Source organism: Grus americana, chromosome 25 (genome assembly GCF_028858705.1).
Source record: "Grus americana isolate bGruAme1 chromosome 25, bGruAme1.mat, whole genome shotgun sequence".
NCBI classification, from domain to species: Eukaryota; Metazoa; Chordata; class Aves; order Gruiformes; family Gruidae; genus Grus; species Grus americana.
In genome coordinates, this window is record NC_072876.1 from 2,028,616 (window position 1) to 2,095,970 (window position 67,355).

At 53.3% G+C, this 67,355-nt stretch overlaps 5 protein-coding genes across 10 annotated transcripts in view; all 5 read left to right on the plus strand.

Moving 5' to 3' along the window:
* Positions 1 to 1,414, plus strand: part of CSRP1 (cysteine and glycine rich protein 1) — a 15,147-nt gene extending 13,733 nt beyond the window's left edge. The window contains exons 5-6 of the mRNA XM_054804023.1: positions 606 to 699; positions 1,004 to 1,414. Of these exons, the coding sequence (XP_054659998.1) occupies positions 606 to 699; positions 1,004 to 1,080 (171 nt within the window). The 3' untranslated portion in view covers positions 1,081 to 1,414. The remainder of the gene's footprint in view (positions 1 to 605; positions 700 to 1,003) is intronic.
* Positions 1,415 to 5,827: 4,413 nt separating this feature from the next.
* Positions 5,828 to 8,103, plus strand: PHLDA3 (pleckstrin homology like domain family A member 3). The gene is made up of 2 exons (XM_054804024.1): positions 5,828 to 6,711; positions 7,124 to 8,103. Exons 1-2 carry the CDS (start codon positions 6,360 to 6,362, stop codon positions 7,243 to 7,245), a joined length of 474 nt encoding a protein of 157 aa, XP_054659999.1. The 5' UTR covers positions 5,828 to 6,359; the 3' UTR covers positions 7,246 to 8,103.
* A 7,479-nt stretch (positions 8,104 to 15,582) lies between these two features.
* TNNI1 (troponin I1, slow skeletal type) lies at positions 15,583 to 22,633 on the plus strand. 3 transcript variants are annotated; one of them, XM_054803836.1, is made up of 8 exons: positions 15,583 to 15,659; positions 17,912 to 17,946; positions 18,781 to 18,822; positions 19,469 to 19,600; positions 19,687 to 19,776; positions 20,257 to 20,433; positions 21,817 to 21,927; positions 22,262 to 22,633. In XM_054803836.1, exons 4-7 carry the CDS (start codon positions 19,475 to 19,477, stop codon positions 21,922 to 21,924), a joined length of 501 nt encoding a protein of 166 aa, XP_054659811.1. In that variant the 5' UTR covers positions 15,583 to 15,659; positions 17,912 to 17,946; positions 18,781 to 18,822; positions 19,469 to 19,474; the 3' UTR covers positions 21,925 to 21,927; positions 22,262 to 22,633. The 3 variants fall into 3 exon arrangements, with proteins under 3 accessions (XP_054659811.1, XP_054659814.1, XP_054659813.1); XM_054803839.1 differs by having other exon boundaries at positions 15,637 to 15,658; positions 17,907 to 17,946; XM_054803838.1 differs by lacking the exon at positions 15,583 to 15,659 and adding an exon at positions 15,891 to 16,016.
* Positions 22,634 to 30,267: 7,634 nt separating this feature from the next.
* On the plus strand, positions 30,268 to 42,007 carry LAD1 (ladinin 1). Its single transcript, XM_054803805.1, has 10 exons — positions 30,268 to 30,661; positions 33,817 to 33,957; positions 35,355 to 35,862; positions 36,282 to 36,425; positions 37,141 to 37,190; positions 38,021 to 38,093; positions 38,483 to 38,614; positions 39,012 to 39,101; positions 40,392 to 40,469; positions 40,839 to 42,007. The coding sequence occupies exons 1-10, from the start codon at positions 30,624 to 30,626 to the stop codon at positions 40,842 to 40,844; spliced, it is 1,260 nt and encodes a 419-aa protein (XP_054659780.1). The 5' UTR covers positions 30,268 to 30,623; the 3' UTR covers positions 40,845 to 42,007.
* A 497-nt stretch (positions 42,008 to 42,504) lies between these two features.
* On the plus strand, positions 42,505 to 54,212 carry TNNT2 (troponin T2, cardiac type). Of its 4 annotated transcripts, none has more exons than XM_054804089.1 (16): positions 42,505 to 42,584; positions 45,010 to 45,068; positions 46,202 to 46,219; positions 46,868 to 46,897; positions 47,652 to 47,708; positions 48,019 to 48,051; positions 48,568 to 48,603; positions 48,898 to 48,919; positions 49,889 to 49,949; positions 50,077 to 50,193; positions 50,571 to 50,648; positions 50,801 to 50,911; positions 51,326 to 51,435; positions 51,891 to 51,981; positions 52,534 to 52,574; positions 53,919 to 54,212. In XM_054804089.1, exons 9-16 carry the CDS (start codon positions 49,896 to 49,898, stop codon positions 53,965 to 53,967), a joined length of 651 nt encoding a protein of 216 aa, XP_054660064.1. In that variant the 5' UTR covers positions 42,505 to 42,584; positions 45,010 to 45,068; positions 46,202 to 46,219; positions 46,868 to 46,897; positions 47,652 to 47,708; positions 48,019 to 48,051; positions 48,568 to 48,603; positions 48,898 to 48,919; positions 49,889 to 49,895; the 3' UTR covers positions 53,968 to 54,212. The 4 variants fall into 4 exon arrangements, with proteins under 4 accessions (XP_054660064.1, XP_054660067.1, XP_054660065.1 ...); XM_054804092.1 differs by lacking the exon at positions 53,919 to 54,212 and adding an exon at positions 53,285 to 53,309; XM_054804091.1 differs by having other exon boundaries at positions 42,510 to 42,584; positions 46,871 to 46,897.
* Positions 54,213 to 67,355: the final 13,143 nt, after the last annotated feature.

Consider the following 67,355-nt stretch of genomic DNA (forward strand, 5'->3'; position numbering starts at 1 on the left):
TCATGTTTTCCAAAGTGTTTACTTAAATTCCTCAGTGAGCAGCTCTGGCTACTCTAGGTCTGCTCAAAGGCTGTGAGCTCATTTATCCCCAGAGGACTGGTGGAGTCGTGGGGGGAGTTTTATTTTTAAACACTGGCTGATTTCTGCATTCTTAGTATCTGTTTTCTGCCTTCCTTGGAGCTGTAGTTGTGTAGGGGCAGGTGTCCCAACCCTGCTGCCACCCCCCAGGCTGAGTACAGCAGTAGCCGATCTCAGCTGGATAACTCGGGGGATTTGCCATGGTGCTTCAGAGAGGATGACCTCCAAAGAGGAGGGTGATTGCTCCTTACAAATTATTGTACAAATGACTGCTGCGAGTGGGGGCAAAAGCTCTCTAAAACCAGATCAACGTGGGAGCAGTGACCACACCTGATGTTTCCTCTCTATCTTCCCCCCCTGGGGCTGGGAGAACTGCTTGCTCTTTCCAGAGAAAAGCTTTCATCCCGTTCAGACCTCTTTGCCAACCGCTTTGGGTCAGAAACAGAGAAGTGACCCCGTTTGGTAGCCAAAGCATTGCTGCCCTGTCCCTGGGTGTTGTCTGAACGGGCTCTGCTCCTGTCCCGCAGTCCTGGCACAAGTCCTGCTTCCGCTGTGCCAAGTGTGGCAAAAGCCTGGAGTCCACCACCCTGGCAGACAAAGACGGGGAGATCTACTGCAAAGGTGAGTGCCACGTTCCCCACTGGCTCGTCCTGGACTCCAAAGGGTGGAGGCAGGTGGTGAAAACCCCTGTGCAGGGAACCAGGATGGGACTGAGATTTGGGGAGGTGGTGGCCCCAGCAGCTGCATATGGGGGCTGGCTGCACTGGCTGGCTGTGGAGCTGGGGGATTTCCCGCCTGGGGCCTCTCTGTTTGCCCAACAAATACAGCAAACCCTGTCCTGTTTAGGCAGTGCCTGCTTCGAGGGGAGGACCTGCTCATGTTCAGCTGCCAGCCTTACCTATCTCTCCCTACTTGTCCTCTGCAGGTTGCTATGCCAAGAACTTCGGTCCCAAGGGCTTTGGCTTTGGGCAAGGCGCTGGGGCGCTCATCCACTCGCAGTGAGGCACCAGGAGCCAGGATCTCCACTCGCTCAGGGCTTGTCCAGACCAGCCTGGGCTGCACCCGCAGCGAACATCCTCATCATCATCAAAAGCACCCGCTGCTTCACAGCACGAGCCCCTTTCTCCCTGCCCTGACCCAGCGCACCCCAAAGCTGTGGGAGTCCCAGCATCATCCCCATCGGGTCCTGCTGGTGTGGGTGCCGGCGGGGAGACAGCTCGCACCCACCTGTGCACCTGAAATGATCTGCTCTGCATTGCCCATCCCACCAGGATGCAAGCTCAGCCGTGCCATGCCATGTCACCGAGCAAGCAATAAACATCAAAGCTGACCCATGCATGGCCTTGCCAGAGAGTTTATTCCCCATCTGGGGCTGAGGAGGTGCACTGGGTGACCAGAGCTGGAGGTCAGGAGGTAGAGGGAGGACGGGAAATGTTTGCAATTGTGGCTTGCAATTACAGCATGAAGGCAGGAACCGCTTAGTGCGATTTGACATGGCCCAGCTGTGGTCAGCTGAGCTCTGCGGGTCGGCTGAGCTGGGCTCTCCCCCGGCTGCCATGGTGGATAACCATTTCAAAAGCAGCAGCTGAGGCTGGGAGGCCCAGGACAGACCTTCTTGAGTGTTTTGGTAGCACAACACGTGTTCACGCCCTATCGAAACCCCTATCAGTGCTTTAATGTGGAGCCTCTCCAAACAGGCATGCCCAGCAGTGCTGAATAATTAACAACTTTTCACCTACTCCCTGGATTTTTAACATCACTGTGGATCATTAAGCTGTCAGTTTGGCAGCTTCCCAGATTTAATTCGTTTTCATCTAAACTCTTTTCTTTCTTTCTGTGATTCTCTTGTTTGACCGGTGTGACATACCCACAAGATCAACTTTGCTACAGCTTAGAGTTATGAACTCCACAGTTGTTTTTTTTTTTAAAGTTATAAACATTGTGGTTGAATAAATGAGATGGGTAGTGTTTTGAGAAGCACAACAGAGGCAGAAATCCTTTTGTGGGGCAGGACTTGGGCTCCTTTATCAACTTAAGCACTTTCTCCCGTTCATCACACCCTCAGTTTTTACACAATGTTTTTGAAGCTGAGATGGAAAGTAAGCTCTTTAAACATCTCAGAAAATCCCCCTCCACTCCAGGTTTCCCAGCCAGGGACCCAAATTATAGCTAGTCCCATTGCTCTGGGGTGTGTGGTTGGGGTTTGGTGAGGTAAGAGCAGATGACACTTGGTGTGTGGAGCAGACAGCCCAGGCTCAGGGATGCAGTAGTGGGTCGGGAGCTGTAGCACGGTGGGCTCACACACCACCCTCGGTGTGGAGACCAAAATCTGGCTCCCTTGTTTGGCAGAGGCCCCGCTCCCTTGCAGAGGCATGGCAGGGTTAGGAAGCTGCCTGCTTTCTCTGTGAGTGTGGGGTGGATGCTGTGCTGCTGCGGCATTTCAACTGGATGTGCCACGGGCAGGGATTGCACCTGAGCAGTGCTGTTCGGTCTGTAAAGCTAGAACAAGTCTTTCTTTAGTCTCTTCTTCCATAGTTGCAGCGGTTGTGTTGGAGAGAGGGGAGTTACTGACATATTGCAAGTGTGATGGACCCCCCAGAGGCCATTTGCTCCTGGAGGCCTGGTCAAAGCCAGGAGAAAATGCTGGATTTGGATTTCATGGGGTCACAGAAGGACACAGGGTGGAAGGGCCCTGCAGAGGTCTTGAGTTCAACCTCCTGCATAAGGCAGGGCCAGCTCCAAAGGTCAGGGTGATCAGAGCCTCCGGTCTCCAGTCAAGTTTGGGAACCCTCCAAGGATGGAGGTCCCACCACTATGGGTCTTGTCACATCAATGCACCATACACCCAGAGAAGGTTATTTTCCTTACATGCATCAGAATTTCCCTTGTGGCAACTGTGCCTATTTTCTCTTGTCCTTTTGCCATTCACTGCTGTGTCTCCCTTCTCCCAACCCTTCTCTAGGTAGTGGAAAACTGAAGTTTGGTCTCCCCAAGCCCTCTCTTTTCCAGGCTGGTGCGTCTCTGCTGAGCTTTCAGCCCCAAAGGTCCCAGGTGACAGCATGGGCAGTGTTCTGGGACAGGGATGTTGCCCTGAGGGTTTGCAGTTGGTGCTACACACTTGCTGAAGTTGCACTGTTCACCTGAGAGTGGCTTAGGGAGTGACAGAGACCAACATCCACAGCGTTAGAGACCAGGACAGGCATCTCTGGGGCTGCACTTCCAGACGGAGGGTGTGAGGTGGGCTGGAGGAGGTGATGGCAAGGCCCAGGAGAAGCAGAGTGGGATTAGAGGTGCTTTTTGGGCATCCCCTGCCCAAACTGCAGCATTATGGCTGCGACCATCTGCTACCCTCTGCTGGTTACTGCTCCCCGTGCACAGGCACAGCCTGTGCCCATCAGCCGGATGCGTCTGGACAGCTGCACCCATGTGTTGTCCAACTCCCTTTAGAGGCAGCAGAGCCACCCAGCAGCACCCATCCCTCCCTGCTGCTGGCACAGGGGGCTGCCAGCCCTTGGAAAAGGGGCTGTGGGACCCAAACCTGCCTCCAAAGAGACAAACCAGAGGGTCGGCTCATGGCCGAGCACCCTGCAGCCTGGAGGCTGGTGGTGATGGTACTACTCGAAGGGGTCGGACTGGAGCCCTCCGAGCCCCGTGGCCAGTGGTGCCAGGGGATCTTGCAGCCACGGATGCCACACTGCCACCACCCCATCCTGACTGTGAGTGCTTTGTGGGAATGACACCCCTGCAGCTGCTGAGTCAGTCCGGGGCAGGACTTCCCCCCCCACCGATGAGCCCTGGCAGCCCCCGTTACCTGCTCATAAGGGCTTTGTGTGCACAGGACATGTGTTGGGACCACGGGCAGCCCGCAGAGCAAAATCTTTTGTTTGCCAGCAGCCTGACGCAGTGAGTCTTGTTGGGTTTGCTGGAAGGAACCTGCAGCATCGGCCTCCCGGGCAGCCCGTCAGGAGAAGCCTCCTGCCCTGCGGGTCTGAGAATGGACAGCCAGGGAGAGAGGAGCAGAGAAAGATTTTGTGAAAGCTTCTTTACATCCACAGCTATGGAAAATGACCTTCCCTTGGTGGCTGGAGCCTGGAAAGACAGTGAGCATTGGAGGTGGGGTCTCAGGGAAGGCAGGGGTTGGCAGCCCTTGGCTCTCCCCAGGGTGGTGAGGAAGGAGATCAGGCTGGCTGGTGAACCAAAAGTGCCCACAGACATCCCAGCTCACCAGAGCAGAGCCGGGAGCAACAGTCCCGAAACTACTCCCTCAAGTTTCCAAGGCTGAGCATCCTTGTAGCTGAGCTTTACCTGTGTGTGGGAAAACAGCCTTGGATGCTCCTTTGGGGGGGAACCCACACATCTGCTCTGCTCCTCCCGAAAGTGCTGGGGGTGACCTCCAGGGCTGCGCTGGTCCCCTGGGCTGTGCCCGGCCCCGTGCTGCCTTTGGCTGCGGGGGTGGCAAGGGCCGCAGGGGAGACGAGGCCGCCTGACGTCATGAAACCGGGTCTCCTGGGACACCCGGGATCTCTGCCAGCATGGCGAGGTTGGCCCCGGGGAGCACGAACCAGTTCCTGGCTCCAGCAGCCACTGCCCTGCCCTCTTAATGAGGGATAATTAGGTGCATCTCATCGGTGCTGCAGACTTGCCCCCCAGCCACGCTGGCTGCAGGCAATGCCGGCAGCAGGGACCGGGGATGATGGAGGGGCTGGGACCAGAGGGGCTGCACCTGGGGGGCGCTGGGGTTTGGGGTCTGCAGAGGCATGAGCACGGTGATTCGGGAGGTGAGTGCTGGAGCAGCAGCTGCGTGCCAGGGAGCCACAGGCTGACCTGCAGGCTGCCAGCCCCAGACAGTGACCCCAGCACGTCCCCAGGGGCATTTTTCACCCTTCTAGACCTTACCTGGGTGAAGAGACCCACACCGTCACATCTCCGGGGGCACATCCAGCCACCCAGCAGGCTGTGACCATCACCCCCTTTGGCAGCCCACAGCCAGCACAAAGGCCCCAGATGTCCCCGCTGGCAGCACAGCACAACACAGCGCAGCACAGTGAACCCCTCTAAGCCAGGCACTGGCACAGGAACAGATGAAGCTGTGGTGGCCGGGAACAAGACAGGCTGGAGAGGAGATGGGTGTTTCACTGCAGAGGAGGGTGGACTCAGGCCGGACTTGGCTGTGCTGTGCTGCCCCAGCACCGCGCTGGGGGTGCATGCCGCCCTGCACAGGTCACAGGAGGCTGGGGGATGCTGGTCCTCACTGTGGGACAGGCTAGGGGCTTCAAATCCCTGTCCCAGGGATTTGGGGGATGGGAGGTCTGTGTGCTGAGGGTTGGGCCAGCACTCTTGTGTGCAGGGCCAGGTGGGTGGTGGGTGTCAAGAGCTCTCCCGGTTGCAGGGCAGCCTGCACAGCCATCTCAGAATGATGACACCAGACATCTCCTGCCTGCATGTGTCGCCTCTCCTGAGCCCTCACCCGGGGGTCCCCACAGCCCCTGCCTGGCTGGCATTGCACCCAGAGCCCCCTGTCCCAGCTGGCACTGCACCCCACAGCCCCTTCTGCAAGTGAGACTGCGCCCCATAACCCTGTGCCTGGCTGGTGCTGCACCCTGCAGCCCCCTGTCCCCACCAGCACTGCACTCTACAGCCCTGTGCCAGCTGGCACCACACCCCCCCAACAGCTGAGACTGCACCTCCCAGGAGCTGGCACTGCACCCCCCCATCAGCTGGCACTGCACCCCATGCCCAGGCTGCCGTGCAGAAGTCTCCAAGCCCTGCCCCGGCACCACTGCCATGCAGACCCATGCCCAGACCCTGACTGTTTGCACGAGGACCCCAGGGGCAGCGCCTGCCTGCGGGCACCCCGAAAGCGCCTCCTGGGTGAAGTGGGGCTGCGCCGAGCCTGGACAGGCTTTGCCTGGGCGTGAAGGGTGCCTGCGCAGCAGGAGGGGCCAGGCGAGGCGGGGAGGAATGCGAGTGGGAGAGCGGCCGGGCATGTAGCGACAGCTCCTGGGGCGCGCGGCGCCGGGGATCCCACATGTTGCAGGGGGCAGGGAGCAGAGCCCCGGCAACAGGGCTGGAGGCTGGCATGGGGCACCCCATTGCTCAACCCCTCTGAGAGCCAGGGAACAGAGGGCAGCAAGTCCCCCCGGGGGGCAGCACAGCTGTTGTGGGAGTCCTAGCCTTGGGGAGCTCGGCTCTGACGTGGAGGTGCTGGAAATCCCCCAGCGGGTGATGCCTGGCTGTGGTGATACGAGGTACTGAAGATCCCGGGGGGCTGAGGAGCCGCTATGACCCCCGAGAAGGTGCTGAGAGAAGGGGTGCTGGAGAAGCGGAGTGGGGGGCTGCTGCAGCTCTGGAAGAAGAAGCGGTGCCTGCTGACGGAGAAGGGACTGCAGCTCTTTGAGCCCAAGGGCTCACGGCGCAAGGAGTTGAGCTTCGCCCGCATGAAGGCGGTGGAGTGCGTGGAGTGGAAGGAGCGGCACATCTACTTCACGGTGGTGATGGACGACAGCCACGAGATCGACTTCCGCTGTGCCCAGGAGGACCCGGGCTGGAATGCCGAGATCACTATGGGCCTCGTCCGCTTCAAGAACCAGCAGGCAATCCAGGTCGTCCGCGCCCGGCACAGCTGCCGAGCAGGTACCAGACCCCCCACCATGCTGCAGGTCAGGGTGCAGAACCCACTGGAGGATGAGGTCCCCAGCCACCAGGTCCCATCTCCAAGTGGTTTGGCTTCCCCGAGGAATCACAGAGGGGGTCCCATGGATGGGGATGGGGATGGATCTGCACGACAGTGGTCCCGTGTGCCCCTCATGGGCTGAGCTCTGCCCTTCGCATCCCCTTCTGGGTTTTACCTCCCCACATCCCTGGAGAGGGACTTTCTAACAGCCCCCTGATCTGTGGTGGCCCTGAGGGATACAGGGCTTTTTGCCATCTTGCACATGGGATGGCAGTGAGGACCATGGCTCCCCTCCCCAGCTCCCCTCAGGGCTGAATCCTGCCCCATGTCCCAGTGCTGGCCAGGTGGGTGACTAGCATCTTCTCTCTGCAGTGGTTCAGTTTGACACAGCCCCAGTAGGACAGCCCATGGACGCACAGCATCCGAAGAGCAGGATGGAGATGGCCCTTGGTTCAACGGGCAGTGGAGAGAACGGGATCCCGGCAGGCAAGTGAGGACATGGCTGTCTGTGGCCCGGGGATGGGGATGGTGGCCCCGGGGAGGCCAGTGCGGGCACTGGCCCTGCCCTGTCCTGGGGCCGGACAGAGGCACCACAGGAGCCAGGCTGGCACAGCTGCAGATGCAGGTCAAGCCTCATCCCCTTGGCATGACGGGGCAAAGGACACAGCCAGGGCCACCACCTGGGGCTCTGGACATGACAGATGACATCCCTGCCTGGGGACCCACCATCCTTCAGCTGACATGGCCAGGACCTTGGTGGACTGGTGGGGACCCCCAGGCCTCTCCTGCGGGACAGGGGATGGGATGGATGAAGTTGAGCCCGAAGGAAGCAGTGTGATGGTGAGCTCTGCCCGAATGCCAGTGACACTGGGACAGATGGATACGACCAGGGACACAGCTCCACCTGAGTCTCCACATTGAGAAGGGGCTGGAGAGCTGCTGCTGCAGCAGGAACCCCTCCGGGCACCGTACCTGGATGGCGCGGTGATGTGGCCATGCTGCTGGACACTGTCCTGCCCTGGGCTGTCCTCGGGCTAAATGGGGGATGCTCAGGGAGGCAATGGGGACCCTGACTCCCTGTACCAAAAGTGTCCCCAAAAAGGACTTTCTGCTGCTTACCCTGGTGTTGCTTTGATTTGTGGGACCCCGCAGGGTATGGGAGAGCACAAATCCTGCACAGAGCTTCTCCAGTTGTTGGCATCCCCCTACCTCTGCCAGCATCCCACAGTCGGGCTCCAGAGCCCCCCGCTGCCACCCTGAGCCTCTCTTGCTGTGCCCGTGTCCCCAGGGATTCCCATGGTGGTTTGTGGGCAGGCGACCCAGGAGCAGTGCTGCCTGGCTTTGCAGGCAGGGATGACAGGCAGGGGAAGGGATGGCTCTGCCTCGACAGGCAGCGCAGACACGAGCGCCTCAAGCCACCCGGCTCTGCAAGCCGGCGCCTGAGCTCCAGCCCCACAGCCGGAGGCGCTGCAGATCCTCCCGGAGATTGCCCAGTTGCGTGGGAATCGAGGAGCACAGCGCTCCGTGTCCCCGGGCTGTGGCAGCCAGCCCCAGCCTGTGTGCCGGCCACCTCCGCCCGACCCCACCTGGGCCCATGGGAGCCCATCCCCGTGCCAGGCCACCTCCAGGGTGGGGTTGGGGAGGGATGGTGGCATGGCTGCAGCCAAGTCACTGTGCAGGGCCAGGTCACACTGGCTCTTTCTAAGCAGCCTAGGAATAAGCATTTTGGTGTTTTTCCACCCAAGGAAGCCTGCTTGGCCATCCCTGGTCCTCAGAGCTTTGTTTGCTGAGAACCTCCTCTGCTTGTGAGTGGAGACAAGCGGAAGGTCCAAGCTGGGGGGTGCAGATGAAGCTGGATCCAAACCCTGCAGAGACTGTGCTCTGCACCATCCCTGTCCCACGGCAGGGACAGAGGGACTGAAACATGGTGGGCTCCAGGGAGAGTGTGACCTGCTCCCCTGCCCACAGGGAGATGCTCTGGGCATGGAGCCCTGCACGGACCAGCCCCTCAGAACAGGTCCCCACACACATTTTGGGAGGGAATGGGGTTCTCAGTGGTTGGAGGAAGGTGCTGGTGCTCACAGTGTTTCCATGGCAAGGATCTCTGTCCTGGGGTTTCTCATAAATCCCCAGCTGCTGGATTCAGGGGATTCAGTGAGGTTCATTCAAAGTCCTGCAAGCATCCCAAGCTTGTGCCATGGCGGGGCAGCACCCAGGGGTGGGGAGTACCCAGTGCAAGGGGTTTTCCAAAGTCGTCTTCTGAATTTCAAGTCAGTTTTGGGCAGTCTGACTCCTCATTTTCAGCTTTTCTGCTCTCTCATTCACTGTAAACAGATATTTTCTGTTTTCTAACTGCCAGCGAGGAACTGGAGAAGAAAATGGTCAAGATGGGTGTGTGTAAGCCCCAGGCCTGGCTGTGGACATGTCCACCATGTACTGATGGACAAGGCAGCAGAGCAGCTGTGGTACCCACGAGCTGAGGAGAATTTTAGGCAGTTAATAGAGGGAGGGGGACAGAAAGAGCAAGGCAAATGTCTGTCATCATTTCAGGTCCAGGCATGGGGAAAGCCAAGGTTTTCTGTCCCCATCCTGAGCTTCTCATCACTCTCCAGAACAACATGAAGCCAGAGCCCCTGCCTGTACTGCGTATCCCCCCAGGTTTGGGAGTTTCTTCTACACAGACACCCAAATCTGCCAGATCTACCCTCAGCAGGTGGATTCACAGCCTGACCCTGGGAGCAGGGGCCAGGGGGTGAGAGCCAAGCCAGCGGCGTGCGGGTGGGAGGCAGGATGGTTTCACTCGCTGCCTGCGAGAGCTGAAATTTTTCATGCAAAGGAAAAGGTCACCCGAAGAATGAAAAGCAAATGAACAGCCAAGAAGCTCAGCCAGATAGTGGAGCAGAGATGGGGCTGGCAGCAGCTGCATCCTCCATCCCCAGTAACATAGTGCCAGGAGCTTTGCAGGAGGCCAAGCACTGTGCAAGTATTTTTAGTTGACTATTTGCACAGAGTTATAGATGCAAGGGAGCTCGTAGGGCGCTTCCAGCCAGCCCAAAAAGCAGGGAGAGGACACACTGGAAGCATTTCTAATGCTTCTGGAGGTGGGGAAACTGAGGCATGGCAGGGGGTTGGTAGGCATGTGGCCTCGCAGCCCACCCCCAGCACGCTGGCTCCTGCTGCAAGGAGGGGCTGGCTCCTGGGGACTCCTGAACCGGGGACACCAAGCAGAGCTGGGGCTGAGTGCTGAGCCCCAAAATGGAGCGAGGTGCCCTGGAGCTACCTGAGTTCAAAGGCAAGAGCCTGAAAATCCGGCTCTGCTGCTCCCAGCCCCAAGGTGCCCCCACTCCATCAACCCTCCCTACACTGCTCAGAGGATGTCCCAGTGCTGGAGCTCCTCTGCACAGGCTGGAGACTGCCCTGTGCCTCCACTCCTGGGGCCAGAGGGTCTGCCAGCACCCATGGGTGCTGGAGCTGGTACCCTTTGTGCAGCACCATGAGGGTGAGGTCAGGTGCAGGGGGATCTTCAGGGCCCTTTCTTCCACCCAACAAAATCCCAACACCCAGCCCTGGCTTTGGGATCAGTTTGGGACTGGCTGGACCCCCCCCAACAGCTGGCGAAGGTGGTAGGGGTCACACTGCTGAGACAGGGGTTTGCAGCGTGATGGTGCCAATGCATCTTGGCAGGTGAGTCCACGTGTACCTCCTCCACCATCACATGCCCTGTGCAGAGGATGGCAGTGCCTTGCTTCTCCTGTGAACATCACTGTAGTTTGTGGGTGGGTTTTCCTCAGATAAAAATGAAAAGGGAAAAGAATCACAGTTGTAGCAAGCAGTATTTATTTTAGCTTTGGGTCAGGTGTCTGGCTTCCTTCAGATGCCCCTAAAATTATTTCATTGTTGACCATCCTTAATTATAATTCCTAAATCACTGGATTTCATTTTGGCATCCAGAACCTGCCCCAAGCAGTGCCAGGCTGGAGAGCTGCTCATCTGCATGCCCACGTTCTGGGGAAACAGATGGCTGGGACATCCACACCACTGCTGCGCTGGGTTTGGCCATCTCCAATAAAGTCCTTTTGTGTTTGAGCATAGGAAGAACTGCTGTCATCCATAACATAGAGCTTGGGATGCTGAGGGGGGCCAGGCATGGATTGCAGGGATTGCACATGCGTTAATTCCCCATCCCCAGTGTTCTGGAGAGGATGTCCCAGGGAGGTGGAGGAGGTGGTGGGCAATGAATGTGGTTGTGAGCATCACCCACCGGTGGAGCTGGGGCTGTGGGAGCCAGTGGGAGGGAGGGGGCTCATCACCCCTTCTGGCACTGCATAAAGAAACAAAAGTAGGGGCCAGGCGTTGCTGGAGCTGCAGAGGGCAGCAACAGAGCTGAATAGACACCAGCACCTGTCTGTCACCCACTGTCCCCAAGCAGGAGTCACCACGCTGCCCTGGTGATGAGGGTGGCTCAGCCCAGCCTTGCAGCAAAAGGGGATGCTGAGCTCGTGAGTGTCTCAGAGATAGATGGGAGGGCCTGGAAATACTCCAAAAATGTCTAAGAAGTGTGTCAGGGTCTTTGCCTGGGCCTGAAGTTTTGGATTATTGGAAATAGGGTTTTTTTCCCCTGTGAAATATTTTGCCTTAGGCTGAAAACCAGGCTGTTTTTTAGGATATTTAAACGGACGTCGCTGTTGAACAATGCCAACCCATCAACACGGACAGAACAGCTAATATTCTCCTCTTGTTTATAAGAGTTGACAAGATCAACATTGGGAAGGTTTCATGTGTCACTTGGCAAAACCATGGAAAGCTTAAAGTCTTCAGTGGGTGGCTCAGCTCCATTTTAATAACATCCTTCCACTGTCCCAAAGTAGGTAATTCCTCCTTATTTAATAAAGACTTCTCTACGTGCCCATGGCATGAGGCAGAGAGCATACGCTGTTTGTAAAGAACGCTTTAGCTTTGAGAGACCCCTCCTCAGCTTTGGCACCTTCTGCAAACATTTCAAGTCTCCCCAAAGAATTCAAGCTGAGAAAAACAGCAAGTCCCACAATATTTATAGAAACGGAAGGTATTTCTCCTGTTTTGTGAAAATTCTCCTGATTTTGGATCCAGCCCCACAGCTGCTTCCATGCAGATTTGCTGTCTGCAGCTGTGCAAAGTGGGAAGAGCGAGTCTCATGCCCATGGATGAAGAGGCTGAACACAGGCACCGTCCCCACCTGCACCACATGCAGAATGGTGTCCAGCCAGGTAGGGGTTCCCAGAGCAGGAGGCCATGGCTGGAGAAGACAGGGTTCTCCAGCAGCAGAAGTGGCTGTGCTCACAGGGAGCACAGGACATGGAGCAGCAGTCCCAAATGGATGAAGAGCTTCTGCCCCGCCGGGTGGTGGGAGGCATGGGTGTCCTGGTGGGTCTGATGCAATGGGGTGAAGATCGGCAGGGCAGAGACCTGAGCTGGGAGAGGACTTTCAGCCCCATGGGGCGTGTTTGGGGTCCGGCCTGGGGCCTCGCTGGTGATGATCACCACTGGCAGCTCCACTTCGATGACTCGGGGCAATACCCAAGTTTGGTAAGACTCACAGATGTAGCAGGCTGAGGAAGCATTGATTGTTGGAGAGCATCCCTGGGAGGCTGTCACAAATCAACAGAGCAGTTGTGACTAGCTGGATCCCTTCTGGCAGCTCATGAGGAGTGAGAGCTGCCGGATGATCTGCAGGAGAAACACTCAGGCAGGTGTTTTTCAGGACAAGTCACGGCTTCATTGCAACGTGACACTGCAGTCCTGCAACCTTGCAATCACCTTGCTTGTAGGGGATGACCTCTATATTCCAGTGTCTCTGAGCTGTTCCGCAGAGGGGAAACCTTCTCCCACCCCGTGGTGAATCTGTGGGGCATACTCTGTCCCAGAGCAGTGACAAACCTGAGGCAGCTGGTGGGCTCCTGCCATCCCCCCACATTTGGGGCTGGCTCTGAGCATGGCAGCTAAGGGGTGGGATGGCCATGTTTGGAGGGTGAGGTCCCAAAGGACAACAGAGGCTCAGCTGTTGTTTCTAAGTCGGTCCTGGATGCCCTGGGAAGCCTGTTGTCTTTGTGAATGCCATCAGGGTTGACGAAACGAGGACAGTGCTTGGAAGAGGGCAAGGACAGGATGAGTGGGATGGCTCCAGGGCCTTGAGAAGGGAAAGGGATCCCTCCAGTACTGCCGCAAGTCTGCTTCTTCAGTGGAATAGGCTTCATGTGGGGCAACCAAACTGCTCACAGGGGTTGGATACCTGTGAATTTGGAGGCCCAACATCTTAAGGAGTGAGGAACCATTGCAGCCCTAGTGCAGTTCTCCCAAAGCCAGAGGGCAGCTGTGGTGGCCCCTGCCATGCTTGTTGGGCTGATGCCCAATGATGAGGAAGCACCAACACCCTCCAGGGACTCAGAATGTCCAGAGGTAGAGAGAAACTGCCCACATCTGTCTAAACACATGCAAGGTTGTCCACTTGTCAGAGACAGAACACAGGTGACCTGTAGGACCACTGGGACGTTTAGGGACAAACAGACTGTCCCTGGGCACTTGGTCCTGGGTGGGTCTGGCCTCCCCATACAGCTCTCTGGGAACTTTTGGTTAACTTCCATCCCCTCGGTGGCAGCCCGTGGGGAACCCTTCACTTGAATGAGTGGCTCCCAGGAATGGATGGATATTATTTTCCTTTGAATTTGGCCTCAGCACTGGTCTGCCCCATAGATTTCCAACCTGTCCCCTTCCTACCTGCCAGCAGCTCAGAGGGGTGTCCACAACCCCAGGTGGTACCTAATAAAACAACCCCTCATCTTGAGGCAGCTCATTGTGGTTTGCGAACCAGGGATGGAGAACCAAAATGTCCTCATCATGTCAGCTGAAGAGGAGGGATGGTGAGATCCTGCGCTCCTGCCGGTCCCTCTTCTGCCAGCCCCCATGGCTTTGAAACTGATGCTGAAGCCCCGAATCAAGGGGTCCCGCTATCCCATCCCTCACCCATCCTTTCCTCCTCCTCACTCCAGGTCCCAGCAGAGGACGAAACCTGAGACCGGAGCAAATGGCATTCAAAGCAGCCCCCGTCCCCAAGCAGCGTGAGCTGGTCGAGTCCCCGGGGCATGGCTGTGGGGAATGCAGTGCCTTTGTCACAGGCTAATTTTGGCTCCTCTGTGCTCTGAAAACAATCCCAAGGCAGCTGGGAGGAAAGATGCTGGAGGCATGGCCCCGCGGGAGCTTTTGCCTTATAAAGGTCTAACAGGGCTGGTATAAAGTCTCCTCCTCAGCGGCTGGGAGCAGATCTGCGGGGCCGGTGTTTGGATCTGGGGAAGGGGAAATGTCCTTGGAGGGGTCCCTGAGGAGGGTGAGCACAGGGGGGTTTCTCCTGTGCTTGCTGGGACTTGACTAGTGCAGGTCAAAAAAGGATGGGGCTGCCGCCGCCATTGCCACTGTCACCATCACCGACCTCGCACCAACTTGGGGGCTGCTGCATCGCCTCCCACCAGGGCACAGATCCCTCCTTGGTGCCCAGAGAGGAGGAAAGGAGCTGGAGAAGAAGCCAGGGAAGGCAGCACCGCAGCCCCTGCTCTGCAGGACAGGGGGGCTGTCTTTCCTCCCCACCATGGGAGCTACCCCATGCATGCAGCTGCGCGTCCCTCTGTGACCATAATAGCCTTGGGATTAAAATACCGGGCATTGTCCCTGCTGGGCTGCACGCTGGGAATTGTTTGCTCCTAAACTTGCCCCTAAAAATATCCCAGGGAACAGGTGTCTCCTGCCCCTGTGGTCCTCTGCCACACGAAGCCTCCCTCTGTGGGGACGCTGGGCAAGGGGCTTTGTGGAGTGTGGGGGGGCCGAGACAGCAGCTTTTTTGCTGCTTTTCAGGAATTTCACAGGGAAAACAAGGGGCTGAAAGCTACTTAATCATCCCAACCTGCTATGCTGTGCCAGGTGAGTCTGGATGGTCCTGCTCCTCAAAAAAGGGACTGTCCCATCCTTGGTCCCAGCCAATCATCCTGATGCTGTAACCTCACCTTTGCCATTTTACCCCATCACCCCTTGGCAACGTGCCCTGTCCTGGCCCGTGATGATTCACCCTCCTGCCCTGCCATCTCTGGTGGCTCCAGGGAGGGTCCTTGGCCAGCGCTCCTGTAGGGACGTCGCTTTGTGCTCGCAGCGTTGTAGAGCTGTGTGCACCATTGTGCATGGGGATGAGCACCACATCAGCTGTCCAGGCTGCTCACATCCACCTACCTCCCCTTCAGAGACTTTCTGAAAGAAAAAAAGAAAAGAAATAAAAGAGAAAAAAAAAGAAAGAAAGAAAGAAAGAAAAAAATCAGGATATTTTCTGCAAAGAAAAACACTGCAGTGTTTCTGCTTATGGTTTCTGCCTCCTTGCAGACTCAGGGGTTTTCCGGCATCTCTGATGCTGGTTTACATCAGAGCGGAATAAGGTAAGATGTGCCATGAAGAATACACCCCATCTGCACTGGCATTACCAATGCACCACGGCCAGCCTGACCCAGCACGTCTGCGTGCTCACACACAACACACATGTGAGTAAGGTGTCGGGCAGCGAGTGGCAGCCAAGCTGGGGTGATTCACATGCAAACAGCACAGGAATTCACCAAATCACGTGGGGGCCACGGGGGCAATAAAACACGGGTGCACTAACGCCTGCTGGTGATGTGCATGTGTCACCCAGTGTTCGAAACCATGCCCCAGGTGTGTGCAGCACGTCATGGGGCACTGGGGCTCGCAGCAATCGTGTGCACACAAGAGGGGATTTGTGCTATTTTTACTGACCACTTGCAGGCAGGCTGCGATTTAATACTCCCCCTGCACCGCCGGCCCCTGGCAGTGTGCGGCTCTCCGGAGGCCAGGCATCACCTCCCTCCTGCACGGCCCTGAGGTAAGGTGCTGCCCCAAGGGTCCCCCCACCCGTGACTCCCCAAGTGTGCTAGTGGCGACATGGGCACAAGCGTGGGACCACTGTTGCTTGTATGTGGTGGTGTGGCAGAGAGGATCCCCTGGCAGCAAATTTGTCTGAATTTCTCTCCCTGCCTGAGGTTGCTCAGACATTTTCTCTGCTCTTGCAGAGAGGATTGGTGAGACTGCGATGGGGAGAAATACTGCTAAAATCCCCAGCCTGGCTTTGGAGCTGAGATTTGCTCGATTTTCCTGAAAACTGGCAAATAGGACCATTTTCGGGAGCATTTGTTCTTCTGTCCTAGCCTGACTGCTCATGATCACTTGTGTGACCAGGGAGGTGAGGTTTGGGGTGTGAGCAGTGTGTGTGGGGCATCGTGGTAGCTGGTCGTGTGTTCGTGGTATATGCCTGGTCCCCTGGGATGGGGGAGGATGTCAGGATTGACTGGGGATTTCTTTTTAAGGATTTCTATGATTTAATGGTTTAATAAGCTTTTTAAGCTTTTCACACCTGGGGGCATGTAAACAGTGCAGAATTAGCTTGTCCAGATCTTCTTGTCCCCATCAGAGAGCAAAGTGTCTTGTGGATGCTCTAGATCCAGGTAGAGCCCTAAAGTCCCCGCACGAGATTGTTGGGGATGTCTTACCAGCACAGCTGAGTCCTGGCTGTCCTCTGGGAAGCCAATTTAGAAATATCTGGCCCTAAAAATGTGTTGACCTTGGTAGAGGTCGTCAGCCCGAGGTGCAGTGTGGGTCCCACCTTCTAGGGACGCTGGACTTTGCTCCGAAGGGGAAGGAGGGAGACGCTGAGAGGCTTCGCCCAGCCCTTGCTCACCTCCAGAGAGCCAAAGGCTTTTCTGCCTCTCCCAGAATAAATCGGGGCAGGGGAGCAGCTGGGACCCGACCTGCTCAGTGCACTGGTGTCAGGCAAGAGGAGCTGTCTTCCCTGCAAATCCTCTGGGACATTTGCCGTATCACCAAAAACCTCCAAAGAGGCAGCTCTGACTGCATCTGACTTATGTGGCTTTGGGGAGAAAAAAAAAAATATCCTGTTTTTGGGGTTTTTCTTTGTAAATCCAGAGATCTGGCAGGCTCCAAGGGAGATGATTCCTGCTGGGATTAAATGGCGTTTTCCCCACAGACTCCATTCCTTCAGGCCACGGGTCTGGCCAGGCAGTGGAGGGCACAGGGAGGGGACAGGGACAAGCGGATGGAGCTGGGAGGTGCACTGAGACTTGCTCTGCACAGGCTCCACGTCTGGGATCAGCTGTCTGACGCCAGGGTTGTTTCTTTTTCTTTCCTCCATCAGGAACCTTTGGGGTTTAAAACAGTTTCCAAATTTAGGGGGATGCAAAGAGTTTGAGGCAAAAAAAATACCAACTTTGCCATTTCAGTGCAAAGGAAAAGGACTAAACCCACTACTGGAAAATACTGTTTCTTCCTGAAATGTGGCAGCAGTTTGTAACTCCTAGTTGGAAAGAGAAAAAGAATAAGTTGATTGGCATTTTCCCACACATTTTTCTATTACTCAGATTTACGCAGTGCCCTGGCTTCTTGGCAAGAGAAGGAAGTGTTAGAGGCAGTGCCAGGGAAGCTAGCGAGGCAGTGCATTTTGAAGCAGCTGCCAGGGCATAGGATTACCAAGCAAATTTAAAATATGAAACTGTGAGTATTTCACCGGGGACATGGATGCTAAAGGAATCTGCTCGGCTGCTTGGCCACGACTCGTTGCGCCTTGCTCTGTCTCTCCTGAGACGGATTTTGGCTCCACCGTCCTTGCGGTTGCCCACGGGGAGCTGCGGGACAGGACTCCCCGAGCTAACGTGATGGGGGGGACCCCAAGGCACCCAATTCTCCTGGGCTTTCCAGCCACACTTGCCTCCAGCCCCTCACCCTGAGCTGGGGTGGGTGACACAGCCGGCGGGGGAGCAGCTCGGTGCTTGGGAAAACCCCTGAGGAGCAGGAGACCGAGTTCTGCAGGGCCGGCTGGAGGCAGGTTGGGGCTTGCCTGAAATAAGGTTTCCTCAGAGCTATGGGGTTCATCTCAGTGTTTCACAGTGAGATGGCAAAGCCACAGAGTCATTTCCCTCTGCCGACAGCACGGGGCAGCACCGGACCTCAGGAGCATCGAGCCACCGCTGCTGCTTTCTGAGTTTGGGTGGATGGATGGATTTGGGATTTGCTCCTTTGTTTCAGCTTCTTTCTCATTTTTTTTTTTTTTTTTTTTTTTGGCAGTTGAACAGTGTGACACCACAATGCCAGAGCCGTAAGTACAGTTTCCCCTGGATTTCGCTAAATCCTTCCCTGGCCACTGGGCTGCTCGTGCTGGCTGAGCTTGTCCTTTTTTTGGGGGACTCAGCTGGGAGACCAGCCAATGCTCAAGACCTCTGTGCCATTCCTCTTGCAAAAACTGTCTTTAAATAAAAATTTTTAGCCATTTCAATGCCCTGATTCAAACCTTGGAGCATTCCTAGATCCTGAAATAGGGTTCTGAGGTGGGCAGCATCACTTGCTTTGCCATGAGGTTCTTTGTAGCACATCGTACAAATATAACATATTCCCTAACGTGTGACCATAAGCGAGAAACCTCCTTGCAAGGCTTTCGTCAAGCAAGGACATGGAGATACCCCAGCCCTGCAAACCTGAACAGGATCCAAGCATCCTGCACAGGGAACACATGAATGAGGGTGTCGTGGCCTGAACTGCAGGACCGAGCTGGAGCTGGCAGGATGGGCACCGTGACAGCTTGTGTGCAGCATTTGAGTGGCATTTTTGCTTTTTGAGCAGTGGCCCTGAGCGCCCACTGCATTTCCAGAGAGCACAGTCATCTCAGACCTGGCTCACTTGCAGGTGGCAACTATTAGATAGAGAAATAAGGAAGCCAACTGCAATCACTTGAGATGCTTTTCTTGACTGTCACTTCTTTTTCACTCTTATTCACTGATGCCCTGTTCTCTTCTCTTGTTCCTTATTGCTCCTTCCTGAACACATGCCTGTCTGCAGGGAGGTAAGTGACTTTCCTTTCGGGAGCCATCTCGATGCTACTCTGCATTTGCTGTAAGTTTGTTTTCAATTGGTTCTTTATTTTCTCCCCTTTCCCCTAGAGAAAATCCAAGATCACAGCCTCACGCAAACTCTTGTTGAAGGTGAGTCCTGAGGGCTGGAAACTCCCTGGGGTTTGTCTTGCTGGGGAAAAGGAGCCAGGTTGAACTGCGTGGTTGGAGGGACAACGATGAGGAATGGCAAAAGTATGGGCCTTGGGGAGCAGCTCCCGTTCCCACCTCTTGCTTCTCAAAAATCCTCACTCATGTGGGCTCTGTGGTCCATGCACCAAACAAACCTCCCCTCACCTCCACTTTACTAAAGCAGCAGGAGACTCTGATGCCTTATTCTCTAAAGCCACAAACCTCGTGTTTGTGCACCAGCAGCTCTGCAGCACAAGCTTGGTAGATCCCTGGGTTGTGGCTTGGGAAAATCGTCTACTGCCACAGCAGAGCAAAGCGATGCAAAGAAAATGCTGACATCAGCATCCATCGGGACCCCCACCACCGCAGCCCCGTGGTATCTCTGGTCCTGCTGTTCCCACTGCCTTCAGGGACACCACACAAAAGGCGTATGGATTTTTTTGATGTGTGTTGCAGCAGCACAGTGATTTTGGGAGGACAGCTACAGCAGGGAGGAGGTTTGGGAGGCAGACAGGACTGTCCCATCCTACAGACGTTGCATGAGGAGGCTCAGGGGGAACAGAGGAGCCTATTTGTTCACACCTCTGCCATTTACTTGTGCTCATAGAGTTTGATGCTGGCAAAAGCGAAGGAGGAATGGGAACAGGAGATTGTGGACAAGCAGTCAGAGAAGGAAAGATACCTGTCTGAGCGGATCACACCACTGCACACCAGTGGGCTTTCCTTGAGCCAGCTCCAGGTATTTCTCAGGTCTGAGGTTGGAGTGAGCTCCTTGGGAGCATGGGGGGCATCACTCACTGCTCTCCTGTTGTGCTTGGCCCCCAGGACCTGTGCAGGGAGCTGCATGAGAAGGTTGAAATTGTGGATGAAGAGAGATACGACATCGAAGCGAAATGCAACCATAACACTCGGGAGGTAGGAGGCAGGATGGGCTGTTTGCTTGGACATTAACTCCCTTCCAGATGGTAGCTTGGATGTCGATGGGGGTCTGTCATGGACTGGCCTGAGCTTGGATGTGGGACATGCGCCAGGCTTATCTAAGGGTTGGTATTTGCTCTGCAAGGCATCACTCAGCACAAGGTTCATCCCTGCCTCAGGGAGCTCAAGCTGTCCACTGAGTCCACAGGCAACCTCCTTGCTCTTCTGGTCACCCCTTGTGGGTCTGAGAGCTCCTTCTTGCTGTATGGCTGCCATCCCAGCAGGGGCAAGGCAATGACAACAGCTGCATGCTCAGGTGGACAGTCCCTTGGTGAAGGTGGTCCTCATGGCTCCAGGAGAGGGACAGACCCCTTCTGGGGCTCCGTGTCAGCAGAGACTCCTGCTTCACACAGGAGCCTTTTGTGCAAGGCAGCCATGCAATGACCTCCCACTCCTCCTCCTTTCCTCCACCTGCAGATTAAAGATCTGAAAATCAAAGTGCTTGATCTCCGAGGAAAGTTCAAGCGACCCCCCCTTAGGCGAGTCCGTGTCTCCGCCGATGCCATGCTGAGGGCTCTGCTGGGCTCCAAGCACAAGGTTTCCATGGATCTGAGAGCCAACCTAAAGTCTGTCAAGAAGGAAGACACAGAGAAGGTGGGTGACTCTTCTAGAGGCTAGAATGAAGACACCTCCTAGCGATGCACTTGCCCTTCTCCAAGGTCCCCTGTGAAGCCTGCATGGGTTGTGCTCATCCCTTGCAAGCCTCTGAAATAGCACGGGGCAGTCTTGTGAGGCAGTGCCCGTTGCGGGATGTTGTAGGACCATGTGGGAACAGTTTGACCAGGCCAGGTAACTGGGGGACAATAGCAAGTGAGAATTAGGCCTGAGTCCATCATGCTCTTCCCTCTCAGAGCATGTGGGGGTCTTTCAGCTGGGGCCTTCTTGGCATGTCTGTTGACCTGCACTTGCAGAGAGTTTGGTCTTTGGTCTTCTAGGGAACCAAGAGAGCTCCTATTTGGTGCAATCACCCCCAGGAAACACCCAGAAAACTCCCAGATCCAGATTAGATAAGACAGAGCAAGACCAGCAAGCACACTTGGTCTGAGATAAACGGCCCAGTTCACACCAGCTTTGCAGAGATGCGAGCGGAGAAAGTCTGTCTCAGTACCAGAGATGGATAGTGATGCCCAAAACTGCCTGGGGTGTGCAGGCACCCCAGCTGCAAGAGTTGTGCTGCTTTCCTAGGGCCTCTCCCCAAAGGGGTTTTACCCTTTGGTCCCAGCTCAGCAGATTCGATGAGAATCTCAGTTTTCAATTATTTATTCTTTTTTTTCCCCTTGTTGCTAGTATAGCACATTTTCAGTCCTTTGGATAGAAAACTGTGTTTACAGTCCCCAACGCCAGGTGGTGAATAGATCTGAGTTTATTTTAGATGTCATGAGATGATTTTGGGGCATGGCTTGTAATCTATGAATGCTTGTGGGTTGGCAGAGCAATACCTGGGCACGCTCCCAGAGCTGCCGTCATCTCCCCTTTCTGCTCTAAAAGCGGCTGCCAGGCTCTCACTGTCACACCAGCAATCTCAGTCCCCTCCAAAAACTCGGAGAAGGTGGAGATGGGTTTTATGTGGGCTGGGAGTTCTCTGCAGAAAGTGTTTTTGCTTGCATTTTCCCCAGAGCAGTGGTGTAAATCCAGACTAAGTCCCATGTGCTAGTTTCTTGTTCCTAAAGAGATATTTCTGGATTTTTGTGCCTTCTGGTACATTAATACAACTTAGCCAGGCTTTTGGGGGGTACCCCCATGAAACCAGACCTCCCTGCGGAGATCAGACCGCTGTTTGCCATCTTCCTGGCCAGCTCCATGTGCAGGGGCACACAGTGGGGCTGGCTCTGAGGGAGAGGGTGTTTGCAACCAGGCAGCTGCCTCCCCGTGCTGCCTGCACACCAGGACCGAGGGCTCTGTGCAATGAGGTGGGACAGCGTGAGGCTTCTGGCCACCCCATCATACGGCCATTGCGACCCCCATCCCTCCCCACAGGAGCGCCCCGTGGAAGTGGGCGACTGGCGCAAGAACGTGGAGGCCATGTCAGGGATGGAGGGGCGAAAGAAGATGTTCGACGCTGCCAAGTCCCCCACGGGCCAGTGAGAGGTAGGGGACCAGTCCTCCTTCCCCTGCGATGCTCCGTGCTCCCTGCAGCATCCCTGATCTGCGCTTGTGGCCGGGAAACTGCAGAAATCACCCCACTCATTACAGAAAAAGGCATCACCTGCCCCATCTCCCACCCCACACTTGGGACTGGTGCCTGTCTCACACGTCCCTGCCATGGAGCCCCTGCCAGCAGCTATCCCCCTCTCCTAAATTGTCCTCCTCAGCTCTCTGGGGTCTGCTGCCCACACCAGTTGCAGGCATCACTGGCACTAGCTTTCAGCAGCCCGAAAGCTCCTCTTCTGCCCCACTGCTCTGCTCTGTTTCTTTCCCACAGGAGCATCGGGAAGAAGAGCCTCCCCAGCCCTGCTGTCTGCCTCCCTTTCCCTTGCTGCCCCTCTGTGCTCTTTACACCCTCACCCCGAATCCACCGCCAAGCTGAAACACGTGGACAACTGTGTGGGAAGGAGATCTGAGCTTCTTTCTTGCAGCTTTGTCATCGACCCCACACAGCCCTGGCACAGCGGCTCCCCAGTATCACCCGCATGGGCCATGTCATCTCCAAGAGGTCACCATGCATCCCTACCCTCCCTACCACTGCAGAGAGGCCCTAGAGATGGCTGCTGGCCCTCCCACTTCCCCATCCTCCACAAGTGCAGCCTGAGATGTACCTGTGCGGCTACATGTGTATTAAAGGACAGTCTCCCGGGCAGGGAGCCGCGTGGGCTCGTCACTGCAGGAGCGTTGTCCAGGGGCAAGTGTTGTTCCACAGTTCGGTGGGGAAGACACCCCAGTCCTTTCCTGCCACCCTGAGACATCCCTGTGCCGGTGCTCAGACCAGCAATGTGCCCTGGGATCAGACTTGCTCTGGACCTATCTCTTCCAGCCCCCCGCCAGGCTGCTCCCTGGTGTCCCCAGTGCCCCATGAGCTCTGCTGAGACCCCCCCAGCCTCATGCACAGCCACCCTCCGTCCCTCCCATGTGCTGCAGCCCTCACTGGGCTCCAACGATGCACCAACCTCCCAAGCAGCACGGTTCGGGTGTCAGTGCCAAGATGGCTATCTGTGGGCTCTCCATACCCCACTTTCTCCTCTGGTTTTGGAAAAGCCTTCAGAGCTTGCTCACCCAGGCACAAGCTCTCCTGCTGGCTGCCTCGTCACAGGCACTGGAGCCATGGGAATTGGGAAAGCCCCATTTTAAGGCTTAATCCAAGCAATGTTTCAAGAGAGCATGAGATGAATCCATCTTTTGGGCCAAATAAGCTCACACTTCCCCACTTGTCCTATAATTTTCTATATCACAGCCCCCAAAAACTGCAGGTGGCTGAGTGCAAGCAGCTGGGAATGTGCCAGCTCATCCCCGGAGCAGGGCTAGAGGGGAGAATTGGTGAGAACTCGCACAAGGTTGTGTCTTCTGCCTGATTGCACTGTGGAAGATGCCGAGGCTCAGCCTCCATGGGGTGCTCTTGGTGGTTGTAGCAGTGCCTTGTCCGTGTTCCCAAGGTATCCAGAAGAATCGCAGCATCCATGGTTTCAAACCTGTGCCAAACCACGGGTGTTTGCAGCACACCGTGGTCCCTATGTAGTGAGCTTGTACAGAAAATGCTATAAACTCAGAGCAAAGTGCAGGCACCCAGACAGGCACCCTGGCTGGAAGGAAACAACATCAACAAGTGTGAGGTCTCCAGCAGAGCTCAGTCTTTCCAGAAAAACATTGGATTTCTTTAGGGACAGAAAAAGGCAGCCCCGTGGGACTTTCTGCAGCAGACTCAGGCTAGCTGGGTGGCTGGCAGTGCAAAGAAGGGAAAGCCATCATCGAGAGGTGGTTTTGGGTTTGGGCTCCAAACCAGAAGGATAACTGGATTGCTCTGGACATCACATACCCTCCTTTGGCCTATTCAGAGATACCGAGCTGAACTGCTCACTTTTGTCCCTGGGCAAAGAGGGTTAGGGCAGATGGCAACTGATGGGGACACTTACGTCTAGCACGGTTATTAGCACTTGGGATGCCACAATATCCAGCAAAACTTTTAAGACTCAATATGAAAACTCTCCCCAAAATTAGAGTTAGATCAGAGGTCGCAGTTATCTGGAAAATTTACATTCAGTCCCTCAGCAAGCACAGAGGCCCAGCCTTTGTGTTTCCACCTGACCCTCCATCTCCATCAGCATCCCCCTAACTGGGGACAGGACCACCCCCTGCCTGACCAGGGTGGTTGCACAGTGCACAGAGTCTTTTCCATCCATTTTTTTTCCTTTCCAAGATTAATTCGGCAGAGCAGCCACAGCCTAGCACGACACCAGGACTGGCTGCCCGCTTGTCCTCACCCTGCACACCTTAGTCCTGGGAAGTCTCCGGCCTGGGCAATCCAAGAAACTCTGCTCTCGAGCTGATCAGACATCATGTGTGGCAAGATCCCAGAATGCCGCCATGGTCCAACCTGCCCCACCATTGAAAGCAAAAGTTTTCAGCTACAATCTCACCCCTCCGAGCTCGCTGCCCAAGCAGGAACTGTGCCAAGGCAGTGTCCTGGGATCTCACCGTGCATGCTATCCCCAGGGGGGAACTCACACACTCAGCAGTGATCCTGGCAGAGGAAGAAAGGTGTGGAGGGAGAGGTAATAACTGTTACCTGACCAACTGGTATAGCTGGAAAATGCAGAGAGGTTTCACAGAAACAAAGCCTTCTTCAGACCTGGAACAGAAGCAGAAAATGGCAAGCCAAGTCCAGGTTGAGAACAGTTGCTCTGAGCTTAGTGCAATTATGCTAATTTGATAATTAAAAAAATAAAAAAGGGGGTGGTGTTTGTGGGGCAGAGAGGGATGGTAGTGAGATTAAAGGCAATATGGGTGATGGGTGCTGTGGACCAGGCTCTGGTTGATGCCTGGCACCAATCCTGTGCCTGTGCCCAGCTCATCATCAGGTCCTGTGCACCAAGACATCCAAAGCTGCTGCAGAGCAAAAGCTCAGGGCTCGGCAGCACATCTCTGCAGCCATAGTAAGAGCCAGCCAGGGTGTGCTCAGCAATGTCTCAGAGCCCACGTGCACTTATCGTAGGCTATAGATGGCTTTGCATGGCTGCCTTGTGGTTTAGATTGAGGGGGTGAGAGAAAAACCCAACCCCAAAACTCTTTGCTCTGCAAGTTCCCCTGCTTTTTCAAAGTATGATGCTTCCCAGTAACCATGCCCTGCTTTCATTCTTCTCTGGTGGAACACCTCATTGATCTGTCATGGGAAAACAAAGTTCTATGGATTTCAGTTTTATTAGAAACATGGGAAAACTCCACCTCTTTACAGGGATTGAATCTCAAGGGGAAAATGCAGCTGTCCACTCTGAGCATGAGGCTCTCCTGGTTGCATCGGAGGACTGGGAGCCAAGTCTTTCCCTCCACCTCTGCTCTGGAGCTGTTTCTGTGGCTCTGGGCCAGCTAGGAATCCAGCTCTCCTCTTGGTAAAAGGGGAAGCAGGAGCCTTTCATCCAAGGATGCGCCTGGCTTCCCTTGCACAAGGCCAGCTCTGCAGTCCCACTGTTGCTTCCCTCCTAGGTGACAATTCCAATTCTCTCTGAATTAGAAGGGAACTCTACAGTGATCCCTTTTTACTGAAAATTCAGCCCAAATGGGGGACTTGCAAGGCTCTTAGGGAGAGAAGCTGTTATTGGAACAGTCGCTAATGAAATTGTATTTATTTCCAGAAGAAATGCATGAGTCAGTCCTGTGTCCTTGAACTGAGCAGAGCCCTGTCCCTGTTGTCTTCCAGGTTGCTCCATTGCAGCCAAGAGCCCCCAAAGCAAAGCAAAGCAAAGCAAAGCAAAGCAAAGCAAAGCAAAGCAAAGCAAAGCAAAGCACTGGAAGCTTGAAATTGCAGAAATTGCAAATTAAATTGGCCAGTAGAAAAAATATTGATCAACCCAATTATTTTCTATTGGAAAAAAAAAAGTTTTGCTGGAAAAACTGCAGTGAGGGAGATGCAAAGGGCTTGGCCTGACGTGGTCTTTCAAAAATATCCCTCCTATTTGGTTGTAAAATGGTTCTTTCCTTTCCTAGGATGCTCTGTGACCTCCTTGCTAATCGGTCATGCCTAGAGACATCTGAACTGTGCCCAAATATTTCCCTGAGTGTATTTGCAGCTCAGCTGGTGGCTGGAGCTGCGAAGGCAGGAAGGGGAGGAGGATTAGCATTGATGGGCAAACCCAGGGTGAGAAAGGGTACAGTTTATCCCACAGCTTCTGAAGACCACCGCAGCACCCTGCCCTGTGCAGGGGCTAACGCCAGGGTGCAGTGCCTTCTGGTAAAGGTTAAACATTCACACACACACCCCGCCGTGGTGCTGCCGGCGCCAGGTCAGGATCAAATCCCGCAGCTGCAGCTGTGCAGGAGGTGGCGTGGGGCAACTGCTGCACACCAGCAGGGTTATAGCATAACCACCCATCACTCCGGGAGTCATCACTCAGCATCCTATGTGTCCCCTTGTCGTGGTTCAGCCCCAGCTGGCAGCTGAGCACCACGCAGCCGCTCCCTCGCTCAACCCCATTTTCCCCTTCTGCAGCTCTTCAGGCTCGGGTCTCGCAGCCCTGGGGAGGAATGGGGCTAGTTTGGGGTACGGTGCTTGGTGTGAGCAGGGTGCATCCTTCTTGTCTATCTTCCCTTGCTGTGGCCTGAGCCCTCTCACTGACTGCTCACATCAGAGGGGATTTCTCATTCGTCACAACTAATTTCATGTGCTACAAGGGATGCCATCTGCCATACAACTGCTAGCAATGAGTTGCACTTATTCTATCCATGACCTGAAAAGTTTCTACTGATAGCACTTTTAGGGGATGTCCATGATTCTTCATCGTTAAACCTGGGGCATCACAGGAGATGGCATCTACTGAGGAGACCAATTTGCAAAGGAGAATGGAAACCTGAAGGACACTATAACATCCGTGGGGCAATGGTGACATTTCTGAACCAAGATTTGTCTAAAATATTTATTTTTTATTTTTTTAAAAAAGTTCAGTTACAAATGAAAAAAAAGCCCTCTGCTAGCTAGGTGTGAGGCAGTTTGGGCAATTGTTATTCCTTTCCTACAGAAAACAGGAAAGTTTGTGGTCAGGTTTTGTATGGTTTCTGAGAACACACACACCGATCTCAGACACTTTCTGGCTTTCTTCGCACAGCAGAGGTATCTCTGTACTATCAGTTTCTAGTGTATCACACACATCTTTCCAAAAGCTGAAGGAACTGTAGCTGGGGAAGGACAGCCTTGTAACATCCCAGCACCTGCAGAGTACAGTGCGGGGACGCAAGGAGACCTCTGTGTGCAGGGAGAAACAGAACTTTTTAAAGCATTTGCTGGTGGGACCTTTGTGAGCTTTTACACCACTGCAATGATGGGATGGCAGCTGAAAGAGGGTGAAAAACCCCTTTTTCTGACCATTGAGCCCCATGCCCCAGCCCAGTGGGGAAGCCTGGGCAGAGGATGTTGCTGAGGATGTTGCTGACTCTGCTCCACCACCAGCAGCATGGCAGGGATGAGCCTGTGGAGCTAAGGGAGGAGCCGAGACGTGGTGATGCTGGTGGACCGGCATGGGCAAAAAGGGTGGAGGTGGAGGGTTCACTGCTGAGCCCTGGGGCAAGGTTGAGGAATGCCCTAATTACAGCACAGTTATGGAAACTGGAAGCTCTCCATTGCCCTGTAGTCCAAGAAACAGACTCTGCACAGGGATGAGACACAGGACACTGTTTCCAAGAGGAAAAAACAAAACAAAACAAAACAAAAAAACCCCACACCACCCCTGCTGATACTGGTCTAGCTCCTTAGTGGATATAAATGGGTGTTTGCTGCTGATTTGCATCAGATGAAGATCTGGCCTCCCTGAGCTCCTCAGGCAGATGCAGGTCTGCTGGCAGAGCCCTCCTGCAAAGCAGCTGGAAAGCCACCGCTGGGCAAAGCGGGTACCTGGGGAGAAGTGTGGTTTTACACTAAAGCCTTGCCCATATGCAGCAGAATCCTGTGGCACAACTCCCTCAGCCAAGAGAGCATAGCTTTCCTCTCCTGGCCGTAGATCTGGGACAGCAGATATGATAGCCTGGTATGTAGAGCGGATCTGGATAAATGTCAGACTGGTTCCCCTGAGCATCCCTTCCCTGCACGGACTCTTTCCCCTGTGTAATTTCATCACCTTCAGCTTTGTGGACCTGCAATTTGGTCTGGGCTTTGGTGATGAGGTCAGAGTGGCCAAAATAGCTTTGGTAAAGGGAAGTCTGGTGTCAAAAAGCAACCAGCATTCACTGAAGGCATCAATGCTCTTGTGGATAAGGGCAACCTGGTAGATAAGAGTTTTTCTGGATTTCCAGAACCAGAGACCTTTAGGTCAGCCACAGCTAAGAGGGAAAGTCCAAGTAGAAGTAAATAATGAATTAGCAGGTAGGAAACAATGGTGAGATAACAAACAATGCTGATGATAATTCTTGTTTATTTGGCATAGCAGAGATGAAAGTTGGTGACGCAGATGTTCAGAAGGATCTTGCAGGACTTGGGGTTTTGTGGATGAAATGGCAGGGGATCTTTCGGAGAGTATAAAGTGACACACAGAGGGAAAAATCCTACATGACTTCATATATAAAATGATGGATTATGGGTTGGGCATTGTCTAATTGGGAGTGATAGCTTGGGATTATGGTAAACATGAAACAACATGAGGAAAACATGAGCTAAATGCTCCATGGCAGCAAAAATCTCAAACCATGAGATAAATGCTTTGTGCTGCCAAACAGCTCAGCAGGACCTCACACAAATTAAAGGAGAGGAGGGAACTTTTTCAGCAGTGAGGAATAGATCTGGGGGACTCCTTGCTGAAGGATGTTTTTTATACTAACAATTTTCCTGGGTTTAATGAGAAACTGGGCAAATCCATGGAGGAGAAGCCCACTGAGGGGTCTTAAAGAGGAAATCACATTCAGATCAAAAGGTCTCTGAGCCAAAAATAAAGACTGACGGTGTCATCGAGGCTTGTCCTCTGCCTAATCCCCAGCCACTAAATGCTTGTCTAGAATTTCTTCTTCTTAATAATAAGAGGAATCACAAACTGTGAGGTTTTATATTCCTTTGCTGTGTAGATCTTAGCTGGGGGTTCTTTCACTACATTCAGTCTAATCCTTTTAAAAATCCTGTTAAGTCCTAATGCTTCAGTGATATCCTTTGGCAATGAGTTTTGCAAGTAAAGTGCTCACTGTGCATTAATCAGAAAGGTTTATTGCTTTATAGTAGCTTGCTGATGCTGAACTGCTATATATAGTTCGTCAGCAATTAGCAGGATGCTTGCAAGGTTATTTAAGTAATTTTTTTTTTCCTTATGCTGCAACTCGCTGAGTTTTCAGTATGTATGAAAACACTTGAAAGACAACTGGTTACTGCAAGAAAGAAAAACAGAGAACAAGCCCTGCTCGGAGCAGATGGCTCATTTGACACGGCTATCTTTTAGAAATGGGATTTTAATCAGGAACCTTTGATTAAAATAGTTCCTTTGGTTGCTCAGGTCCCGGGCACACCCCTGTGGGCTGGAGGCATGCGTGGCAGAACCTGCCTTATAACCAGGCCCTTGGGCTGGCAGGGAGATGGATCTTACTGGGATCAGAGACTGAATTTGTACTCAGGGGGGTCCCAGATGACTTTTTCTGCAGGCATCCCCAGTGATAGCTGCCTTACTGCCCCCAGCAGTGGGAGCACAGGGGTCCTGGCCACACTGTGCACTAGGGTTGGCCCCAGGTGAAAACCAGGTTTGGACCTGGCTCTGCTGTGTCTGAGTGCCCCCATCACCCCGGTGAGACAGTCCCCCTGTTGCTTTCACGCCTGTTTTTTTGAAGGACACTGTTGCCCTGTGTGAGTGTGGGGGGAATGGGTCTTGGAACCAGCCCGGGAGGAAAGATAGGTTTGATGGATGGGGTCCAGGCATGGGACAAGCCTGGGCACACAGCCCGCCTCTGGCACAGGGCTTCAGCACCCAAAAATTGGACACACACCCACACCCCATGCTTCAGCCACATCCTCTGAGACTTCGCGAGTGCTCTCTACTGCACCAAAGCTCATTACGATGGAGAGGCCATGACGGCTCAATCCAAGACATCCAGTAAAGGCTGAAAGGAGTGGGGCACCCTCCCATGTTCTTTGGAAAGGGCTGAACTGCACCCAGACGGAGGTGTTTTAATGACTGTTTTGGATCCCTGGGAGCCAGCCTCCTCCCACTCAGCCCAAGGTAATTCACCTCCTCCACTGATGTTGGAGGAGTTGTTGACTGGTGGAGAGCGGCTGGTAAAACAGGTTCTCTGCAGGGAGTTGTCTCCGAAACCCTGGGAGACCTGGATGGATCAAGCCCCAAGCACGGGTCTCCGCTGGAACCCTGGCACAGCAGGCAGCGAGGAGTGATTTGCTTTTGCGTGGCACTCCTGGGCAGGGCGTCTTTTGCACGGCGCCGCTAGTAGACAAATTACAGCCTTGCCTCTGTCAAGGTAGATAAGAAACCATGTGATGCAGCGTGGTGGTAAACGGATTGCAGGCAGGGTAAAGGTGCACAGGGAAATAACCTTGTAGGGAGTTCCTCCATCCTCAGGGAGCAGAGTCTCCAGGCAGCGCAGATCCCCACAAGTCTGACAGCACTTTGGCCTTGATGCCTGCAGAAGTTTTGGGGGCTCTCTGAAACTCACAAAAAGCAGAAATGTCTTCTAGCAGACGGAACTGGTCCGGTCTCTCCAGGTAGGTGCTGTGGTTTAATGCTTAACCCTTTCCACCGGCAGGAGGGAGGGGGTGAAGGTGGGCTGCCAGCACTGCGAGCCTCAGCCGAGGGGCATTGGGGAGGATGGGAAAAGGGGGCAGCTGCCGTGGGGTTTGTTGTTTGCAAAGGTGGTGCCAACCCCAGCAAGTGCTCGGCATTGCTAGAGTTTCTCGTGGGTGGGCAAGATCAGAGGCAGGTTTGTTTCTGCTGCTTGGGGAACCTGAGCGGTACAGGAAAATGGCTCTGGAAATGCATCCTTGCCCTGTGTTGGATATATTTTTGGTCTGGTTTGCCTTTCTTTGGGATAGAGACTAGCTGGCTGGGCTGTGCCTCCAGACTTGCTGGAGCCGGCTCTGGGGTTTTTTTCACTCGCCCCGTATCCGTACAGCCCCTGGGAGCGTATCCCAGCTCTGCCGTGCGGAGGTTGCAGCCTCTGCCCATCCGGTGCTGAGCAAGCCCTGATTCATCAGCAGTTGCTGAATGATCCCCATGGCCCCGCGGCATTGGCCACTCCGCTAGGTCTTTCCTAAAAAGTGACTTTGGCTCTGATGGGAGCCGGGGCCAGTGAGGCTTCTAAGCATTACGGGGGTGAGTCAGGGGCTCACACAAAGCCTGGGTGATTTGGGATCACCCCTGACCTCCCACAGACCCTGGGGCAGGCACCGCCGACCTTGGCTGCGCAGGTGGGGTGACGGTGACTCAAATGCAGCTGTGCTCTCCCACAAAACGGAGCAGAAATCCTAGTTCAAACTAGTATTGGATATGATGACTCTCAGACTTAATTGCAAACCGCAGTACTTAGGGTAAGACACCCACCTTGGCCAGCCCAGAAATGGGAATGAGGAGAGACCCTGTTGCTCGGAGGCTGCCAGCTCACATCCTGCCTGCTGCACGGATCCAGAGAACATCCCAGCCCCATCTAGATCCACCTCCTCGGAGCCACGGACCTGCCCGAACGCAAGCCCAGCAGGGTCCTGCACCTGGGGTGTTTCACAACCCAGGAAGGCAGTTTCTCATTAGATGAGACAGTATTCACTGAAACAGCATAAATGTCAGATATCTCAGCACTAATGATTAACAAGGCAGGAGAGGACAAGGCAAGGGGAGAATCGCCAATCTTTTTTTATTCATCTCTTTGAGGTTAAAAAATGTAAGATGGTGAAAAATAAATCCCTCTTGGAAAACAGGAGGGAAAGATTGACAAAGCAAATCCATAGCCTAGTGGGTGGATTACTTAATTACAAATAATGAGAAACTGCATGTTGATAATGCCAGGTTATGTCCTACCTCTGCAGGAGCCAAGCAAATTCAAGGCAGGAAAATCTCATTTTCATTTTGAAGGAGCTTGTGCATGCAAAAACAAAGAATAATTGGCTCTCACATGGGTTTAAACTGACATTAGCACTCCACGCTGTCACTGCTTAAGGGACATGCAAAGAGCACTTAGCAGAAGCACCTGCATGCATATGTCCCCATGCATGTGCTAACTTTGCTGGGCAGGAACGTGTGTATGCAATGATTGCTGCAGCACGTCACACCGGGAGATCACACCATGCCATGCAAATAAAGCCGTGCTGCCTTCCCAGTGCAGCTAAGCTGTATACAAATATGTACAGGGTCAGGTCCATGGGGCGAGCACAGCCACAAGGAGCTGAGCAAGGAGGTGTCCCCCGGCGGGATGAGAGCTGGCTGGGGATGCTCGCAGGCTCCCTGGGGTCTCAGCCTTCTCCATCCCCATCTCGCCTGATGCCAAGAGCAGCATCAGGGACCACCCTGTGGCCCGCCAGCACTGGATCCAATTGCTGTTGGGGTGTGAAGGCTGTTTAGGGGAGCAGGGGGCAATGGGAATGAAGGCAGTGGGAGGAAAGGGCAGCACACCCCCTGGCATCGCATGTCCACAAACGGGTGCTGAGCTCTCATCCAGGACCCGTCCCCCCTTTGCTCACCGTTCTGCTCTGCTGACCCTTTCATGTTCCCCCACCTCCCTCAACCAGGAAGAACAGAAGCCGTGAATATTTGCGGGGGGTAATGTGGTTTAATTTATGACCCAGCTTTCATTACACAGTAACTTGTAAACCACGCTGCAAGCCACCGTGTCCGCAACGACGTTAGCGATACAGCAGGCCCAAACCTGCTCTGACTTTCACGTTCTTAAAAGTCAAATTCAAAGTAAACCTTGAGTCTGGATGAAAGTGGAGTGCCAGCTCCAGAGCTGGGACACTGCAATGGGACAGATCCTGTGCCCTGTCAGGCTGTTGAGGGTGCAGGGAGCTCTGCTGGGACCCCTGCCTGTGTTTGCAGCTGGCTGAGGACTAGCGCTGTAGGTAAATGAGCATTGTTGAGAAAAGCTCAATCTGGTCAGTAAAAATATTTTCCAGCAAAGCTCATGCACTGGCAGAGACGGTGGGCATGTTTTGCACAGAGAAGAAGTGAAAGACGGTGCTGTCCAAATGACTTTTTATTCAGTTGACATTTTACTTGGTTTGTGCAATATAAAATCTTTGAAGATGACTCTTCAAAGATTATTATAAACCTTGTCTTTTTGGTACACTCTGTGATTACAAACAATTCTGAGTCCCTGCCGTATGCAGGAAGTAAGAGGAGATCCTGCTGTCCCTGTTTCCAGGTAGAGCTCGTCAGCAGTACCTTCAGCCTCTGATGCTTTTGCTTCTGAGGCTTTTTGCTCAATAAAAATTAAAATGCCATTGCCACAACTCACGCTGGGGCTAAAATCTTCTGCCACTAGTGGTTACCCTTCAAGTTTATGTGGTTGAGATCTATGTGGTGACTCCAGGGTCCTGGACTTGCTGAGTTACAGGTTAAATATCCTTGCCCGAGAAGGTTTGCTTAACATAGGGATTCCTTTTAAATGAGTGCTCCCTCCAACAGAAGAAATTAGGAGTTGCAAAAAGTCGAGTGCTTGTGTTGGGAAATACCTGCATCAGCTTTGCGACACCTGGCTCAAGTTGGCATCCTTCTCCTCCAGCCCCATGCAGCATCTGGGAAAGGCAAATTCTGTAAGCCCCTTATCCTTTGCCTGAGGGTGTTTTGGGCTCCTTTCTTGTTTGTCATCAGGGCTGCAAGCTCCCTGTTCAGGGCACAGCCTCACCGTCATGTTATGTTTCATCCCAAACAGCCTGGCCAGGCTGAGGTCCCTTGAGGATGAAGAAGAGCAGCAAAGAGAGCGCCGGCGAAGGCACCGGAGCCTGCTGTCCTCCACATCGACGGATGAAGAACCTGCTAGTCCTGTGAAAGACACCAGTCCATCTTCCAGCAGGTGCGTGAGGTCCTGCTAGCATCAGTCTTATTCATGATGCTGACAGCTCACAGCTTACTGCCTTGTTCTTCTCAACCCTGAGCCAAAGCTGCTGCAGTTGGTGGGAGTCTCTTCTGGATAGGAGTGGGCAGAGCTGTGGGAAGAGCAGGACTCCTTGTGCAGAAGGATGAGCTTCATAGGAGGAGTAGAAGAAGAGGGGTATAGCTCTGGTGCATTCAATCATGGGCCTCAACATGTCCCATGGCACAGGGAGCCAGTGTGCCAGGGTGAGGGTGAGTGTGGAGGTTGAGCTCAGGTGGGTGCTGGCCACGTCCTAGTGGCACCTTCAGCAGATAAGAGCCGACAGGCACCCATCTCTGCAGGGCAGGTGGGCTGAGCATGCAGCACCTGGCTGGCTGTCCTCCTGCTCCTATGAACCTTGCAGTGATGTTGTATGACATGTGCTGAAGTGGGGAGGTGACCTAAGGGCTTTCCAGTGGTGCTTCCTAAGTCCCTTGCTGCAGGGAGCTGGGATTTGGAGGTGCCCTGATACCAGACTGCCCTTACACAACCTGACCCACTCTCTAAATTGAAAATTATTGCATATTGGAAATGTCCAAGATTTAGATGGCTTAGGTCCACAGTGAGATGCATGGTCTATAGGTGTTTCTCTCTGCAGACGTGATGGAGTTAGTATGCTTGGGTTGCATATGGGTTGAATAGGGGTTGGACATGGTTAAAAGCAATGAGCTAAATAGAACATGTCCCCCTTCCCTGGTGCTAGCACGGGCTGGCCATGTGGTGATTGCAATTCAGGAGGAGGGCAAATATTATCCCATCCCCTTCCCTAGCCCTGGAGACTGTGTTGATACAGTCTGCGTGGCCCTGGACAAATTTCCTATCTGCCTCTTCCCAGATCCGGTACCTATGTTTGCCTGTGGGAAGGAGGGGAAAAATGACTGTTTTGCAGAATGTGTTGTGATTGTGGCAGATTGTCTTACAACCAACACTTTAAATTTAAAGAGAGTGGTATTTTTTCCTAACCCACCAAAGAGCCACAGACACATGTCTTGTCAAGCAGTAGACCCAGCACACTGCTCTGAGCCCACAGCTTCTCGGCACAGGACTTGGCGAATGCTGGTGTCCTGAGATGAGGCTTCAGAAATGCTTAATCTCTGCCACAAAAGGGGAAAAAAAAAAATACTTTTAATCCAAACTTGTCCTTGGAGAGCCTAGCTGGGGTGATGGGAATGAGTGTGGCTGCAAGTCCTGGTCTGCATGAATGACTCCAGAGATATTGGTCAGAGTTTTATGCCCCCCAGAGCCTTTCACCTGGGTTAACCTCACCTGCAGGATAAAAGCCATCTCTCTGGTCCTGGGATGCTGAGGTTTTCCCCTCATTTTGTCTCTGTCTCTAGACCTCAATCCCTGGTGAAGCTGGTGTCTCCAGAGGAAGAGGAAGAGCGTAAGCTCTCAGAGGTGCTGAAGACACAAGAAGGGAGACGGACAAGGTCCCCAGTGGCTGTCTCTGAAAAGCTGAGGAAGGAGAAGGAGCAGCAGGAGCCAGGGGTGGGAGCAAGCCATGCAGAGGCAGGGATGCAACTGCACGTGGAGCAGGAGAGCATCCAGGCTGGAGAGCAGGGTCAGGATGTGGCCAAGGACAGAGGGGACCCACCAGGAGACCAGCACCCAGAGCCAGCCTCAGAGAGGAAGGCTGTGGTGAGAGTACAGCTCCAGGACAAAGAGGGACAAGGTGTGGGGATGCCTCGGCGGGAGCAGAGGAAGGAGGTGGGGGAACCACAGCAGCGGGCATCGCTGGAGCTGGGGGGCTGCCGGCTCCGTGAAGTGAAGATCCTGACCAGACAGGGAAGCCGTAGTACAGAGGAGAAGTCAGCCTCAGTGGTGACCTCATCTCCAGACCAGCAGGTGAGGAAGAATGGACAAGGCACCAGCCCTTGGGGTGCAAGGTCCTGGGTGCTGGGAGGACAACAGAAAGAGGGAAAACCCAAAAGTACCAGGAGGGAAATGGGACCTGTGGGCTTTTGGGGAAGGTTTTTCTGAGAGCTGGAAACCACGAGGTGGTGGACAGGGTCCCACTACCTCCTTTCTCTCCCTTGCACGTACTACTATTCTGATCATCTTCTCTGGCAAGCCTCTATTGATTTCCATTTGCTGAAGAGGTGTTGGGAGTTTTGTGTATCCAAGTGAGACAGCCAAAGTTTGGAGGATTTCAGCCTCAAGCTCCTTCCTCCAAACCAGTTCCCACCCTGGCTGCTCTGCTCCCTGCACCTCAACCTTCTCTGCAGACTCTGCAGGGGTGCATCAGATGTCTGCTTCTTCCTCAGCAACCATCCAGGAATCCCTCAAAGGAGGTAATGCAGCTGTCTCCCACCCAAGATAAACCTGCAGAAAATTCAGATACTTCTCCAACTCATGTCACCTACAGCAGCTCCATCAAACGAACCAGTCCAAGAACTGTCTCCTTTCGGGTAAGGGCTAAAGCAAGTGGGAGAATGACCCCCATTTAGGCAGAGGAGGATGGGGGGAGGAAGGGTTGCTTTGGTGTCCAGGTTATGTTGGCAGAGCCTGTTCACAAAAGTGCATTCAAAATCCACCCTTGACCTGGGCATTGCCACTCTGCTTCAGTCTTTCCTCCATTTCCCTTCTCCATGTCTGACTGAAGGCCTGTGACGGTGAACATGTCCATGTTCATGTGCTTTGTGCTGGCATGGAAACTTGTGGGAAGTGATCAGAAAACAGGGAGCTCATTGTCCTCAGATTTTCGAGAGAGTCACAGGAATGACCATCTGCCCTCAAGCATTTCTAGTCTTCTCTGAGAGCACAGGATAAAAATAAAATCTGTCCTCCTTCTTGTCCCTTGTTACATCCCTGAGCATATCTAAAGATCTCTGGAATAAAGTGCTTGAAGAGGCTGGGGAAAAAAAGAGCTGACATCCTCCCTGCTGTGAATCAGTGCTGACTGCCTAGGCTTAATGGATTTTCATGGTGCTTTATTTGGAATAAAACTGTTAGCACTACAAAGTGTCTTTAGTCTGGAGAGCTTTGAGATATGAGATAACCTCTGGTGTGGGTGAAAATGGAACTTGCTTGAAAATGCAGGAGACAAGTTTGAGACAGTTTCTCCCATCTTTATCTTCGATAACCAAAGATGGCTTCAGTATCTCCTCTCCTTGTGTCTTCCAGATGATCTCAAGAAATCAGAAAGAAGAAAACCAAAGCCCTCTCACAAGGAGGTCAGAACTTCTATTCACATTACTTTGCTCTTGCTGGGTAGGAATTGTCATCCTTTGTTTCCCAAGGGAGGAGGAGGAGGTAATGGGACCTGGTACCAGCTAGTGAGCGCCCTGGCACAGGTCTGCTGAACATTAGTCCCCAGGGTGTCTGGCTGACTGGGCAGCAATGCTTAGCAGAGGACAGGACAATGTCCAATGTACAGCTTGCATCTATACAATATCCCCCCACCCCCAGCTAGCCTCTGCTGTCTCTTGATTGATGTAGTTTCTCATCAGTGCTTGTGTCTGCACAGGAGTGGTGCTGCACCACAACAGGGTCCCATCCTTGGAGATATCAAAACCCACTATACCTGAGCAACCTGATCTGGCTTTGGTGGCCAGATCAAGTGAGCCTCCACATTTCCATGGCAAGGTTTGGACAGGTGGCTTGAAAACTCTTGAGGAACCAAGGGCTCAGGTCTGGATGCAGGGAGTCTATAGGATGCCCTCTCCCACCTGTAAATGCAGAGCAGGGGAGTGGGGCTTTACAGGCACCTGGGTTTGCACCTATACATACTATAGGCAAACTCATACTGATATTGGTGAAGACAGGATAAACTGAGGAGCTCAGAGCTGTTTTTCAATGGACAGTGTGGCCCTACTAAGATGGTGAGACCCAGAGATCTCAGTCACCAGCAATGAGCTGCCTTGGTTCACTTGGCAGGCGGATGCAGGAGTGCCTGGATTGGACGGGATCTTCTCCTGCCAAGTGGAATCCCCCAGGACCGTGGGCTGGGTCCCAGGAGATCCTGAGGGAGCTAGGTTCAACTCTCTCCCCTTTTCTTCACCAGTGCAAGTCTGAGGATCCCAGGCAGCAGCACCACCATTGGGGAGAAGCTGGAAAAGTACAACTCAGCCGTGCAGGTACCAAAAACTCTTGGCATAGTCCAGCTGGCATGGGAGGGATGTGTGGGGAGAGGGAGGGGGTGGCCTGGAACTGAGCAGGGAAGGGAGAGAGGGACTGAGTTGCACTGAACAACCAGCTTTAACAGGGTTGAAGAAGATGGTCCCTGGCAGAAAAAGGGATTGGTCTGAGGAATTTAGGAGCAAGGAGGGGATATCCATTAGAGAGGGTCATGGGGATGCTGCACAGTCCTTCTAGGGGGAGGAGCAGCAGGGAAATCCCATGAGGTGGTGATGGGCAGGGAGGGAACAGACCCCAGTGGGCTCGGGACATGAGTCAGAAGCAGGACTTCACTTTTTACTGCTCGGGGTGCAGCACGGTCCCTGTTGATGCCTCTGTCTCCTCCCAGCGCTCAGAGGTGGTGAAATCATCCCTGACTCTTCAGAAGGGCCTCTTGATGTCCTCGGAGGGGGTGGCCAGCAAGCGCAACTTCTTCGAGGCAAGCGCTCCCTGCAAGGCTGAGCCGCTAGCTGTCAGGAAGGTAAGGACAGGAGCTGGCCTGAGTGAGAACCTTCCAGTGGGGTCCTGTGCCGGAGCAGGCACCAGCTTTCTGGACAAATCTTCCCCTCTTTGGATACCAATGCACAGTATGGAAGGCTGTTGCCTGGATGCAGTTTGGTGGGAGTCCGGTGCTTGCTGAGCAGCGCCAGGCAGGGCTGGGCTTGGGCACTGGCTGCCACCGAAACTGCGCTCCAGCAGTGTGTGGGTTCGTGCCGATGCACTGGTATTTGAGGAGCTGGGATAGAGCCAAGATGTAGGCTGGTCTCTGCCTGTTGCAGGTTTGCTCAGTCTCCCCATGCCCTGGGGACTGTCCCGGGTTACGTACATGCAATGGGAGAGCTGGAGCTGTAACCCTGGTGTCCCTCTCTGTGCCACAGGACAACCTGAAGATCTCAGGATCAGTGACATCCCGCATTAATCTGTGGATCAGCCGAGCTCAGGAGCCTGCCAAGGAGGAAAAAAGCAAGGTACTGGCTTGTGCTGACACCTCAGGCTAGAGCCCCAAGACCAGGCAACCTGGCAGGACATGTCCCTGCATGTGGGCTGGTGGGGCTTGAAGGGCTGATAAACCCTTGGATGAAGCCATTAAAGGGTTTAAGAGGAGCTTAACCAGAGTTGGAGGTCTGGATGCTGCAGGGCCACCATGGAGAGATGTCAGGGCTTTACTTGTTGCTGTGCCCCGACCCTGATCCCAAAGCATCCGAGGTAGCTGCTCCCAGTCCTTGGTGGTATGAGGAGGGAGCAGGCACCGGCTGGGTGCGTGTCCCAGGGGATAAGCAGAGGGACCTGACCCTGCCCCCACTGAGAGAGATCACTCCAGCACGAACCCGTCTCTACCAATGTCTGGAGGATTAGTTCAGACCTGGAGGCCACTGGGAGATGAGCCATGTGCTCGGTCCTTCAGCTTGGAGACCTGTGTGTGCACTGGGAGGTCCTGCTGCATGTGGGGTCTGGAGTGATCTGCATTCCTGTGTGTGTCCCAGCCCCCAAAAGTAGGGTATCTTGTGGCTGTGAGGGCAAAGTGCCCAGCTAAGGAGACTCAGGTCATCATGTTGCCACCGTGGCTGTTCCAGAGACATGGATGCTAGGGATGCTAGGCAACGTGGTCTAGTGGAGGGTATCCCTGCCCGTAGCAGGGGGGCTTGAACTAGATGATCTTTGAGGTCCCTTCCAACCCAAACCATTCTATGATTCTATGATTCTATGAAATGGACAAGAGACCCTTTGGCCTCGGGGTAGTTTACTGTACTTGCAAAGCAGAGGTTCATCAAGTCCTGGAGAGCTATCACTCTTTACAGCAATAAGGTGTTTTGTCACTGCTCATAGCAGAGTGTCCTGCAGCCGCCTGCGTAGAGGACCAGAAGGAGCAGCTCCAGCCCAGCCCTGCAGCCCGGACAGGCAAGCCCGGGCACCCCCAGCGCTGAGCTGCAGAGATTAGCACTGCCCAAACGTGTCTGCACCAGGAGGGTGTGCTGGCTCTGTGTCTGCCAGGAAAGGGTTTGCTCCTGGGGTCACTCTTGGGTAAAGCTTGTGGCTCCTTTATTGTTTTTTCCTATAATAACGCCTGCTGCCATCCATCTCTGTGGAGTGGAGCTGCACTTGGTTTTGAGGATCTACCAGGTGAAGGAGTTCAAAGCTGGCTAGTTTTACCTGGAGCACGTATGCTTCAAGGTTTGGTTAAAGTCAGAGCAAGGCAAGACTGCATATGATGCATGCGGAAAACCTTCTTGTGCCACTTACAACTCTCCTGTTTACAGGATATCAGGAAAATAAACAGCCTGCCAAACCGTGATGTCTGGGTAAAGCAGCCTGGAGACACCTCTGGAGACACAAAGGTAGACATGGAGCTGCTCTGAAAATTGGTGCATTCTCTGAGCTAGGGGCAGAGCCAGAACCTGCCCACTGGTGCATCTCGCACAGGACAGGCATGGGAGAACCAGGCCAAGGGAGGGAGAAGGGTCATGTGGGACATCCAGGACCCCATGACTTGGGGGAGTCAGCAGGAGGGGACAACTGGAGGCAGCTGTAAGGATGAGAAGGCGTCTAGTCTGGGAGAGGAAGGGAAGTGGCATGTGGTGGGATTTAGGGGATGCCTGCCTACCCCATCCCCTATTCAGGACAAGTATGGTCCTGGTTAAAGTAGCTGCCTTCAGGGGGGTTGCAGCCTCAGGTCTGGCCTCACTGTTTCTCACTTTCTTTTGCAGTTGTAATAATCTCAGTTGTAATAATATCAGATGATCTGGGAAAAACTGTTTTGCTCTGAAGATCAAAGCCCAGCCCTATCCAACTGTCCAGCAGCTCACTGCCACGAGAGTCCCCCGCGCCATGTGTGGGTGCACCCCAGGTCTCTGGGGTCCTCTGGTTGTGGGATGGGAAGGAAGAAGGCTGGAAGATTATCCCTGTGCCCCCAGTCCTTACTCACTGCCTGTCCAGGAGTGCCCTGGCCTGGAGGTTCCTTGCAAATGCTGAAGGCAGGCTCTTGCCTCATTTCTCCACAACACCTTGGTGTTTTGGTCCTAATCTCTCCCTGTGCCCCATAACTGTGCTTGCAAAGGGGATCAACCTATATGTCTCCCTTGCAGCTGGATGATGTCAGTGGAGCACGAAGCTGCCTGGCCAAGGGAGTTTCAGCTGCACGTCCATGGGCCATGTCCATTCCTGCTGCCTGGCTCGTGTGGGGTGAGGTGGGGCAGGCAGATGTCACCTCCTCTCCCAGGCTGTCACTGCTGGAGGGGACTCAATCAAAGGCAAAGGCTGTTTGTAAAGTCACATGTGCACCGGTGGAGCTTGGAGGTGCCTCATGGAGGAAGGGTGGATATGATGGCCCTGGTGCTTCCCTCTGGCATGCAGCTGAGCTGTAGATGGAGATTTGGCCTTCTTCACCCTGCCCTTACCATCCCCTGCCCCCTACAAGCAGCAATCCCTTTCACTTAGTGATACAGCAAGGCTGGGCTGGCCACGGCCCTGTTTTGGGCGTTTGCATGGAGCTGAGCATCCTGTGCTGGACCCCTTCTGCGAAACCCATTTCCCTCTCACCCTTCCTCCTGAGCCCTTTGCCCATGGCTATGCGGACACCTGGCCCTGCACTCCCCAGGCTGCTGAGCCCACCCAGCAGGGAAGCAGGGTTCTCTCTTGAGGACGGCTTTAACGTACCATGGGCAGCCCATAAAACGATGCACAAATCCTTGTGCCAGGGCCATTCAGTGGGCTAGGGCCGTGCCTTGAGCAACCATTGCGGTGTCCAAATTTGGTGTGGGACTCTACTGCTGCCCCTGGATCTGATCTTGCTTGTTGGGCTTTGGAAAGAACTTGGTTTTCTCTGTGCCTTTTTCTTTTTTTTTTTTTTCTAATAAAAGTTGCTCTTTCTAAGACACTCATGGTCACCTGCTCTGGGATCAAGAATGGTTTGCTTGCTTTCTTCTGATAAGATGAAAAAAGGCAAAAACCTGACACAAATGTGTTCTGCGGGTAAAAGCAGCCTGAGACTCTTCCCTTCTCATTACAGCATCTCGTACTCAGTGCAGTGTCTGAGCAAGCTCATGTTGGGGGCTGCGATGGAGGGTCCGGTCCTCTGCTCATGCTGCTTTATCAGCGTTGCCGGCCCTAGAAAGTGACAGCTGACTGGCTTGTGTCAGCCCCTCGGGCACTCACATATCTCAGTCCAGAGGGTTTAAAATAGCAAATCTCTGAGGCCACACAATAGCTTGGGCTTATATGGGCTCCTGGGGGGGAAGGGGGAGCAGTGGAGGGGGCTGGGGCCATGGCTGCCGAAATAGCAGCTCACAAGTGTTGCATTCCTCACTGGGCGCCGGGCACATTCCTCCCGGTGCTGCCCGCCCCGGGGTGGGTGCTGGAGCCCCCTTAAAGCCTCCTGTCCCCAAAGAGCATTTCCCAGACGCCCGCCAGCTTCCCCTCAGCTTGCTGGGATCTCACCGGCCCCCCACGCAGAGGTAAGGCTGGGGCAGTGGGGTGCCTGCTCAGGTGTAGGATGCTCAGCAGAAGGGCAGTTGTTAAAGATCCAAAAGGGATTTGGCTCAGGGTTAATGGTCCTCCCCAGCTGCTTGCACTGGGATGTCTTTTTGCCGTGAAGTCATTCCCACAGATAAAGCATCAGGACCCTCTCCAGGGGGTTGTATCTGCAACTTCCCCAATGCCTTTTGAACCACTCCAATATGTGCCAAAGTGGCTGAGAAGGATTTTGGCTACCCTGGTGGCAGGGAGATCTCATAGCTCGCTGTTCCCTGTGTCTCTGGAGGGACAGGAGGGATGAGATGCCCATGGGGCAGTCAGGCCAGCCTGGCCCTGGCTCACTGGCAGACTGTGGGGTGGGTTAGAGGTGGGATGCTCTCGTGCATGGTCTGACCCAGCCAAGCAGGAAGGGAGCAGCGACATGACCCATGCTGGAGCAAATGCTGGGAAATGAAAGCTCCGTGTTTGGGTGGCCTAGAGAAAAGCAGGCACTGCAAACCGTGGAGGGTTACTCAGCCCCAGAGGTGTGACCAGCCAGGCTTGAGCTAATGGAGAGGGGGGTTGTAAGGAGCTGGAGGGATATCTGGATTATTTAACACACAGCAAATGATGGTAGATTTTTTGCAGTCAATAATATGTGCAATGTTTCCTCTTGAAGTCTGTAATATGTCTGCTGCATTCTCTTACTTCTTTCAAAACAAGATTTCAAAGCTTTAATGGAAAGGTTTCTCTGTTTCTTTGCAGAGAATGGATAAATATTTCCTAGAACCCTTTTTTTTCCTGTGTAACCCTTAACAGTCCTGGTTTTGTTGTTGTTCCTCAGCAAATGCTCTGTGGGATTTGGTGATATATGAGATAGAAAGTGAATGGAAATGTAGAAATAAGCTTTCACAAATGCATATTTGTGCTGTTGAGGCCAGGAGAGAGTCTCCTCTCTTGTGTTGTGAGAGGACCACATGAAGTCTTGGGTGCTCAGAGGCCACAAAAAAGATTTGGCCAGACTCTGGGGGTAGCAGGACCATGCCTAGCCTTGGGGGGAAGCAGGGCCAGGAATAGCTGTTTGAGGAGCAGCCGAGATTGAGAGGATGGTGCTGGAGGGGGGTGCTTAGGGCCAAGCCCCAAATGCATCAGAGGGAAAGGAATTACAACGGCAGAAGCAGGCGGCGAACCCAAGGCAGACAGGGCTGAGTTCTGACTTCATTCATCTGCAAAAAGCACCTTCTGAGTCATTGCTCAGAAGTGAGATTTGACAACTCCCCAGGAACCACGGGTATGCAGCAGCACCCCTCCTGTAACACATCTTTCCCATGCTTGTGGATTCCAGTCCTGGATTCAGCATCTTGAATAAGCGATCCTGAAGCCTGTCCTACCCATCTCGGGTAATAAATGCCCAACAGATGTAGCCAGGGCCAGTTGTTCCCAGACACCCGGCAGGAGGAGAAGTGAAGCAGCGCTGCTCTGGGAACAGGTGGCTTAGCACATGGAAGTTATTTCTAGAGCTGCCTTGCATTTTCCTGCTGTATCTCAGCTTTGCTGAGGTCTGGCACAAACGCAAGCAGCGGATAGGCTGTGCAGGGGCTTGGGGCTGATGCTCAGGGCTGCTCCAGGATGCCCAGGGTTGGGGCTGACCATGGGGCTGGTCTGTGCAGATCTTGTGGTGGAGCAGCAGGTGGAAGCTAGATGAGGTGAGATGATGAGTAAAGTCCTCCTGACCAGAGCTGGGAGGTAGATGGGTGTGCTGGGAAGATGAGCGCAGCTGTTTCTGCAGAGTTACTAGCCCTGTTGCTAAATTAGGCTGTGACTTATTCCTTTTACCTAACGTCAGCCTCAGGGCCAAGATCAGGAGACAAATGCTCCTGCTGAGCCCAGATCGTCCCTTTCCAGAGCACCCCCTGCACTTGGAGGGCTGGGCTAGGAGGTTTCACTGAGATGTCATGCCGTGGCTTGTGCAGGACCATAAATTTGAGATAATGGGACATCCCTGCAAGTTCCTATATCCCAGCTGAGCTAAGAATAGTCAGGAAGCAAAACAAGCTGAACATTATAATTGGATTATTTTCCCATGCCCTGAGCAAACACAGCACCCTGAGATGGCTGCAGCGAGGGGAGCTGCTTGTCCTGGACATGGCTCCTGACAGCAGTTATCAGTGTTGCATGAGGCTCTGTCTAATCTCCTGCCTCCTATTTGGGGCAAGCTGTGATCCTGGAACGGGAGGGGAAGGGGGAGCCTTATCTCTGTTGAGATAATGCTGTCACAGCCTGGCTGGGGACAGCTCAAAGCTCCAAGCGCTTTGGAGAGGCACAGCATCTCTGTGTCCATGTCTTGAGCGCTGGAGGACAGGCTGTGCTTGTCCTTATCTCAGCTCCTAACCCTCACTTTTTCCAATCTGCCTTGAATTCTGCTAGATAACCAGGCATGTCGGACTCCGAAGAGGTTGTTGAAGAATATGAGCAGTAAGTGGTGTGTTTTTAAACACCCTTTCTTTCTCCTTATTCTTGTCTTCCCACAGGGTTGCAGCATTGCTTAGGGGTGTCATTGAAGAGGCACCAGCTCTCGTCATTACCCCAGCACCCAGCGTGAAAGGGCCTTGGGATTCCCCCACCCTGTGCCCATCTGCACCGCTGCTGTGATAGTGCTGAGACCCCCAGCAGTGGGGAGTTTTGCATTAGGAGCTGTATCAGCACATATATGGCAAGGGACAGTCCCTGCATTAAACTTGCTGCAGTCCAAATCAGTGAGACAGAGCTGGGAAAAGCTGACATCATCAGTCTGCTGCTGCTGCTGCTGCTAGGGTCCTACTGCCACATCCAGAGCATCACTCCCCAGGGCCCAAATTTGAGGGCAACTTTTGCTGGTGAGGGCTGCTGGACCATGAGGTGCACCCTGGAGAGAAGGGGCTCAATATCCCAGCTGTGTGGTTATAGGGATCAGCCCAAACACAGCTCCTACTTCTCATCCACCAGCAGAAAATGTAGATCCAAATCCTTCTCTTATGTTTAAATGCCACGACAGACTCGCATATCTCAGCTATCAGTCTGACCCCTGAGCCCAGTGTCCCCTGCACATACATGAAGACAGACTGCGCATCTCCCCCAAGGTCAGAAAAGGACTCTGGGGCAAAGGTGGGATGTGAGATGCCTGTTTCTAGGATTACAGGCCATGGTCACTCGATCTTCTCAAGCTACAAAAGAGTGTTTTGCTCTGACCAACTGTTGAAGTGTCAGTCGAGCACTTCAGCTCCTGCTCTCTGCAGCTTGCAGGGTGATTTGGGTCTTGTCCCATCCCCACCGCCACCTTACAGCATGCCACACAGCAGCCTGCCCAGCAGTCATTGCCTATTCCTACAAAATAGGGGAGCCAGACTTTAGGAAATTTCAAATTCCCCTTTGGCCTCACTGATGGACACATGTGCCCCGTTGCAGCGGATCGCTGTAACTCTGCAAATTTGTGTTGTGCTTTGCAGGGAGCAGGAAGGTAAGAGGACGTGGAGCATCTGCAGCTGCTCTGAGGCTGAAGCTAAGAAATGATCAGAGCAACTTCAATAACCTGAGTCTTTTTCCCTTCCCTCTCTCCTGTGCGCACATGTGCTCTGTGAAGAGGAGTACGTAGAAGAAGGTAGGTGTTTCACCGGCAGTTGCAAGGACTGAGAGACAAATGCTGTTGGTTCAGTAGTTTGCTTGGGTGGGTTGTGGTGGTAAGCTCCTTGACTGCAATGAGAAATCGTGACCAGAAAAGGCAGATAGGACTATGTTCTAGATTTCTCCATCTGAAACATCAATAGGATGAAAACCAGCCTGAATTTTCTCAAGATCTGTTGTGAGAGTGATCCCTTGAATCAAAACAGGGGTCGAAGTGCTGGACTCAGGCTTTGGCAGAGGTGTGAGCACGATAACTCAATGGGAGCTGGAGCCTCAGCTGAATGTATATTAACAATGCTCAAGCACAAACCTCCAACTGCCTCAGTCCAATGAAGAAGCAAACCCTACGGTGCACACAGTCGCTCTGGGACACAGCTGGGCTGTGCATTTAGGGCTGGGTTTGGGAGCTGGGTTTTTCTGAGCTTCTTGCTGCTCCAGGGCACTGCCAGGCAGCCCAGGCTGCTGCACGGCAAAACGTCCTGAACATTAAAAGCAAAGAGAGGTGCAAGGGGAAAACCACTGCAGTGCTAGAGTCCTCATCTCATGCATGTCATAGCCACACTCCACAGCTTTATGGTGTCTGACTAATCTCTGCACTTATTCCTTTGCCTCCTCCCTGGCTCAGAAGAGGAAGAATGGATAGAGGAAGAAGACGGTAGTTATTGCACCTTTCTTTATTTCATCTCTCCACTGCTGCTGTGAATATGTCGTGGGTTGGTGTGTCTTTTGCCTACCCCTGGTTGGGAAATGGTTTTCTTTCATTCTTCCACTTCTCTCTCTTGTTTCTTGCACTCCCCCCTTCCTGCCCTGCTGTGCGTATCTGCTCCTGTGTCTGTGGCTTCTCTCTTATATCTATCAATCAAACGCACTCACGGTTTGCTATCTTCTTTTTTTTCCTTCTCTCTTGCGGTGGGACCACAAGTCTCCCCAGGACCTGTGGGCCCCAGCATCGCTCTGACTCCAATGGAGGACTCTTGTGGGGATGCTGCTCCCTCCAGTGGAAAAATGCTCCAACAGTGTCATAAATAAGATTGTGAAGGTGCCGTAGGCACATTCTCTAATGCCAGTCAGTCTTGTTCTTTGCTGACTAGAGGACAGCAATAGAAATCTCTCCTCCCTTCCCCGGCGTCTAAGAGTATGGATAGCAGGAGAGGGAATGAGGGACAAACCAGAAGGTGGCTATAAATCCTTTGATTTTTTTAGGTTTTTTTTTTCCCCTACCCAAGCACAGAGACCAGCCTTTGGGTAAAGGTTAGAGCGAAACCCTTTGCTTTCTGAGCCGCTGCCTCTTTCTCCTGTGGCTACATCTGCCCCAGGTCGGGTCCGTGCTGCTCTTGTCCTGATACTGGGGTCCTTAGGGAGCCATGGGAGTGGTGGCTGTCGGACTCACGCTGCCCATTATTCCACAGGTCAGGAAGAACAGGTAGAGGAGGTGGAGGAGGAGACCGAAGAAACCAGGGCAGAAGGTACATGAAATAATGCCAAAAATGAGTTAAGCCTGTTTCACCAAGAGGTCCCTGTAGCCTTGGAGGGGGGATTTCAGAGCTGGGGTCATGCTCTGATGTGTCTCACCGTCCAAAGAGCACTGGACTTCATGAGACCTCTCTGGAGCAGACTGGCTTGCCTGATGTGTGTCCCTGTGCTCACAGCTGGCAGGGCAGGCTCAGATCCTAGCCGTGCTCCCCAAATTAGGGTGCTGGGACCCCTCTGTGCTGGGGGGGATGTGGCTGCCCTCACCCATGGATGCTCATATTCTGCCCATTGCTTTTGAAACAGAACAAGAAGATGAAACGAAAGCACCAGGAGAAGGTAAAGCAGGAATGGAGGAGGGGCAGTTTTGGCCATTTTAGTCCTGATCCCAGTCCCCCAAGACACTGGCCCCCCTGGGGCTTTCAATGTTGAATTAATTTGCTGCTGAAGAGAGAGAATCGGCAGTAAAAGGGGCAGTGCTGCCATGGTCCCGTCCTCTGCCAGGGCTGGGACAGCAGCAGGCCTGCAGGAGGGGTGGCTTTCTGCTGCCTAGGTAAGAAATTCACCCAAAATACAGGAGAGGGTAGTACTACTTTCGCAGCCTGAGCTCTTGCAAAGCTTGTCAGGGTTCCTCCTGGAGAGGACCTTGGGCTTTCCTGGTCTGTCTGTGGGTGAGGGGTGTCTGTGAGGGATCTGCTCTCTCCCTGTTCATCCTGGAGGGATGGAGCTGGGTTTTGCAGTGGGGATAAGCACAAGGCAGAGGGGAACAGCCTGGCTGAACCACCCCGCTGTGTCCATGGGCAGGATGCACAGCAGGGCTGGCCTTTGGGAGCCAAAGCATCATGTTTTCCACAGGTGGAGAGGGGGACCGGGAGCAGGAGCCTGGGGAAGGTGAAGTATCCATCCTCCTTCCTCTCTGGGGTGGGAGGGTCTGTCCCTTCGCCTGTGTAAGGAGGTACCAAACACCTTTCTGCTCAGTCAGGAGCATCGACATGTGTCTTGGGCTTTGGCACACAGATGGACAACTCACTGCATGCCTTTTTGCTGGAGGATGATCCACAGTGCAGCCTGTGCTGCTGGGAGGGGTAGCTTGACTCATTGTTGTGGGTTTTGGGTCAAGATGTGAAAGCAAATGCCTCTGTGACAATAACATTGTCTTTCTCTCCTGCTCCTGGGGACCCATAGGTGAATCGAAGCCAAAGCTCAAGTAAGTATCAGTGCATTTTCTCTGGAACTGGGAGCTGTGCCAGGGCAGAGGCTGCATGTCATGGGCTTAGCACCATGATCCATAGAGGGCACGAGACAGCGAGGCCTCAAAAGCATGAGGGGATTGGGACATGGAAAGAAAAAGGGAGAGAAAACAGGCAGAGAAACATAGAATACGAAGAGGATCCTGTGAATAAGGTTGTGAAGCATTTTGTGTGCTCCTTGGACAAGGTCCAGCTGCCCTGTGGCCCTGCAGTTAAAAAAAACTCTGTGTACACCCCAGCCCAGGGTACATGGCCCATGGCACAGCCAGAGTCTTGCTTCACCAGTATGCTCCTGGCCATGACTGGCAAGAGGCAGTCATTTGCATGGGTGCCAGCATCCCCGGGACAGGAGCACGTGCCTGAAGAAGTGGGATCATGAACCACTGCCAGGAACCTGAGGGTCCTCATGGACCCCTGAGATACTGCAGTCTGGGAGGCAGATCTGTCCTCAGCCACGATCTCTTCATCCCTTTATGTCTTTATGTGCCCCTACTGAGCATCTCCTGTCCTCCCTCAAGCTCACAGAAGATGAGAGGATGCTTTCCAGCACCCTGTGCCAGGTCACACTGGAGCACACAGTTGCTCTGTGTGCTTTTGGGTGAGCAGTGGGGTGGCTGCCAGCCCCAGGGTGCCTGGCAACGTGTCGTGGCCAAGTTGCCTGCAGCTTGCAGAGTTATTCCAGCTATGTGGGTGCCTTGGAGTGCTTCCCAGGAATGCCAGAGGTCTTCCTCTGAGGTTGTCCAGCTGGCAACCTCCAGCAAGCAGCATTATACTTCCCTGTCCTCAAAATGTGCTCAATCTGCATCCCCAGGGGCTGCGAGGCTCAGAGAGGAGGGCTGGGTAGATCAGTGCATGGACGAAAGGCACCGTCCTGTCCCAGGTATCTGCTGCAGGCTCACCATCCTCCTGCTCACCTTCGATTGCAGGGTCTTCATGCCAAACCTGGTGCCTCCCAAAATCCCAGATGGCGAGAGACTGGATTTTGATGTGAGTAGTGCGCTCAGTGTCAACCTCCATGAGGTGGTCCCCTCACACTGTGCCCAGCAGTTCTGCAGCTCCTGGAGGGCTTCACTTGTGGGACTGCAGCCATTGCTGCTGTTTGTGTCTGGTGCAGGACATCCACCGCAAGCGTATGGAGAAGGACCTGAATGAACTGCAGGCCCTCATCGAAGCCCACTTTGAGAGCAGGAAGAAGGAGGAAGAGGAGCTCATCTCCCTCAAGGACAGGATTGTATGTCTGCAGCCCTGCCTCTGTATTGCTATTGCCACTCTCTCCTCTGTGGGCAAACAGCCACAATCCTTTCCCCACAGTCCCAACCACCAGACCTGAGGCATCCCATGCCCCTGCAAGACAGAGCCTGAGATCTGAGCCAGATTTTGTACCCCAGTGCCTGGGAAGCCCCTAGTCTGGCTGCTGAGATGCTGTGGTGCCTAACGGAGATGCACCTTCCCCTGTGGGCTGTGGTCCATGTGCTCTCCTGGGAGACATGAGAGCAGCAGATCTTCCCTTGGGGCTTTCAGGGATTTTGGGGTCAGGGATGTGTCCCTAGGGACAGAGAGGATGCAGATTCCCTGGGGCATCCAAGCCAACGTCCTCTCCCCCTGCAGGAACAGCGGCGAGCAGAGAGAGCGGAGCAGCAGCGGATTCGCAGCGAGAGGGAGAAGGAGCGACAAGCCCGCATGGCCGTGAGTGTCCCTCCAGGGCTGGGAGAGTGGGCTGGTCCTGGGTAGCACAAGCCCGGCCGCAGAGCACATGGGAGCACGAGCTGTGCGAGGCATGCAAGCCGGTCCATGAGGTCTCTGTCCGTCTGGTCCTGACCCACTTCTGATCCTGGCAGGAAGAAAGAGCTCGCAAAGAGGAAGAGGAGGCACGGAAGAAGGCTGAGGAGGAAGCGCGGAAGAAGAAAGCTTTCTCCAACATGCTGCATTTTGGAGGCTACATGCAGAAGGTGTGATCCTACCCCGGGGAGTTGCAATGAAGCTGCTGGTGCTCCCAGAAAGGGCTCAACCGTGGGCTGGCCTCACAGCACTGTGCATGTTGTCAGTGTTGGTAGACTGTGGTTTCTACAAGCAGAAGAAGACAGGCCACCGTGGCTGGGTCACAGCAGCAGTCAGAGGGCCAAACTGCGCTGAGAGCTCTGCTTTGCAGATGCTGGCCAGGGGTGGTCCAGCTTTGCCTCAGGGACAGGGATGGTGGCGGAGTGGGGGGGAATGTCTTGTCCACTGTTGTGAAAATTTAGTTGAGGACCTCATGTGCTTCTGGAGTCCCAAAAGATGAGGGTGTTGGGGGCAGAGCTGGTGGTAGGGGTAGAGCAAAAGCTGGGCAGATTTCCTTCCCTCCAATGGACTAATGGTTTCCTCAGTCAGAGAAAAAGGGTGGGAAGAAGCAAACAGAGCGGGAAAAGAAGAAGAAGATCCTCAGTGAACGGCGGAAGCCCCTGAACATTGACCACCTCAATGAAGACAAGCTGAGGTGAGCACGAGCTGCAGGAGGGGCCTCCAGCACAGGGGCTCTGCTTTGGGTCCCACCTCCTCAGGCAGGATCCAGGGCCAGGGCAGGCTGCCTGGGGCTTCCAGCCCAGACAAGAGGGTGACGGCACAGGTGGGAGATGGGCTGTGACACCCCATCAGGGACATGGGCTCCATGGCTCTGCTGGGCCACCATGGCAGGGCTGCTGCTGACAGCACTGGCCATCAGAGGGAGCCACGCTCACGTGTGTGGGGCACACCTGTCCCCATGCATCCCAACCTCACCCATGGCTCTGGTCCACACATGGGACTGGCATCAGTCCCTCGCCAACACATCCCTGGCTGGGCATGGAGCTTGCAAAGACCCGTCCGGGGGGAGCAGGCAAGATGTTGGTATCACTGCCCTGTCCCCTGTAGTGATCTCCCTATAAGCCACATCCCTTTTCTGCACTGGCACAGGGACAAGGCCAAGGAGCTATGGCAAACCATCCGCGATCTGGAAGCTGAGAAATTTGACCTGCAGGAAAAGTTCAAGCGGCAGAAATACGAGGTGAGCTGCGAGATGAACAAGCTCCATCAGCTTGCTCACCCTCTGTGTGCCTGGCTACTCCTTCTGCTCCCCATCTGGGAGACGAGGTGGGTTGTCTGGCTGATGGTGCTGTCACAGGGCAGCTGGGTGTGTCAGGAAAGGACTGTGCCCCCCTTGTGCATGGGTTGACAAACATCAAGAGGCTCTGCAACCACTGAAAACAAAGCCACATCTGCCTTCCTCTTGATGATGAGCCAGGATCAAGCCAACCCCCCCAGTGGCTGCCAGCCACCCTGGCAAGGCTGAGCACACAGCTGTGAAATGCTGGAGGATGTGGCAGCTGGTGAAAGGGCTGTGTGGTGGCCCTGTGACCTCCCAGCTCCTGGGGATGTGTGCTTTGCACCACAACAGGCTTCCCACTGTGCTGCACATCACAGTCCTGTGCTAAACCCAACGCAAGAACCACTGGAGAAGAGAGAGCAATGATGCACCTTCACCCCAAGTCTCATCCTCAGCCAGGCGTGGGGCATCTTGCAAGGCCTCGCCATCCACCTGCGTTTGTTTGTCTTGCAGATCAACGTCCTCCGAAACCGTGTTAGTGACCATCAGAAAGTGTAAGTCCCCAGGCAGGCTGAGCATCCTTCCTCGATGCCTCCTGGTCTTCCATCTCCCTGTTCCCCTGGCCTCAGTTCCCCGTCTGCGTATCTCCTGACTCTCTTGCACCCTTGCAGAGCCACCTCCTGTCCTTCCCAATCCTGCCCTTGGTCCCACTGGTACCCGGTGTTCATGGACCTGCACTTTGGCCCAGGGACCTCGGTCCATGCTGCTCCACTCCTATTGACAGACCCCCACTTCCTCCCACCTCTGCCAGCTTCCCCCAGCCCCAGAGACCCCAGCTGGAGATGGACCCCCAGGACACCCCACCTCTGCACCTGGAGCCTTATGTCCTGTGGGGTCCTGCCAGCCTCCAGCTGTCCCCATCCCTGCAGTGGCTCTGCCCAGCATCTCAGAGAAGGTGCTGGAGATCCCACCTTGTGTAGGAGGGGAAAACCCTCGAGCTGTGCAAGCTGCACAGCCCCACAAGAACAGGGGAACCTGTCCCTGTGCCCATGTCCCCTGCACAGGACTGAAGGACCCTTCATAGGAGGGTGGAGGTGGTTGTTTAATGCCCACCCTCAGGAGCACCATGGTGCTCTCACATCCCCATCCCACCCTGTCGTCTCACGAGAGGTGCTCAGTCTGTCCCATGTGACAGTCAGCAGCATCCCTCCCCACTTACACCAAATCTCTTTCTCTTCTGCTCCAACATGGCCCATTACTGCAGCAAAGGGTGAGTACAGGTGTTTCCTGGGTGCCGTGTGTCTCCCACTGCACGTGTGCTGCATGGACACCAGGGCTGACATCAGGCTAGCAGTAGGGCTGAGGACTGGCAGCCAGAGCTGGGCTGGTGACTCTTGGGATAATGTGCCAGAAATGCCCTTCACTGTCCACCTGAGCCTCCTCCTCTTCCTCTCTGCTGACCCATGCCCAGAGGAGTGCCTGTTCCCCTGATGCTGGTTGAGGAGAGCGATGTGGTGGGTCCTGGCTAACAGCTTCACAGCTTCTGGTTCCTGGGAGAAAGATCCTGCAGCCATGCTTATCCCTTTGCAGCCAAGATCAACTCCTTCATTTCATTTGGGAGGGAGGAACATGGAAAGGGAATTGGGACTCCTTAGAAACACTTGGCAAAATGCATGAGCTTCTTCCCATAGAGTCCCAAAACACACAGACTGACTCAGGTCCCAGGATTTTACCCGGGGCCACTGAAGACTTTCTTCCCCACAGGGCAGTGAGCATCAACCAGAGATGGCTTGGTCCTCTTTGCAGGGCCTCCAATTCTCCTCTGATGGCACCCACTTTCTCCCTCCTTTCTCGGTCACTAATGCCTTTATGCACGTGCTTTTCTGCTTCCTTTCCAGGTCAAAGGCTGCCCGTGGGAAGACCATGGTGGGCGGACGGTGGAAATAGATGACTCAAAAGGCAAAGGAGGCTCAGCCACAGAGAGGTGTTACTGCCTTTTGGTCGACCAGCTGGCTTCCCCAGGTCATGAAGCCTGCACCATGCACCCACCTGCCCTCCCACTGCACAGAGCAAAGACCTTGCTGCAGGCACAGTACTGTCTGTGTGGGCAGATGCTTCGCGTGGTGCCATTTCTCATCTCTGCACCCCCAGTTGATGTTGTGTCTGTAAATAAAAAGAATGGTGAGGGGGCACAGGTGTTGTCCATCCTGAAGCTCTGAGCCCAGAGGAAACAGGCACAGGACAGTCCCAGCAGAGCTTGACTGAGCAAGTGCAGTTGCACACTCGCTCCCTGGGGTGCAAGAGTATGGAGCAACCATCCAGGACCTCCTGAATAACATGTCCCCTTGCCTCACAGCATCTCACACCTGCAGTCCTTGGGAGGTTTTGTAACAGACCTCAGTGGTCTGACCTGCTTTTCCTGCTGCAGTTTGGGGCAACTCTAGTTATGGCCACTTTAGTTCCTGCTTTTGCTGTAGCAGAGTCCCCCTCACTCCTCTCTGTCAGGGTTGATCCTGCGGGACAGCATGGGTAGGGGCACTGCTTCCAAGCTTCTTGACCATGGATTATTCACATACCCTGCTTCCAGGCCATTTTGATTCCTAATTCCACCACTTCCTAAAGGGCCCAGACAAACTATGTTTGCTTCTTCTGCGTGTTTCTGACAGCATGCAACGAAGACTTGAGATGAGTCACTGTGGAGAAACCATTTATCTGTCCTTTCAGGGGTGCAGATCTCTTTCATCTAGCTGTAGGCATCTCTGTAGCATTCTCCCACATGCAATGCCCACAGGGGCACATCAGCTGCATAATCCCAAGCGTTCCTGGTGCATGGAGCTGGGCTGTCACGCAGCAGAAGACACCAGACTTGCATGACCATTTCCTGGGGCAAGCTGTTCCTTGCTGTTGATCAACAGCATCTGGGCTGTGAGGCATTTCCCAGAGCAGTGAGAAGGGGGGTGGATGCACAGGATGATGGCTCTTCAAGGGCTTCTTGTCCCTTGGCAAGATATTTTGTCTCCTTTCTTCTTGCGGCTGCCTGTCCTCCCAATCTCAGACTCAGTGATGTGGGGGCATCCTGCAGGTTTCTCCCTTGTGCTGCCTGTTGGATGATGAATTATTTTGCCTACTTCAACATGTGCCATCAGGTTTCACAGAACAAGGCTCTGGGATGCCTCAGCTTTAGTGAGGCAGCAAGTGGAGGGCAACCAGTTCCCTATCACCTGCTCCTCAAAAATGAGGTGTGGAGGGAAGATCCTGGTCCCTTACTGGGACAAAATGGGAGAACTGGGGAGGGTGGCAGTGCTGGGACATGGAATTCCTGGAGGGTGGCTGAATGAAAGTCTGGCAAATTACACTTCCACCCTGCCTGATACATGGCCCTGGGCAGACAGGTACACCTGGCTTGGAAAAAAAATATCCCCTTCTCCTGGACTCCAAAGGTCCATCCTCAAAACCTTTCTAGCAGGAAAAGGCAGGGCCCTGCCAGTGCTGGTGCCCAGTGCCATGCAGAGGTGCTGCAGCTGCTCTGCCCATCCCTGCGGGGCTGGCAGCACCCAGGGTGGGGGTACAGAGGCACTCCCTGCTTCCCACAGTGCTGCCTGTCTCGGCAGTGCGCTGGCCCCCCGCCAGCCTGGCTCCCTGCACACCGGGGCCGAAACCTGTGCGCTGCCTCCCCGCCCGGAACCTCCCTGAGTCAGCATCCAGCCCTGCCACCGACCCTCCCCTGCTTCCTCTGCCATCGGTGTCTGTGGCTTCCACTGTGAGCGGGCTGCTGCGGTGCTCAGGCATGGCAGAGCAAGGTACAGGATGCAGAAATCTTCTGGGATGTGGCAGAGTGCTCTGGGGTCTTCTCTGGGGTGTTACAGGGTGCTGGCATCATCCCAAGTGTTGCATGGGCTGCGTGATGATTACAATGGCACAGAATGTTGTGCCATGGCTTGATGGAGCGTGGTGCAGGGCGCTGTATGCTGGCGAGCAGCTCTGATGTGCAGGCGTACTGTCCCCATCCTGCCACGCATAGCACATGTTTTGCAAGTGGATGAGTCTTAGGTTAGCGCAGCAGGTCAGGGACTGGCCACCCTGCTGTGCACTGCAGAGTGAGGGACCCCTGGCAGCTTTTGGAGGTGCAGGGTGCTAACAGACTCGCAGTGTCATGCCTCTGGGGAGATTAGCAGTGTGCTTGTGTTCTGCAACGCTGCCCTGTGGTCTGAACGTCCACGTGGGCAGCAGGACCTTTGGATGCCAGATAAAGCACCTGTGTCCTCTGGAGCATGGTATGAGGGGTAGAGAGCTCTGCCCTCCTCTAGCAGAGCATCTTCCCAGAAGATACGAAGTGTAACATCCTCTAGCATGTTGCAGAGGAACAGCATCTTCTATCATAGTGTGCAAACATCCTCCACGCCATGGTCCTTTGAGGAGCAGTCCCTTGTGCAGCACCACTCTGGAGCACAGCACCAGTGAAACCAGTGTCTGTTCACGTGCAGTTCTGGTCTCTCAGCCAAAGCACCAGACGGGGATCAGGTTGTGCCCCATGTGGTCCGTGCAGTACAGGATCATTTTGGCTCCTCTACAGAGATGTTGACAGGTGCTGCAGTGAGGTGTGCGTGCTGGTGGGTGCAATGCAGGCCTCATGTCCTACAGCGTGGTGTGGCACAGAAAGCCTCTGCCCTCCCCAAAGTGGTGCCAATGTCCTGGCCAGGGTTCAAAGTTCCAGGGACTGCTGCCAGCCCAGGGTACAAAGCCTCCTCCTCCTCCATTATTCAGCATGAATGTCCCAACACTACTGCATGATCCCAGATCCCAGCAGACCTGTGCCCAGGTCTCACAAGCATGTGCACCTCATGGTCTGTCGATGCAAATCCATACCAAGGTCCTCCTCAGGATACCACTGTCCCTACGCAGTGGAACAGATGCAAAAGAGGATGTCTTTGTTACCCAGAAGGTGCTGGTAAAATATTAAGGTGATGTTTAGGGTTGTGATTGTGCTAAACCAGAGCTGTGTGTAAGGCACACTCAAAACCCAGGACCACTCCCAGAGTCAAAGCCAGGCTGTGGGACAATGGAGCAGCAGGTCTTGAAGCTGAAATGCTGCCAGGACCCAGTGTGTCTCACCAGGTGGGGATGTGGAGCCTCTCATTGGCCCCATCAGTTGGGGCACAGGGTGAAGGATCCTCTCACCTCCACCTTGGAGATGTTGGAGTGTTGCTTCCCTCCATCAGGGAACACAAAGTCTGAGGTGGCCCCAAGGGCCATGAAGTGTGAGCAAGAGCAGCGTGTGGAGGAGATAGGCAGGGCGAGTGGAGCGGGTTGTCAGGGTGTGTGTCAGAGGACAGAGCCTGCCCAACGTGCCGGACAAGCACGGTGAGCGTGGGCTGCTCTGCACCTCCTGCTTTGCTCCCTGGGTCAGCCAGTGCCCACGGTCTCCAGTGTGGGATGGGGACTTGAGTCCTCTGGGGCTGGGGAAGCAAGTGCCAGCAACAGCAGAATAATGCACACACCAATTCCCGCAGGACATCCTTGTGTCTAAATTGGAGAGACATGGATTCAATGGATGGACCACTCGGTGGATAAGGAATTGGCTGGATGGTCACACTCAGAGAGTTGTGGTCAATGGCTCAGTGTCCAAGTGGAGATCAGTGATGAGTGGCGTTCCTCAGGGGTCGGTACTGGGACTGGCACTGTTTAACATCTTTGTTGGTGACATGGACAGTGGATTGAGTGCACCCTCAGCAAATTTGCTGACGACACCGAACTGTGTGGTGTGGTCGACACGCTGGAGAGGAGGGATGCCATCTAGAGGGACCTGGACAGGCTTGAGAGGTGGGCCTGTGCAAATGGCATGAAGTTCAACAAGGCCAAGTATAAGGTTCTGCACATGAGTCGGGGCAATCCCAAGCACAGCTACAGGCTGGGCAAGGAATGGATTAAGAGCAGTCCTGAGGAGAAGGGCTTGGGGGAGTTGATTGATGAGAAGCTCAACTTGAGCCAGCAGTGTGCACTTGCAGCCCAGAAAGCCAACTGTGTCCTGGGCTGCATCCCCAGCAGTGTGACCAGCAGGTCGAGGGAGGGGATTCTGCCCCTCTACTCCACTCTTGTGAGACCCCACCTGCAGTACTGCATCCAGCTCTGGGGTCCCCAGTACAGGAGAGACATCGAGCTGTTGGAGAGAGTCCAGAGGAGGCCACCAAGATGCTCAGAGGGCTGGAGCACCTCTCCTATGAGGACAGGCTGAGAGAGTTGAGGTTGTTCAGCCTGGAGAAGAGAAGGCTCTGGGAGACCTTAGAGCCCCTTCCAGTACCTAAAGGGGCTACAGGAAAGCTGGAGAGGGACTGTTCACAAGGGCAGGGAGTGACAGGACAAGGGGCAATGGCCTGAAGCTGAAGGAGGGGAGATGGAGATGATATCTGAGGCAGAAATTCTTCCCTGTGAGGGTGCTGAGGCCCTGGCACAGGTTGCCCAGAGAAGCCGTGGCTGCCCCTGGCTCCCTGGCAGTGTTCAAGGCCAGGTTGGATGGGGCTTTGGGCAACCTGGGCTAGTGGAGGGTGTCTCTGCCTGTGGCAGGGGTTTGGAACTAGATGGGCTTTGAGGTCCCTTCCGACCCAAACCAGTCTATGATTCCATGATTCTATGGTGGATCCTGGCTGGCACACCAAGTTCCCACTGCCCAGGCATGGCACAACATGCAGTATATTTTTCCAGTGATGTCCCAGGTGTTCAAGGCTGGCACAGCTCTGTAGAGCATGGAGCAGGCGATACTGGATGCCATTGCTACAGGGAGTAGATGGCATTGCCTGTCCTTCGGAGCATGGTGTGGGGTTCACTGCTTTAACCTTCCATGACCCTCGGCTCTGGGGTACGTGGTGGCCACATTGCATTGATCCACAGTGTCCCTGTCCTGAGAAGAACCAGGGTGCCCAGCCTTGAGTTTGAGCCAAGACTAAATGCCAACAAAAAAACCTGCAGAAAACCAAGCAGTACAACCTCTGATTTTTGCAGGTCAGGTCTAACAAGAGGCTGTATTTTAAGAGAGAGAAAAAGGATGTAAATGTTGAATTTTGAAACATCTTCCAGACCTGAAGCTCTCCTCTCCAGAGTCCCAATACATAAGTTGCTGTGAGATGGCCCTCCTCAGCACGCTCCCCTGCAGGGCAGGTCCATTTGTTCGTGCAAGCATCTGACATTTGCAAGTTTTTTATGATTATTTTTAAATGCCTTATAAAACTTTAAGTTTCATTTATTATCTTAGCCCTGTAAATCATAGTAGTTAATTCATAGGTATCAATTGCCTTTAATTGCTTAAAGTCACCCATGGTTTATGCTGATTCCACAGTTGTGTTAGATCATCAGTAAAGTCTTTAATGCACCGCAAGCACAGTCTAGCATCTGTGCAATGACCCATGTCCGTGAGACAAGTCCTGCTGACAAAGCAGGCAACAATGCTCTGGGATGGAAAGGAAGAGGCTTTAGCTGTTGTCTGGAAGCAGCATTTTATTGGCATTTAGTGGAAGGAAAATAAGCTTCCTGCTGATGTCTGAATCATTGCTTTTGCATGTGCTCTCATGCCCAGGTTTCAGCTGAAGTCCTAGGTGTGCTCTTCTTCCGTGCAAGGCAGCAACCACTGGCAGGAGCACTGAGATGCTGAGACCTACCAGGAACGGGGATCAGCCCTTTGATGAGCAGTGGATGGTAAGGTCCATGACTGGTAAAGGTGGTGCTGCACCCTATGCCCAGATCTGGAATGGTGCTGAGCACCAAAGCTGCTGTGACGGTTTGCAGGAGCAGCAATACCTGCAGAGGTGGCTCTGGCAGTCACGGGCAGTGCCCAGGTCAGGGGACAGCACAGATGTCAGGGAGATTTGGAGCACTGAAGGGAACTGGTCCCACTCCTGCACCCTGCCATTGGCCTCAGCTGCACAGATCGTGATCCATCTCCCCTCACAGAGGGCACATGGAGACCAAACACACCCGTGCTTAGCTGGTGCACGAAGCTCTGCAGCAAACATCAAGCTGTGAGACAAAAGCCAACACCTTTAGCATTGTCTCCCATGGTATCATCTCTGGTTAAACCCCTAGGAGGCAGGGCTCACATTTGCAGCTTTGAGGCCACATATATTCAAAATATTCCTGTTCTTGCTACTCTGCTGCTGACACTGTCCTGCTGCCCGCAGAGGAAGGGGGCTGTGTGCTCCCGTGCAGATAAGTGCACACACATACGCATGTGCAGAGTCCCAAATGCACACATGCACAGACACAGTCACGAGTACTTGTATGCACATGCACACATAGAGCTTGCTGTACCAGATCCTGCAACACACTTCCAGAGGAAGGTGAATCAGCAGCGATGGGCGCGGGGGGCACTGTGCCCATGGCATCCCGAGGCAGTCCGAGTGGATGGGCTGTGCCAGGACATGGGTACCCAACAGCAGGGGATGCATTTTAGGGTATCATTCATTTGCAGTCACCTGATTCTGTGCTCCAGCAGTGGAAGAAGAGGGATCGGGATCTTGTGCTGGCAGCAGGGAGCCTGAGTGCGCTGGATGAGCCTCACTGGAGAAACAGGTGGGGTGGTCTGAAGGGGATGTGGATGCAATGCTGAGTTTTAGTTTTATTCTCTCAGATGGCAGTGCTCAGGTCCTAACTCCGTTGATGGTCGAAGACTCAATCATGAGCACATCTAACAAGGGATGTGATTTTGTTCACAAAGCACTGTCACCTTGGCCAAGAGCAAGGTCCTGCACCCTGTACTCTCATGGTGTGAACCCAGCACACAGTATGTGTCCTGTTACAGATAAATTCCACTGAAAGAGGTGGAAAGGGATGCTGAAGTGTGAACTTGCAGGCTTTGCCTTCAGACCTGGCATGACCTGTGCCTGGGAAAATCCTCATTACACAGCAATTCTCTTTGTATGCCTTCCTGCGTGAAATAAATATGCAAAAAGCTGGTCTGCTGCAGATAATTGAAGTGCATCACCAGACCCAGTGTGGGTACCTGACCCCTACCCCAAGATGCCACCACTCCTTCCTAATCCCTGCCTGCTGTTTGCTGCCAGCCTGTGTGCTGCAGCTGCTGCGGTTCACACTGATGAAGCCTGATGCTGCTGAGCAGCTCAGCCCCTGCACAAAACAGATGGGGTTTTTTTCCCAGCTTGCCTCTGAGGCTCAGCCTTAAACAAAAGACACAGAGGAGGAGGGAAAAGCAGCAGAGGAAGGCAGTACATCCCTTATCTAACAGCTCAGAGGTTACAGCACTTGCTGGTGAGGAGGAAGATTCAAGTTCCTATCATCTCCTCGACTTGATAGGAGCTTTGAGCTCTGGTTTTTAACTCCAGCTGAGCTGCAGCATTCCGTACTCACTCTCTCCTATGACACTGGTTTATAATTCCAGTGCTACACACTACAAGTGATGTGTTAGATTGTGACACAGTGCAATATTGAAATTACTCTATTGATGATGCTCTCCTGGTTTCGGAAGTGTTGTGAGGCACTCGTACCTTGTGTCTGCACCTGTCAACAAACACAGTTGTGCCTTCGCAAGGCAATAAATCTAACCCTGATATCATGACGAAGATGGAACACTTTGATCCAGGGAAGCACTTTGATCTTTCGCTGTGAACCAGATGCTTGTTGACTAGCTGTAAAAATAGAGCAATTATTGTTGCAGTGCTATACTATGACCTGTCAGTATATTAGCTGTGTGTCATGACACACCTTACAATGAAATAGAATATGACATTGTTAGGTTTCTCCCTCTCCTCTCCTCTCCTCTGTCAGTGACATGGACAGTGAGATCGAGTGCACCCTCAGCAAGTTTGCTGACAACACCAAGCTCTGTGGTGCAGTCAACACGCTGGAGGGAAGGGATGCCATCCAGAGGGACCTGGACAGGCTTGAGAGGTGGGCCTGTGTGAACTTCATGAAGTTCAACAAGGCCAAGTGCAAGGTCCTGTACATGGATCAGGGCAATCCCAAGCACAACTAAAGGCTGGGGGGAGAATGGATTGAGAGCAGCCCTGAGGAAAAGGACTTGGGGGTGTTGGTCAACAAGAAGCTCAACATGAGCCGGCAGTGTGCACTTGCAGCACAGAAAGCCAACCGTGTCCTGGGCTGCATCAAAAGCAGCGTGACCAGCAGGTCGAGGGAGGGGATTGTCTTCCAGTACCTAAAGGGACTACAGGAAAGCTGGAGAGGGACTGTTCACAAGGGCAGGGAGTAACAGAACAAGGGGCAATGGCCTGAAGCTGAAGGAGGGGAGATGGAGATGATATCTGAGGCAGAAATTCTTCCCTGTGAGGGTGCTGAGGCCCTGGCACAGGTTGCCCAGAGAAGCTGTGGCTGCCCCTGGCTCCCTGGCAGTGTTCAAGGCCAGGTTGGATGGGGCTTTGGGCAACCTGGGCTAGTGGAGGGTGTCCCTGCCCATGGCAGGGGTTTGGAACTAGATGGGCTTTGAGGTCCCTTCCAACCCAAACCAGTCTGGGATTCTGTGATTCTATGATTCCATGATTCCATGATTCTGTGATAAGTTATGCAGTTCTCAAATTCTGCTGATTTTTTGGACCAACATTATTTTGGAAAAGTAATATTTGGCTTTGAGAGCTTTTCCACCTCAGAGTTTTTGTCCAGGCGAGTGTTTCAAATACTTAGAAATAATTACAAGTAGAATCATCCTGGCATAGACTAAGAAGCATTTCTGGGTGCTGGAAGACGTCCCCAAGGGCCCCATCAGGAGGACGGGTCTCCTCCCTCAGCCTGAGCATCTTATGGAGGTCATCATCACCTGCCTTGCTGCCCAGACCGCATCCTCCATGGCTGCCAGGTTGCGTTGTCTGTACCAAGAGCTCCACGGTGGAGCAGCCACAGCATGGAGGGGATCTCAGCATCACTGGGCTCCAGATCTCTCTATAGGATTCCTGGAGACCATCAGCTCCAGCCAGGGCAAACTTGCTGCTCCTCCAGCCATACAGAGTAAATCAGGCACTGTAGGTCCAGATTCATCCCAGCTCACAGCAGTGCTTAGCAGACATACTCACGGCTTGATTTCAATTCCACGTCACTCCATGGCAGTGGGCAGAGATAAATATCTCTAGAGGGTGATTTAATATTATGTGACCTGGCAGGGCAAAGCCAGGAGGATGGGGTCCTGGCTGGAAGGAGCACACTGTGGCAGGACGGCAATCAGCCCCTGGTTATTTGCTCAATGGGGCAATTAGTCCCGTAAGTTCCTGAGCCCTGTGATTAACTGCAGCCGTCCAAACATCATCACTGTGAAGGAAGAGTAGCTACAGGATTCTGGAAATTGTTGGCATTTCTTGGCGGCTGCGGAAAAATCCCAACTGCAGCTTGCAGGCCCTTGGGCTAAGGGCAGGACAACCTACTGGCACGCAAACCGATAAACAACTCAGAAGGAAGTGCTTCTCTTTTGAGAGGAAGGAAAAATGACGCAAAAGTCCCCAAAGCTTCTGCCCACAAACCGGGCAAGGAACCGAGGGGGAGCAATCGCTGTCTGCTACAAGCCCCAGCAGTGGGTGGACGGGGCACAGCATAAAGAGCAGCTGTGAGTGTTTCACAAAGATGTGGGGTCGCACGGGCATAAAACTCCTCCATGGATTTTTTTTTTTTAATTCTCAGTGTCCTGGGACAGATATTTTGGAAATCTGGCCCTGTGGTCTGTGGAAAGGCATTTGGCCTGTAACACCTTCCTCACAGAACTGAGGGTTACAGCTACAGCACAAGGTTGCTTTAAGGCACCTGAATCCTTTGCTGGATATTGCAGTTTTAAATCAGGCTTTCTAATGCTTTAGACAAAACAGAGGGGCAGCAAGTACTTCATCCCAGGGTCCTCAGCAGCCTGCATGCTGGGTGGGATGGATGCCTATGCTAACTGGGAGGTTTTACATTGATATCCCAGCATCCCTGGGACTGAGATGTTGTGAGATGGGGGCTCGTATCCCTGAAGTGTGTCCTGAGATTTGATGTCTCCCTTAAAAAAGCACCTGCCCCTTAGCAAGCCCCACAGTTACATTTCCTCCCCAGCAGTCCCCACAACCTTTGGGCTGAAATTTACTGAGGATCTGGGGAAACTTGGTTTAATTTGATCCGTCATTTAGAGGTTCTGCCTCAGAGGCAGACCAGGGATGTTTCGTGGTGGCAATATACGCAGCTAGGTAGGAGTTTCCAAGACAAAATTCTTGGCCTGAAATGTTTAAATACTTTTGTAGGGCTGGGTCTCTGAGTTCATTTACCCATAGAAAAAAAAATGACGTTCTCATCTCTATTTTGCTCAAGTAAATGTGACCCACATTCCCCAAAAGCCAAAGACCTGCAAGAGAAGTCACATTCTTGCGGCAGCTTTATATTCGCCCAAAGCAAGGAATAAGAGAGCTGGGGCTTCAATAAAGCTCCTCAAGCTGGAGACACAGCTCCAAGGCCAGGTCGATAGCACCCAAGGTTACGTTAAGGAAAGCTAATTCTCCACTAATAGCCCCTGTTATGGTGTGTTCTTTCTGAATTAATGGTCTTGGAAAAAGGCTGTTTGCAAATAAAGTCATCTTCCCAAGCAGAGTGGGAAACCTCATTTTGCGGAGGTTTGCAGAGGGACTGTTAGCTCAGCAGTTTCAACTCGCGCCGAGTGCGCGTGCAAATTAAAAGGAGGAAGCCACACAGTTGGTTTTGGGGCATTCCTGTCGAGGTGTTGCTCTTTTGAAGTCAGTGGGGCTTCTCCTGGGCTGGGTCCGTTCACGCCGCTCACACCCCTGGAATGTGGCTGGGGATTGGTGTGACCAGTCAGGCCAGTAAACAGACCTTCCTCTAAAATGAGTTTTTACTGAAATCTGCAAAGAGCTGTTGCAAGCAGGTTGACTCACATGGTTTCTCAGCTCTTAGTCATGAGCTTCTTCTCTGGACAGTTAATTAGTTTGTTCTTGTGGAGTGCTTTGAAGATGCAAAGCAGGCTGGGAAAGTGAAGTGTTATTAGCTCATTATCTGTAATCTTTTCTTTTTTTTTTTTTTTTTTTTTTTTTTTGTGACAGAGCAATGAAGTCCAGGCTCAGCCTGAGATGTTTAACAGCACTAAAAAACGAATCGTCCACACGCCCAGTTCTGTCCTTATTTCAGTACAGCTCTTTGCCAAAGCTCAGTGCTTCTTTAAACTACAGCTCCTTAACACCAGCCAGGCAGAACAGGGTGGCATAGCATCACTACACAGGTAATTGGCAGCGACTCTAAGATTTATCCTTACTCTGACAGAATACCTGAAAATTTGGAATTTGGACCACTAATTTCAATCTTCTTCCTACTAGTTTCCACCTGGATGTGAAAGGGGAGAATAAGGCCAGTGGATTTTTTTTTATAGTTTATACCCTGATATAGGTGTATTAGGGGTCAAGTTCAGCATCTGAGAACCTGGAATCTTTATAGAGAGGAGTAAAATTAAATAGTCCGGAAGGTTATGAATGAGATGAATTAGCACCTGTCTGTACAAAGCAGCTCATGTGTGTCTGGCTACATTCAAAGAGAAGAAGTAATATTAGAAGTATTATTTTTATGTCTGCAAAGGACATGCTGGCCAGACAGCTGCCATGCCCTGTGGAGTATAGTGGATATAACAGCTCTGTCTACATAGCTAGTCATTAGTTGTGTATCTGGCAATTTGGGGATGCCAGAGGCATTTCAAAAGCTGGTGTGTACAGTGATGTGGCCTGCTGCAAGGAAATGTGCCTTCATAATTGGGTGCTTGAACTCTTTTGGCCCTGTGGCCCCACTGCAATGGCCTCACATGCAAAATTAAGCATCTTATTGAATTCAAGACCGTCCCTGAGCATAAATATCAATCTGTTTCTTAGGAAAAGATTGCACGTGGGCTGCCCTGACTGCCCTGCAGACCTCCACCTTGACCTGAACATGCTCCAGTGATATGACAAGCTCCAAGTCTGTGGGAAAAGGCCAGGCTGAGCAATGAGCCTCATCCCTCAGGCACCTGCATGCGTCTGCACACACGCACATGCACATGTGAGAGAAGATCTTCCATGACACAAATGTAAATTAAATACCTAACTGCTTTCACTGGGCGCTCACTTCCTAACTTCAGGTTTCACCTGATAACATCTCCCCTTGCCGAGCAACCAGACTTCCAGCACTCACCTTTGCAAAGGTCCATGATACAAGTCCTGTTTCCTTGGTTTGCTGGACACAAATGATGAATTCATGATATCCCTGTTTGGTGAATAAGGTGTCTCTATTTTCATTGTCTTTGCAGGCTACTGGCACCAGTTATACAATTTCCAACCCTCATTTCACTGTTGGGTTAGATTACCACCAGAAGAAGCAAGGCTGGACTTTCAGATGAAGCTTTCTTTGCCACCCAGACTTTCTTTGCATTGCTTTATGTCCAACCAGATACAGTGAAAGCAGCCACAAATTGCAAAGGAAATCCAGTTGAAGGGTTTCCATCCAAAGATGAGCAAAATGAACCAAGCTATGGACATGAGTCATAGACCCAATTATTTACAGCGAAGTCCTCTTAATCCTAACCATGAAGGTGCATTACCCTCCAGCATATGGGCAGTGCTGAGCATGCCAAGCTTTTCTGTGCAGATTTTGCTTAGAAATAAAAGGAAAATGAACATCCTAGATAGCTCAATGACTCCGGGAGGTGGGTTTTTCAGAGGAACAGAAATGGTGTGAGTGGTGACGGCAAGACATGAATTGGGAACACCCCCATGGTGGGTGCCCCATGGGTGCAGCACAAGGTTGCAGGAAGATTGCAAAGCCTCTGCCTGGTTTCACCCTCTTTGTTGGTCCGACACTAGTTTCACGCTCATGTCACAAAGGCACAAGAAATGTGCTGTTTACCATCCCACCCTGCCAGGGCAGAGCTAGTCTGACATCCTAGAAAGATTGTCCCTTTGCAATACAGTATTAGAGTAGGCAGTTTTGTGTATGCGCACTCACAAAAGATAAAGCGTGAGGTTCAGGCCACGTAGCTATCTGAGCTTATCTTAATCTGGACTTCCTTAATCAGCAGTGAAAACATAAAATTATTAATTTGCCCCTCTTTCCACCTCTGTCTGATGATGGGGTGAACCACGACAGGCAGACTATTTCTCTCCACTAACAATGAAGGGAACCCAGAGCAACTGTCTCACACTTCAGCATCTAATTTTAAGCTGCCCAGGTATGGGTGGATGGATCCTAATTGATTTTTCTTAACAAGCAATAAGCAATAAAGGCCAGGGTGGCAGGGAAAGTTTTTTAGATGTGGTTGTTTAGCTCAGTTTATGGAGAGCTGGTGTTTGGCAGCTTAAAAAAAAAAAAGTGCAAGCAAGCTGTGCTGCAAGCCC

Bases quoted from the DNA above. Each gene is read 5' to 3' on its own strand.
- PHLDA3 (XM_054804024.1), top strand. From the start codon at position 6,360: ATGACCCCCGAGAAGGTGCTGAGAGAAGGGGTGCTGGAGAAGCGGAGT. The intron at 6,712-7,123 runs GTACCAGACCCC...TTCTCTCTGCAG, and splicing joins CCGGCACAGCTGCCGAGCAG to TGGTTCAGTTTGACACAGCC.
- LAD1 (XM_054803805.1), top strand. From the start codon at position 30,624: ATGTCTTCTAGCAGACGGAACTGGTCCGGTCTCTCCAG. The intron at 38,094-38,482 runs GTACCAAAAACT...GTCTCCTCCCAG, and splicing joins AGTACAACTCAGCCGTGCAG to CGCTCAGAGGTGGTGAAATC. The intron at 38,615-39,011 runs GTAAGGACAGGA...TCTGTGCCACAG, and splicing joins AGCCGCTAGCTGTCAGGAAG to GACAACCTGAAGATCTCAGG.
- TNNI1 (XM_054803836.1), top strand. From the start codon at position 19,475: ATGCTGGCAAAAGCGAAGGAGGAATGGGAACAGGAGATTGTGGACAAG. The intron at 19,601-19,686 runs GTATTTCTCAGG...CTTGGCCCCCAG, and splicing joins TTTCCTTGAGCCAGCTCCAG to GACCTGTGCAGGGAGCTGCA. The intron at 19,777-20,256 runs GTAGGAGGCAGG...CTCCACCTGCAG, and splicing joins GCAACCATAACACTCGGGAG to ATTAAAGATCTGAAAATCAA.
- TNNT2 (XM_054804089.1), top strand. From the start codon at position 49,896: ATGCCAAACCTGGTGCCTCCCAAAATCCCAGATGGCGAGAGACTGGAT. The intron at 49,950-50,076 runs GTGAGTAGTGCG...TGTCTGGTGCAG, and splicing joins GCGAGAGACTGGATTTTGAT to GACATCCACCGCAAGCGTAT. The intron at 50,912-51,325 runs GTGTGATCCTAC...TGGTTTCCTCAG, and splicing joins TTGGAGGCTACATGCAGAAG to TCAGAGAAAAAGGGTGGGAA.